Source organism: Enoplosus armatus, chromosome 9, assembly GCF_043641665.1.
Source record: "Enoplosus armatus isolate fEnoArm2 chromosome 9, fEnoArm2.hap1, whole genome shotgun sequence".
NCBI classification, from domain to species: domain Eukaryota; kingdom Metazoa; phylum Chordata; class Actinopteri; order Centrarchiformes; family Enoplosidae; genus Enoplosus; species Enoplosus armatus.
The window spans coordinates 16,992,512-17,053,459 of NC_092188.1; the positions used below are offsets into that span (position 1 = coordinate 16,992,512).

Here is a 60,948-nt window from a genome sequence, read left to right on the forward strand (position 1 = left end):
GGAGACATGGATATGTAAACTCCCTGCACTATGGGGTCACAGGGCATGCCACATTCCAAAGGAGGCCCTTTTTTAAAAGTCTTAATGGTGACAGCAGAAATATATTCATAGAGAATTTATGGGTGATGGTTTTATTGCTCACTGTTACACTGAACAAATCAACTATTATTACTACTATCAACTAAATATTCCAAAAGAGGGACTTTCCAAGATGTTATAGTTTGTGGAAATATAATAACAAATTCAATATTTGCAAATATTTATGAGGTGTGGTGGTTAGGCACTCATGTGAGGGGCAAAAAGACATACAGTGTTATGATGTGCAACCAAATGATTTTGGAAGGGACAAAAAAATAACTATGCAAGGTGTGAATTTCAGGTAAATAAATTCAGTTCTGCCAATTTAGAATTTGACAAAAAACCCAATACACTGAGAAGAACAAATGGAGCAAGCTGCCCCGACCTTTAATCTATTGACTAAGCGGAAATGTTTTCAGATGCTTTCATTCTCCAGCCATAGTTTTGACCCGTGGGTTTCTCTCAGTGTTTGATGCTTCCAAACAAATATTTTCAGGTTCATTGACACAGCCGCTCAGGCAGCTATGACAGCTTCTGTCAACTGGCATCTCAGGACCTTTGAACCTCACAACCAAAATAATGCTTTGCTCCTGCTACAGATGGTCACCTATTCTGTCTCTGATGGGGACACATGCTGACGGAGGTGGTGACCTGTGATGATTGTCCGTTTCATGCAGAGTGTTGTTGTTGTTGTTTCTCTAAGTGTGTGTGTGTGTGTGTGTGTGTGTGTGTGTGTGTGTGTGTGTGTGTGTTTGTGTGTGTGTGTGTGTGCGTGTGAGATAAGTGACCCAAAGGAGGTTGCTGTTGGAGACTGGATGTAACCCTGGGAGGAAGGTGTGTCCAACTTGTCCTCCTTTCCCGCATGTTATTCGAATGCAACTATGTGCGCGCGCGCACACACACACACACACACACACACACACACACTCACATTTTTGCACCTCATTAAAACCAGGGCCTGCTCTCTTTTACACACATTCACACCTGGAAGCTGCTCAGTACAGCAGGTGGAGATTAAGTGCCTTGGTCAAGGGCACCTCAGTGCTGCTCTTTCACTTATCCCGCCCAGATTCATCCTGCCAATTTGAGGACCACTGATAATGCTTGCAAAACCTATGTGAAGCCACTGGCCGTTCATGTTTATAATAGACAAAAAAGTCTCTGCAGAAACATAAAAATGAACCGTGTTTCACTGCAGCACAAGCAAATGTGTAAGTTCTGTCCATGGAGCTTTGCTTGAGTTTGTATTTTAGTGACAAACATCTGGCCTGTATTCACATTTAAAATTCCATTTAGTTGCCTTGGTAAATACTTATCTTAAATACTAAATATACTTCAAAAGATGACAGTGCAGCTCCTGAGGGAACTTACTAAAACTAAAACTAAACTATAATTATACTAAATACTGAAAACATTTTCAAAACATTTCAGAAAGCACTGTCAGTAGCTCAGTAGCAGGGAATTGCATCACCTCTCATGATGTTTTATTTATTTTGACTTCTCTAAAACCCTAATGATCCTTCATGGCCTTATACATCACCTGCTGGATATCTTAGACAGGCTCATTCATGGACACTAATTCATTGCTGTGAGTAAACCTTAGCTTGAATGCCCATTAGTATAATGCTGTTCAGCTTGTCTGCACTTTGAAGAAATTAAGCATCAGGCTACTAAAAGAACAAGGCAGGCCCTTCATATGAGAAGGTGGAGGGTTCCTGCAACCACACACGGCATTCCCTTCAATCATGGCTGAAAATGTGCTGTGGATGGGAGCCATGGGCCAAAGAGTTCAAAAATTCTTTGTCAATTAGGCCGTTGTGCCACCTAGCAAAGCTTCTGTGCATGTACAGTGTGTGTGCATGTGTGTGATGAAACTGCCACATCCTCCACCATTACTCTGATATTTTAGTCTTTCACAGGACTTTGTGGAAAAATACAACTTCAGATTCAGTAGGGCAATGTGCTTCTGCACCATGCAGTGGCCGTGTGTATGACTGTGTGTGTGTGTGTGTGTGTGTGTGTGTGTGTGTGTGAGTATTCATGGGTGGTCTGTGAGATTTCCATACTTTGATTATCCTGGGGGGTGAGGCGGGTTGTTGGTTTGGTGACTGGTGGTGAGTTAAAGTTTGTCCGCATTATGTGCCAACGAAGGAAATTTTAGCAAGTTCACTTTGTGCAGCTTTGAATAGTGCTGCTGTGGTGGAACTCATTTGTTAAAATGAATGGTGCACAAAAACAGTTACTGAGATAAGCTGAATAACAAGCGTAAAGTGTGCCAGCACAATGCAATTAGTGTTAAATGTTACTAATTACTGATCAATTTCGTCTGCGGGAGTGCACTGATTAAATCCTCAACACATGATTATTAACTTGGTCTGTAATCGTCTATCTCACACATTGAAGAACATAATTTATCCTTGTTAAAACTTAATGCTTGGCCCTTTTCATACTTTGGCTGACCCACATTGGTACCTGGAAACTTCAGGGGTTTAGTGGAAGTTACTGTGGTAGCCACTGTATGAGCCCACACACTCTGCATGTGCTCTGAATTACACTTGCAGGTATTTCAGCATAGTTTCTCTGGAGGGTAAATCAACTGTGAAGCAGTATTGAATGGGGGCAGTTAATGTCCATCAAGTATGTAGCAAGATGGTTATCTGACGGTGGAGATTCTCCATTCAGTTATCACTCAAAAGGGAGAGGTCAGAGGTAAGAGGTATGGAATCTAGATTTTAATACACTGACACAGCAAACACAAACCCCTTGTAACACATTTCATTGCATTATCTACAATATAGAAATTGGTGCATTGACAGGTTTTGTGAATTCTATTTGACTCAGCAAGAATTTTGCAGGATGAACATCCACGCATGCCCTACGGCTAAATGAGGACTGTTGTTCTTTTCCCTATCTTCCTGCCAGCAAGTCCAGTTCCACACCACACTATGGACACTGGTGGGTTGTGTGGGTCAGAGACTCTTGGCCAGACATTCGTTTCCCACAGGGTGAAACCCCGCCACCAGTTTGCAGACATGGAAATGTTTGAGTGCCGAGAGAAAAACACTTTCCTATGGGTCTGGCAGTGTAAAATAGAGCTACTGTACAGCACAGAAGATAAGACTGGCAGTGCTACATTCATCCTAGATTTGTGCAAGATTCAAGCAAAGTTTCTGGAGATTTGAATCCAAAGATTAGGCCATAGTTCTTGCACATCTGACACATGTATTACTTATGCTGTAAGTTAGGCTTTTGTTGTACCCAACAATGATTCAAAAAGCCTTCAAACAGGCTAGTTTTCATCTGTCATCCCTGATAAAAGTTTTACAGGCTTTTTCCTGGGCAAAATGAAGGCAGTTATTATAACAGCGCTGCTTACACAATACAGAGGTGGTGAACTTTAGCAGGCTCTCACCCCTGCAGAGTGTCATAAGACTAGCCACTTTGTTTTTAGGTTTCACCCCTCCAGAGATGCTCTTTCTGCCCCAGCGATCACATACAGCTGACTACCAATAATTAGCGCAATTCTTCAGCCCTTCATTTTCATCTTGGGCTCTCAAACCCAGAAAGAGAGGTGCTAATATTGCCTCAACAACCTTTTAAAAAGAAAAGAAGTAACAACAAAGCATCTATGTATGTAAGTTACAGCCATGGGTTTCCATGGTTTATCTCTTAAAATAAAAGTAGAACACAACATAATTATCTTAATTACTTAGCAGGAGGAATCTGTGACCTAAACCATTAACTCTGCTAGTGTTGCAATTAAAGAACCTCATGCACTCAAAGCTTAACCAGTGTTTTGATAGGACACTTGTTGCCGAAAATAATATGCAACTGATTGGATTATTAGCCTAAACCCCTGCTTGGACAGCAATAGATCAACATAGTGATTACCCCTATAAATCAGATTAATCAGGAATATGTCAGCTTCGTCCAGTGTCGTGTCCCAATGTGAACTATCAACTGCTCACATGATCAAACAGGGTCAGAACAAGACCTCCCACACTGCAACACTTCTCAGGCCAACTGATGTGGAGCACTGACATCAGCACAATAACTCCACTAATCAGTGGTTATTATGAAGACTAATGCTTGAGTCGCTCAGCCATGTCCAATACATTATCTAGTTCAGTGGAAGCTATTTGAAAGGGAGGGGTGAAGCAGTACGGTAACGTATTCCAAGTGCAACTTTCCACTGGAGTGTTGGTGAACCTGCAGACCCAACAATCTACTGTTTTGTGCCAAATAATTGAAACTTCCCAGCCTCCATGATTTTACTCATTGCTGTATTAACCCACAAATAGAACTGGTCTAATTTATAAGTGGTTCAGGGTAACACATCTACAGCAATACTATGTCAGAAGACTTAAAATCAACTTATTTAGTACTTAAAAGAGGCAAACAATGTGCCAGCCTTTTTAATGTTTCTGAAAGAAATTATTATCATCCTATACAGACTTATAAATTAAGCTAAAAAAACACTTTGAAGAGTCAAGAAATGGGCAGGAATCATCACTGCAGACCCATCACACCCTGGACACACAACCTGTTCCAATGTCTCCCCTCTGGTGGGCGCCACAGAGCGCTGTACACCAAAACAGCCAGACACAAGAACAGTTTCTTTCCACATGCCATCACTCTGATGAACAGTTAGATCAGTCATATAGTGTAAGAAAACAATCCCTGTGCAATAACCCTGTGCCACTAAAACATCCACTCTACCTACAAACTAAACATTGTTTTTTAACATGTGCATATCATCGTCATCAATGTCCAATATAAATCAAAGCACACTGTATACTGTATATAGACATGTATACATGTATATATTGTGCATAACCACCTACTTCATGTATACAATGCTCATGTTATCCCTCATCCAGTTCTGCTGCATTCACACTACTAAAGACAAACCATATGTAGCACACTGCTTTGCTTGGACAATGCAGACGCCAGCACATGCTGTGTATCCTTGCTTGTGTTTGATACAGCAAGTGAAAGATAGAACCTTCATCGTGTTAAGGTTATGTTGGACTATAAATAAGTCATGGCTTTTCCTTCTCAAATTCAAACTTCAATTCCTGTTCAGTACACTGCCTGGTTTGCCAAATAGAAAAAAAGGGTTAAGTAAGTGTGCCACTGTTCTTCCCATTTACTTGTCTCAGCCAGACAAACTGACCCTACCCCTGCTCTTCCTCTCATTTCACTTTTTCTACCTTCCTCCTCAGTGGAGTTCATATGTGCCTCTCATTGCATACACGTGGAAATGCGTCGACTCTGCTAATATCATGTAAAAATTGTGAAAATATTATTTCATGTTCTCTTGTCCAACTCAAACAAATGGGACCAGCATAACTTTAATAATTGCAAAGTTTCATTCTTACGTCATTCATTTTTGAAATGTTCCGAATACACTGTTGTTTAATAGTAACCTTACAAGTTGGTGTAGGTTTTTCCATACAGCATGATGCACTCTAAGTTTACATTAGTTGTAATTTAAAATAAAATCAAATAAATATTAGTCTTCTAAAATATAAAGATTGACAAATGGATAACTGGGAATAGGTCCAGCAGTGGCCAAAGTCAGACTTCAGCACCATCTGCAAATATTTAGGGGAAACACTTGTGTCATTCTGAGCTGATACATCCAAGGTGTATGGGTCACACTGGATAAGGTCAAGACAATAACGGCAAAGGCATCAGTATTCTTCGACAGCAGTACAGAATTTCTGTAAATCCTGACTAAACCTTCAATCATCAGCAACCACCATCTCCCCCTGCTCCACACTCACCTTCATCTTCCTCTCCCACCTCCCTTCACTCTTGCTCCCTGTCAGCTCTCATCAGCCTCCCCTCTGTGACGCTCAGAGAGGAATTTTACAGCTGCTGTCAGCTTACTATTCACACACACACACACACACACACACACACACACACACACACAAGGACCAAAACATACAAGCACACGCATACATGCATGTACCATTTCACACTCATACTAACACATACGACACATATGCACATAAATCACATAAGAGAGCATGCACACAAACTCACATATGCTTACCACAAGCACACACTCTCATGCACACTCACAGACATGTTGCCTTGATGACAGTTTTAGACAGCTAATTAAATGAGACCATGGAGGGAAAACTACCTGCAGAGACCAAAGCAGAAAAAAACTTTCAGACCTACATTGTCAGACATTTTGGGAAATATACTTATTCACTTGAGAGTTAGATGAGACGATTGATACCACTCGCATGTTTATACACTAAATATGAAGCTATCTCCAGCAGCTGGCTAACTCAGCTTAGCATAAAGATCAGAAACAGGGGCAAACAGCAAGCCTGGCTCGGTCCAAAGGTAAATAATCATTTTTCCCAAAATGTTTTTTCCTTTTCCTTAAAAATCCCTTTCCTTTTACTATAGCAGCCAGAAACTGTTGAAATTGTTGTAGATGTCTGAGAAAAAAGATACTTGTTTAAGTGCATGTATTCCTTATTTCAGACCAGTATACAGATCAAACTCTTCCTGTAGTGACCCCCTAGAACTAGAATGAATGTTTTCAGCTCGTCTAATGTAAACCGATGCACTACATGTGTGAGAATACATGTCTCAGTGTGTGTGGAAATACATGTGATGGAATGTTTATGTTTATGTGCCAGATCTTTGCCTTTGTACATCCCCAGATGATATTGAAGACAGGCAGTTAGGCAAACAGTGGAGCTAAAAGAGAGACAGGCGGGCGGACAAGCAAGCAGTCAGACAGGCAGGCAGGCAGACTGAGAGGCATACAGGAGCTCAGAGGTTCAGAGGTCAAATCACTCACAGCAGCCAGCTCAGTTCGGACTACAGGGGGTTTCTTTATGCTCAACTTCTTCAAACAATGCAGCGTCTTCTCTTTCTTTCTCAGTCTGCTGTACCTGCACACCCCCCACAATGAAGCTTACTACTGTCAGACTGTGTCAAAGTTCAAAGCTTTGGAAAGTTTCCAGTCAGCTGTGTGCATTTGCTGAACAAACACAAAGATTTGACTCACACAGAAATACATGAGCAGTATGTTTTCATTCATATAGGTGCAGAGTGAGTATTGTATTGCAGAGTGTGCACACGTGTGCAAGTAAATGGCGTGTGTCTGTGTATTAATGGAGGAGGAGGAGGGGCAATATAACTTCAGCAGCAGCTGACACTGTAAAGTTTTCCTGAGCCTCCAAACATATGGTAGGAATTGTCTTCATGATGGCATTTTATCACTGATTAAATCCAGAATTGGCAAACTTAGGCAAAAATCTGGGTTTTTTTGTTTATGTATCAGTTTAATAGACTTAGAGCATATTACTCTCAGGTATGACAATGTTCTTACATTTACTTTTTCCCACTTTTTATCTTCTTATCAGCATTTTGGGGAAAGTTGGTCATTTGGTTTTGATTCAACAGTATTGTCTCATTTATTCCCTTCCTGTCTTTCAAAACAAGTAACCTTCATGTGTGACACCATCAATAATCTAACGTGACACAGACTATTTGGGAGACACATCAAACACCTAGCACAAACCCTCAGGACAGAGTGTCATAGAGAGCTGAAGTCCTGTCCCGCTTTTGGTTTAGCTTCTGTTCCTCTAGCATCCATTGCTTGGTGTAATTTATCATAGGTCGCCCTCAGAGGTCTTCTCTCATCGCTCCCTCGGAAACATGATATTGGGATGTTCTTTCCATAACTCAATCTAAATGGCTATCTATTACTGTGCAGGACACCTAAACACCAAACATATATGAACTTTTTGTTTAACATTCAATCAGTTTAGATGTCAGCGCGTCTGTGTCAGATATATTGCTGTTGGATGCTAACAAAATAACTGTTAGTTTGTTAAAATGGTGAGATGCTCAAATTGAATTCCATTTATCTTAAAGCCATAAACCCTGTTGCCATGGTGCTAACCCGTGCCCTGTAGAGTAGGTGGCACACTGGCTAAGCTAGTCCTGGTTTTGTTGCTAAGTGGTGTAGCTCTTTGTGGCTGAGTTATGTAAGCACATGTGGGTGTAGCGTGCTAACCTGCTATCATTTCTGGTCATTCCAGTAGACATACTGTCATCATTTACATTGTTAATTAAATAACCACTCAATTAATTTATTAAGATTCAATACTTTATTGCTATTTCAACATAGTTGATGGGGATAAACAAAACAAAAACAACAAGACACAACACCTCATACCTTAACACATTCATTTCAAAATAATTTATTGGTTATATTTAGAGATGGGTGGATGATACCGAAGCTTGTTTCACTCCCGTGAGGCGCACTGTTTCAATGGATTGTGCCGGAGCTTGTGTCAAATAGAGAATATCACGTGGCTGACGACATCTGAAGCTTCAAACGTGCTTTGGATAGTGCTTCTTTCAATTTGACAGCTAAACTATGTGATCGGCACATTAGTGGGATAAGAAGAGAGAAGAATAATTGAGAAATATGGCGATGTACATTAGAAAGAAAACAAAACAAACAAAAGTCATCTCATGACACTTTACAAATTGAGCAGGTCTAGACCGACTCTTTATAATGTTATTACAGAGACCCAACAGTTCCCACCATGAGCAAGCACTTTGGCGACAGTGGCAAGGAAAAACTTCCTTTTAAGAGGCAGAAACCTCAAGTAGAATATGTCTGAACAAAAGCATATATATTTGATAATAACAAGTGGGCTTCTTGGACTTTTATTGCACACATGTGAGACTAAAATGATTAAAATCAGCTTGGTGTGTGCTTCGGTCACAGTCTTGAAGGGCTGCTATGAGATTTACAAGCCACCAGATGTCACTGGTGCCCCGAAGCGTCGAATCGTTTTTGGCACAAATAGAGAGAAAGCCCCAAAGCTTTATGAGGCTTCATCCGATCATCACTAGTTCTATAATGGACTTCAAGTAACCAAAAATGTTTGTTGCATGAGCACTCATCCATATTACCTGCTGGTCATGGGTCCAAATTACCAAACAGGCTACCTAATCAGACTGTACCATTTTGAGTAGACTACGAGGGGGGGTCTCATTGTTTCAGGGAATAGCCTAGTCCTTTTTAACTGCCCTAAACAACTTGTATTGTCAATATTTCTGTATTGGGACAATTACAATAATGATTAGAAAATGTTGTTTTTGTTTTCACGTTGAATTGCTATTTTATTATCTTAACTGATTATTCCCTAACGTTTGGATTGTCTGGAGGAGGAGCTTCCTGTTTAAAAGCAAGAGGCAGAAATGCCTTAAGGTGAGTTGTTTCTTGGAGGTGAGGTGTTCGTGCTCGGAGTCGAGTCGTTCATGGTCGGAGGTGAAGTTGCAGATCTGCTGGAAGCTTGCTGCTAGCTGCCCAATAGCCAGGGGCCTAGCCACACTTCTTTATTTGTTGACTGAGGGATGTTCTTTGTTCTTTGGAAAGGTTTGCTTTGTTGTTACTGGTTGTACCTTGAGTCAGAGCCACACAGGGTGAAGCTGCTGTTAGCTACAATGCTGCACACAGATGGAACCAACTTCCTGATCTCCAGTATGCCCTTGCATTTCGGGCAACTTCTTCTGTTGAAATTTCATCATTGATTTTATCCTGTTTTTTACTGTTTGTTTCATGAATGTCATTCTAATGCTATACCTAACCAGGGTAAGCACTTTAAATCTCCTCTTTATTTGAAATGTGCTAGATAAATAAAACAGCCTTGCATTGTTTTATTTTTGAATATGCTTTCCTTCACAACTTCACCAAAACCAGCCTGAGCTGTTTGTTTGGTGTTGTGTAAACCACAAATAAAACATACACCGGGTGAAGATTACTCCAGCCTCTGCGTGTCCTTACAACCATCTGCATTAGTTTCAGCTGTGAGGAAATAAAAGAAACGTATAAAAAAAATACATCGCAGACTGACATTTGCGGAACAGAGGCTATAGCTTAAAAAAAGTGTGTGTTTGGGACTTCGGAGAACAGCTTGCTTACAATCGCCTCTGATTCCTTTCACTCTAATATACTGACTTGGTGCCAAAAAGATCACACCGTAAACCGTCACACATTTATTTCTCCTGCAGCGCAGCAGAAAACTCATCTGGTTTTCTTTTGGGGAGGATGAAATGCTCCAGAATATGAAACAAGCGCTCCCGATCCTTTGGCTCCCACACTCCTGAGCACTTCCATGAATGATTGTGGGGAGTTTAGAAATGTTGGCACGCTGCCTATCAGTGCAGCTGCGGAATACGGGAGAGATGGGAGAATGACGAGCGGATTAAACAGGGTCAAAGGTTAAATTTCAGACCGTAATCCATCACAAATTACTGATTACCTGCTTCAGGGTGTAATCTCCAGATCACGTTTGGGTTACAAAGTCCAGACTACTGAATTCAAATAAATATTTTCATTCCTGTAGCCTACTTTATACTTTGAAATGCATCATCATTTTAAAATGCCCTGATGTGGAACAAACATAACAAACAGTTGCTATTTCAGTCTCCTTAAAGAGCATGGAAGGAGGAAATGTAATTACTTCATTAGCCTGCAAGCAAACAGAACATTCTACCTGTTTTAGTCTTTTTCTTTTATCACTCACTGATTGTTCCTCTCACACACATCCTCCTGCAACCTGAGAGATGGATACAAAGCCCATCTCTCAGCACAGGTGTCAAATGTGATTGGCTACAGGCTGTACTTACTACCCCTCCACCCACACCCCCTCCTCAAAATACACACACAGTCCTCAGCAGCCTTGTGTGCAGAGCTCCCTCGGCAGACTCCCGGGGAAAAACAGATTCGGACTCAGTGCGTCTTTCATAGAAGTCTGCTATTGCCAAGACGAGAGGCAGCCTATTTAAGACAATCACATGATTTCACTGGGATACAAAATGGTCCGCGGGGGTCACTGGGTAGAGAGCGAGAGAGCGGCAGAGTGAGCGCGTGTGAGAGACAGAGAGAGAGAGGGAGAGAGAGAGACGTTGGATACTGGTCGGACTGTCTGAGTGGGGAAAAAAAAAGGGAAATGACTTGCCGGGAGAGATGACTTGACTTCAAGCGATTTGCATCGGCAAACTGCGCTTGGAAATGAATGGAAACCAAAGTGGCACAACTGAAGAAGACTGCATGTGAAACTCGTCTATGCTTCATTCACCACAAGTCCTGCAGAACTGCTGCTGCTGCTGCTGCTGCTGGACTGGTTTATTGGAGCTCTTGGGTCCGCTGGCAAGTGGCCGTGTGCTCTAGGCTTCAGCTTTTGAGTAAAGGTGACCCACAGAAAACAAATATAAATGGCTTTCTTACGGATTTGTTGCAGAAACTGGACGCCGCCGTTGCTCGTTTTTCATCTCTTTTGCTTCTTCACACTGAGCAAAGTAAGTCAGTTGTCTCCGCCGCGCCTGTACGCACATGCATGCAGAGCTCATAAAGTTGTCAACACTTGACAACAAATGAGTGCCGAGTTATTTTCCATGACATTTTGCAGGATACACAGACCAAGTCATATTTGCATTTTGCTTCCTTGCAGAGCGTGCTTTTGAGTGATGGTGCTGACAGGGCTGAACCTCATCAAGAAGCATCGGCCCTGCTCCGGTCTCTCAATTTACCGCAACATACAGGTATGTCCATTTTTAATTCTGTGTGTGGGAGAGTGCGTTATGATCCGCCGGTTCATCTTTTGCTTTTCGGTACAATATACTTAAAGGTAAAGCCATTCACTGCATCCCTTAAACGTCCAGCAGCATCAAACTGCACTCACCTGCGCTGTGTATTACCTCTCTTCACCGCTGGGGGGCGACCTGCACCCTGACACAGAGCAGTCAGTGTCTGCTGCAGATGTGGAGCTGAAAAAAAAAAAGCACAGCAGAATAAGGAACTGTTTACTTGCAAGAGCTAATTTCACAAGTTACTCTAAAGGAATTGATTTGTGGAGCCCTTGAACAATAAGCAGTTAAGAGAAAAGCATCAGTATGTGACATAAAATGAAAATGGCTCTCTTATATTAGTGCACTTGGATTTTTATAATACACTGGGGAGTCACCAAAGCTTTCAATGAAGATGCACTGAGGCTTGCTATAGCTGCTCAGTCAATTCAATAATTAGTGCAAGCAGTAAGCGCAAGACTTTCATCTGTGCTTTGTTTTGTGGATCTAACCCCATGTGGTGTGCTGAGTCAGCAACTGCTTTGGCTGTGCATTCTCCTTTTTTTCTTTCTTTTTTTGAGTGTTACCATGAAAAGCACGAAAAGACGTAAACAAATAAACAAACATCAAAACTCCTTTCTCTGGGCACATGTGGAGATAGATCTGAAACAGAAGTGAGGGGAAGCCCTTACTTCGGTTTCACAGCCAGCGCTTTAACAACTCCTGCTCAGTGTTAATGTGTTCAGCATTCGTATGGCCATGTTAGAGTGGGTGAGAGAAAGAGTTCACATGTTCAATCTTTTGTTACGTTTAAGCCAAGGCACCCATTGGTTAGACCGTCCTATCAGTACTAATGGCACTCAGGAACCACTAAACCAACAAACTACCCACCGCAGGATCTTGTCTCAGTCCATCAGACAAGAAATGTGTGTGTTCGTGTGTGTGTGCACTCTGTTCCCGCAGACTCTTTGTTTGTATACTGTCAGACATGGGTCACTGCAGCTGGTTTTTGAGTTAGGGCGGAACAAACACAGTTGACTAGGTGTAACTGTGTGTGTGTGTGTGTGTGTTGGGGGTCGGTGGACAAAATGACCAAGATAGAGAAGGCCATTTTCTGGTGACTCTGCACAGGCTTGAGACTTGAAGTATTTGCTCTTTGCAGTCCTGTAACTCTCTGGCGGTTGTAACCCTGCAAGGGATGGAGGTTTGCTTCCCACTGTGGCCACCCGAGCTAAAGCATATGCAGTCATGGTAATGCAAGGTGCTTTAAATAAATGCATCCACTAATAAGTATATGTCATGTTGTGGGTTAGGGGCTGTTAGTCAGCCACAAGATGCACCAAATAGCCAAGTTCAAACCTCAGGCATTCACACTGCCAGTGATGACACACTGTCTGTCACCCTGTGTGTCTCTCCCACTGCCGAAACATGTCTGTCTCCACGCTATATTTACTCACTAGTCGGGCTTGCTAAAGCAGGTCATACTGTACAGTAACTGAGACTGGCTCTCGTTGACTGTAAGTCCAAAGTTGCTGTTATTTCCGTGCACTTTAAGCTGATAAAGTGACCATGTATCATTTTCCCATGGCAAGCCTGCACACACTTGCAATGGCCATTACAGCACTGTAACAAAATCAATAATGACTGTTTTATTTGATTGCTTTGTGGTTACTCATAGACCAGAAGTGTATAAAGTGCATAATGTTTCAAGGTGTGTGATGGCTTACAGTACCAGGCTCCCTCTGTTACCACTAAGATCCCACCACAGTAACAAAACTGAAAATAATTTACAGTTGTAACACATTTTGTTGCATTTTAAACATTTTTTGTGCACCCAAGAGACATAATCTCCGAAACCCTGCAATGTATCCAAAGCCTTAAAGACATTTCATACATACTTCATTCCTCATACAGGATACTTTCCTTTAGTAGGTCAGCCCATTCTTACTCAGAAGATGGACAGGAGGGGCGTCTACTGTCATGATTTCCTCTATAAAATGAATATCGGGGCACCTCAAGGAGCTACTCCTTTGATTTGACCTTTGGAGGAAAGCCTGTTAGCGTCGGTGGCCACAGCGCCATTAGATATTTAACTGATCTAAGGGGCCTGGCCTGTGACCTGCCACCATCTCCCTTTATGACCTGCAGTTATCCAGCCAGAGCTGTAGTTAAAAACTGTAGTAAAACACTAGGTCAAACATGATTCACTCTCCGCTGAAGGGCCCGAGTTGGAATTGTCTAAAGCCCTTCCTTTTCTTGTAACTCTTTCTTGACCCTGCCAGCAAAAGTATATGATGCAGGTCAAGGAAAATGTACAAGGGAAGGGAAAGGTTGTAGTTTTTATTCAGTCCGTGATGCAGGTAGTGGCTGACACAGCATGCACCATATCACACCACAAGGACAACGTGTTTTATCTTGGCCAAGTTGCATCTATAAAATATACTCTATGACGTCTAGCATCATAGCTTTCTCTCAGCAATCTATCCCACTGTTTGATCCCATGCCATCTCTATCCACGTTGACTTTAAAATATCCATATTAAACTAGCTCATTGCATTAAGATTTGGTGTTTCACTTGGTACTTTTTGCAATCACTGAATAATTTTCTGTTTCCTCTCTTCTTCACTCCGTGTCTTCCTTTATCTCTCATCCAGAATATGAGCTTGTATCTCCCTATGAGGTCAACCACCAAGGTGTTTACATCTCTCACGAAGTTGCCCACCACCAGCGCAGAAGGCGGCGCAGATCCCTGACCCCAGATGCAGCCTCATCAAACATCGACAGCGGCAGCGAAATGGTCCACTTCCAGCTGAGTGGCTTGGGACAGGACTTCCACATGGAGCTGAAGGAGGCCTCGGAGAGCCTGATTGCACCTGGCTTCACCATCCAAGTCCTGGGAAAGAACGGCCCCAAGAGCCTGAGGGCCTACCACCAGGATGACCTCTGCTTTTACCAGGGGTCGCTGAGGTCAAGGATCAACTCTTCGGTGGCACTGTCCACATGCACAGGGATGGTGAGTCTGAACATGCACAGAGTCGGGTTGCAGGAGGGTGGAAGGAGGGAGTAGATGAGTCGGATGTGGGTTGAAAAGGACTCGAAGGTCAGTTAAGTTGAAAGTATATATCTTGGACATTTTTATTTTGTTTGAATTTGGAAACATCTGATCTACCAAGTGAATACTGTAATTGCACTCACTGACCTTGAAGAAATAGTGAGCCTGGGATCCAAATTTCCCCATATAATATAAACACTGCATTAGTGTTCTTGTCATGCTGAATCTGAGAGAGAGAGCGAAAGAGAGAGGTCCATGACCCATTTTGGATTTCAACTTCAAAACACTGAATTAGCGCAGAGACTAGGTAGAAGTAAATGACTGAAAGCATAAATACGTAACTTTCTTGACACCAGCTTCTTATCAGACACTGAGGTGAAGGAAAGAGTATGAGGGTAACAAAGCATGAAAGTGGGAGAAAAATCAGATTACAGTCAATAAATCTAGATAAAACCACATTTTTTTTCATTGTAACGCACTGTCCTTTTCTTTGACACACACACATTCATCAAGCAGTCCTTTCAGTATGCTACTGTGAGGCTGCCTTTCACACAGCACTTGAGTCAGTGCATTGTCCATCTGGTCTGGTCAGAAAATTGACTTGTACTTGACTTAGGTTGACCTAAAAACCCACTGGCTAAGTTGGAAAGTCATGCACAGAAGTTTCTTCCTCTAGTCTGTCGTGCATCATTAGTTCTAGCTAATTCTGTGTATTCTGCACATTTGCCTAAATCAGCTAATGAATAACTAATGAATGGAAAAGTCAAGTCTGTGAATGCCACAGACTGTTTGGTCAATGAGCCAGGAAAATCCCCAAAACACATGCATGCCAAAACAATGTTTTGGTGGTATTTCATCTTCTTATTTAGCACATGGTTTGACCAGCTTTCATGGCCAACAGTTCATGGATATATATTCTTCTTAATATGTCTTAACCCTGAGTGGCATCTTTCGCCATCTTTTTGGTTGCAGATCTAACACAGCTGGCACCATAAGTAGGGAACTGACTGTGTGCACATTGGAAAATACAGTATGTAGAAAATTTAATTGAAGTCAATTGTCTTATAAGGAAGGGTGGGGTGCAACTGGGTAGCAAGCTAACTTGTAAGTAATGTTAACAGTTAGTTGTTAACAGGATATACAACATACTAAAAGCTACACAACTAATACGCTGATATCTAAGTCCAATATTGAGCCGATTTATTGGTGTTGAAATGATAGAAGTGCGTGGTGTTTTTATGTTAGGTTGGATTGAACTGTGTGAACCAAAGACTTGCTCTGTCGTTGTTCTGGTGGTGTTTGGGGGATAATTTTAGTTTTGTTCGTACCTCTTTTCATGTTATACATCCAATACAACTTGTCCTTGATAAAGGTCATTGTGATGTAGGCTAATATTGCTAAATGTACAAGTTCTAATTAGTATCCCAGGACTTGTTTGTGTTTTGTGGAGAATGTTGGCTGAATTTCAGTTCTTGCCCTGGTGGTCCTCCTCTTCTGAATGAATATAAAGGACACATTACTGTAAGAATGACATTGAGTAAGCCTAAGTGAAGCAGCTCCACAACAGAAAGAACCCAAGTGTTATGCTAGCCCTCTTAGCAGTCTGGACCAGAGAACAAAGGACTTTATGAATACGCACTAATCCTCTCAGTCTTGAACTCATATAAACACATTAAGAACTCAACAAACTGGAGACAGAGTGCGGCAGCTAGGCAGAGAAACTCCTGTAATGTCACTTATTTACAATTAAATGTGTAAATCGTGTGGTCGTACGAGCTTTGCATCTGGAGGACTTTGTTACAGCAGAAAATAAAATAAAATCTTAAAAAAACAGTATGACCACGTTTCACTTCAGCATGGCTTTTCTGTGTTTTTATTTATAATAAATTCCAGGCCTCTCTTTGCTGGTTTACTGTTTATATTTTCATTGTAGAGGACCACTGCTGTGTCTGAGAAGTGCCCTCTTAAACTACAGACAGAGAATGGCACATCTCCAGGGATGCTTCTTCTTCTGTGTGTGTGTGTGTGTGTGTGTGTGTGTGTGTGTGCGTGTCTGCATTTCAGACCAGATCCCAATAAAAGAATCAGCCAAAAGGTCCAGGGTTGCAGAGACTGTAAATGTGGTTCTCACGACTAGGATGGCTAGGATGGACTGACTGGGTCAGTGCATCAATGAGAATCTGACTTTTTCTGATGTGAATTAGGGAATTGAATGATACATCAGCAGGTATTTAAACTCCTGGGGAAAGCTACAGATAGTTATCATTTTTTTAAAAACTGCATATGTTTACCAATATCTACATTTTTACAAAATGACCCAAATACTGAATATAAGATGACCTTTTACATTTATTCCTACATCCAAATAAAATTATGATTCATATCGATTAAGAGAGCGTATTCGTAATATATACATTTCTATCCCAGCTATGCATTTGAAAACGTTTTCTTAGATTAGCTGACTGGTGTGTATGTGTTTATATGCGTGGCTTGCACTCATATTCACATATGTGTTATGCCCTCCAGATGTTCCAGATTATATGCCTATGACTGGTCAAAATTTGGTAACAAAGTTCACTAGGCCACCTGAAAGCTCATAGGAGACCTTGCACTTTGGTCAGGTTCCTATTTGGCAGGGGGCAGGTAAATATTGACCAGATCAATAGCTGCCAGTATCAGTATCAATATCAGTGAGAGCACCTGGCCTCCAACTGCTGTATTACACCATTCAAATTAGATCATTCCATAACCCTTATTTTGCTCTGTGAGCAATTTTACTTTTTAATTGAACTTGATCTAGAAATCACATACAGCAGAATCTACTGTACATGGACAGATCCCTCAGTGGAAAACCAACCAAAAGCTTATTGCCATGATACCATGGCAGTATACAAGTATGGGACGGATAAGAAGTCAGTGAGTAATGACAATAGAATGATTCATCAGGAAAATCTCGGATATGGTATTTCCTTATAAGTGTTTTTTTGTTAATATGCTGTATATTTTCAGGATATTCCTGCCTGCAGTATGGATTGTTTTCTGTTTTATTGTGTTGTAATAAGTCTTTTCAATTCTCTTTGTCACCATTGCTGGCAATAAATCAGCTATAATTGCATTGATTTCTGTAAACATCATATGACCTTAATTGTAATATTTTTCACTTGCATTTTTGGGTGTAAAGGAAATCTTTGTAGTCATCCTTTCATGTTATTTAATATTATTCATCTGCATTTACTTACACAGCCTGCATGTCAGTGTTTTCTGAGGCTGGCAGATGTATGCAAAGAGAAAGATTAAAAAAAAGAAAAAAGATCAGAGTGAAACACAGTGAAAGATGTACAAATGAAGGCTATAAGGATCATTGTTCCCTCCCTGGCATTTTGAAGTGTTGAAAACCCCCTTGCAAGGAGTGTTACGTTGTAAAGCTTATGTATAAGTTGCCTTTTCAACTCCCCTCCTCTGGCAGCCCATATAGTGGTTTGCCCCGCTTTGATGACAGTAGGGAGTTCAACCATAAAAATCTCGTACTTACAAGGAAGGAGTTGGTGGAATAAAAGATGCAGGCCTGACTCTGTTCACCCGCCAAATGGTTTGAGAATATGCACATTGATACACATGTGGAAGAGGAGATCATAAAGCAGATCCTTCTCTGTGCCGACTATATATGCTACAGCGTAATCCTCTTTAGTGGCTTTTATGGGGGTGAGGGAGTTGAGGGGTAAGTCGAGTGCCATGCAGGCATTGCACTCTTACACCGTGAATGATTATTTTCCCAATTTACATAGTCTTGAGTGATTTTTAGCCATGATAGCAGTATGGTTCTAGGGATGGCCATGTTGGTCCATTGGTCGACCACTTTGGTCCAGACTGAAATATTACAACATCTATTAGACAATAAAGAAAAGTCTATTGATTTCAAGGATCCCTTAACTACTCATTTAGCACCAGGTTAAAATATCAATTTGTGCTTATAATACTTTGGTACAACTAAATACTTGCAGACATTTGCATCAGCCTCACCTGTATTTTGTTTTTAGTGTTAATCATCAGCAAATGTTCGCGTGCTAACACGCTAAACTAAGGTGGTGAACATGGCAAACATTACACCTCCTTCACTTCAGAATGTCACTGTTGCCAATGTGAGCGTGTTAGCATGCTGACATTAGCATTTAGCTCAGAACGCCACTGTGAGGCTCTGAGAGTGGCTATAGATTCTTAATCTTGTTAGCTTGGAGAGTAGACTGTCATGCTACCCCAGACTTGAAACACTTACCTGCTTGCGTCAATTACATATTTCACAGAATGCAGTAACAACTGTATCCTACGAGGCTTAATTGCCTTTCACAAAGGCATTACAATTACAAAGTCAGACTATTAATGTCTTATAAGTTTATCTCTATATATTATATAACCATCAATCAATGTGGAAACTACTAAACATGAATAGGGGACACTTCTAGCTCTATTTCTGTCTATTTTTGCTCTAAATGTACTTAATTATTCCTGAGCTTCACATATCTGTTTGTCTAATCTAATTTTACTCAGACTTCTAACGCACACCTTTCTTTTGTACCAAAGGGAAATGCTAAATGTCCTCCCACTACAAATCACTTGTAGGTCATGTGTTTTCCTCTTGTAAAAGGATGGGTGTGTTTCTCGCCTCAGGCCTAGTAGTAGTAGTAATAATAGAATGTTGCACACTCATCCCACCTCTGGGATTTCCAAGAATATATGAGAGATGGTCTATTGATGTGATGACACTTTGAAAATCAGGCAGTGTGGTCCTGGCACATTGCTATAATCAATTTTCAAAACATACAGTAAGATCAATCAAATTATCTTAAAAGATTGTTACTAGTTTTATCATTTGCAAACATCACTAGCGGTTTTCTCAGTCATACAGAGTAGATGAGGTACTGAGTCATGTGCATGTGTCTCTGAGACTGGAAGTAAGTCAGTTTGGAACATTTGTTGTTTCCAAATGGATAGACCTCCAGTTGGTGTCATGTGTTCTGGACAGCCAGCCAACAGATGACTTAAAGTACAGCTTGAAGTGAAATAGCTAATTGATTAAGGAATGGTGTCTGGTGCTGAAGTGCAATGTCAGAGTATCATTCCCAGCTTTCCAATAAGCCCAGTCAACACTGAGCCAAAGTTTGAATCCCTGCCTTTAACTGCTTGAAATACAGCCATCATGGAACCACTTTGCATGAACCAAACACAGTAAAGATTTATTGCTGCATTTGGTCTGTCAAAAGAAATGTTGTTTGGAAATTTTAAGCTTGTAGTTGCAACGCTATTGAAGAGTAGATTTGTGATGGCAACTTCTCCATTTGTTTTTTTACTTAAATTGTTGTATTGCTGTTTTTTTGTGGTTGTTTTTGGTTACAGAACATGAAACTAAGGGTGGTTAATAAGTAAATCTGAATATTATTCTTCATAGCTGTATTAAACTCTCTAAGCTCTCAGATGTACTGTACTTCTCATATGCTTGGACTGAAATAAAAAGCAAGCTTGGACCAAAAGCCTAAGGTCTCCATTCAGGAGAGAAGTAGACAGAACGAAAGAGAGAACCATATACTGAACACACAGTCAGGTGCACCTTGTAATGCACTGAATGCTTCCCCCTTCTGTTCCGTTTTCCTATCATTTTTTCCCGCACCCCCACCCCACCCCACCCCTCATTCCTGTCGCTGCTTGTCTGGATGCGTCTGACTCCAGAGAGTCCAGCTGTTTGCGCCCTCCCAAGTAGTGCTTCAGCATTTTATGACTGCTATTTGCACCTCGTAGAGCGCAGTGTGTAATCTGATGACTTTGGCTATTTAGGAAAGGCACTAGCTGACCTAATCTCCTAACATAGTGGCTTGCATACACACATACTCTGAGGAAGTGGCAGATTTGTGTTGTTTTATGTAAGGCCAAGCTTAAGCTTAAAGACTGTGCAGAGTTTATAAACTAAAGACATCATAAAAAGATTATCTGTGGGGTATGTTGGCTGTTGTGCTTAAGGAGACAAAGAGGACACATGTTGCTTTGTTTAAGACAGAAACATTTTGAATTCATTGTACATACAGTGCACTGCCATTACATATGGTTTTCTGTACAAGTTCTAGTCTGGTTTCTGCCTACAAATAAAAGCTTGTTTTGCTCACTAGATATACAATTTGCATGTTTTTTTGTTCACAAGTTAAATAATATCAACATCTGGACTGAATATCCATGAAGACAGAAATCATTAAACAATAAGGGGCATTGATCTATCTTGAGGAGAAACAGTCAGTGTGACAGCAGACGTAGATAAGATGGAACAAGAGGATGTGTGGAGACTGACTTATGCTTGTTGTTGTTGTTGTTGTTATGATGGAGCCTAAAATACAAGTCATACCAGTAGTTCATCCCTGACTCCGCTTTGCAAGAGAAGGGTTTTGATTTTCATGTGAACACCTCACAAAAAGGTACAGAAATCATGAAAACCCTTAATTTGACAACAACTTTTGAGAAGATAAGGGTTGTTCAATGGAAATAGACAGCTGCCATACTGCAGGGAAAGTGGAATCAGTGATTTTACTACATACAGTACATCCCTATGGACAGTATGTAGAGAGAGTTGGCAGTTGGCAGTTGAAAATAAGCTTACATAGATCTGAGGGATTCTGGATCAAGGACTCCTGAAGATCTCCAGAACCCTATTTGGGAATAATTGTGTAACATGCCCCACAATACATTTTGACATGCTGTATAATAGAGCCAGTGAATCTATTATGCACCGAACATGATGACAGCAAAAAAAAAAAAAAAAAAACCTCAGCACCAATGTTGAAAAGACAGACCGGACTGGATATAGAAATTGTAGAATGTAACGTATGCTATGCTGAAAGGGAAGAGACAGAAGTGGCAGTCAGAGAGTGAACATTGCAACCATGAAATGTAGTTAGAGCTGTCATGACGGATGTACTTGTTGACATGCCTCAAGTGGAATTGTTAGAAAGGCTTTGGATAAAGTTGCACCATTTTTTACATTACTACCTCTGCATGCTTGCTTGCTGTATAAATGCATAAGAATCTGCATGCTGTTGTGCAGTGTCCTATGCAGATATAAACAACAGCGAAAGCAAAGCCATGTTTGATCATTTCTTATTACGTGAGTTAGATGGAGTTGGCAGCATGCGATTGAAAATAAGCTCACTGCAAGTAATTCAGCTCTGTGCATATCTTCACAGTAAATACATTGTTCTTCTTAAGACTGAACGTCAGCCAGATGACCCTGTCAACTCTAGACTACTCTTTAATATAATTCAGATCATGGCAGTTTCTATAACAACTCCTAACTAAACAGTCCAGTCTTCAGGCTGCAGGTGTGAGTCCTATGATTGTATCTTTCCATCATGGTTTTCCTCTTCTTTATCTGCCTCATATCCTTTTACTGCCTTTGGAATGAGCTGACCAAAAATAACCCTCATGACAAAAAACAACATAAAAAAGAAAATTTCCGTTTCATTCCCCTCCTCCAAAAGGGTCACCTCTCTGCTGTTAGGATCAAGATACCAAATAACCAGAAACCTTTTTGTTAACCATCGCATGGCACCCATTTTTCCCCAGAGAACAGCTTTAGCTCCACACCAATGCCCAAAAATGCTCAACCCCCACCACCCGAAACAACCCCCCAAGACAGAATAAGTACTTAGTACTTGAGAAATTTTCAAGGTTGACAGCAGCGCATTTCAGGTCAGAGGCCTAACCGTGACTTGGAACCAAATTATGACAATCGCCTGTGATTACACAGCTCCGGGGCGGGTGCCATGCGGATGACAGGATCACGCACCGGTTGTCACATGTGATTGTAACCAACGATCCTGGCTGGGGTTCCTGGCAAGGATTATTTCTTGACCGTTGGCAGGCAAGCTGCAGTACAGAGGAAGGTGGTGGAGCATTAGCAAGCCTCTCTCTTCTTCCTTTCTCTCAATAATTGATCCCCCACCCTGTTCTTTCTTATTCCCCAAAGAAAACTGTCTGTGTATATCAGGGTCAATCGTTAATAGTCAGAGCTGTCTCATAGAATTGGGTGCAACATTGTCATGAATGGGGAGGAAAACAACAGCTGTGCTTTTTGGGGGGTTTTAACACAGAATAGAAATGACATAGGTGGTGAGTTGCGGATGTAGCAAAACGTGTGTACTGTCTGAGACTTAAGGGCTTCATTGTGAAGCATCCATTGTTTTTTTTTTTTGCTTTTTAAATGGCCCAAAAGATTGTAATTATCTCAATAAGTACTGGGCCGAAAAGTGTTTCCGGCTGTAAATATGTCTCCAAATATGTTTCTGCATCGCTGTTTGTGGCTATCTTTTGTCTGTCAAACACCAGTTACTGTACGGTGGGAAATGATCATTATCTGACGCAGAAACACCTGTAAACAACAACTGCTCTTCACCGGCCTGTGGTAAGGGCATAAAAGTTAAGAGTTGGATTTGAACAAGCGTTCCCCCTAGGGGAGGCTACATTTGACAATAAACTGCACTTTAGGAATCATACATTTGCTGTTAGATTAAGCAAAGTTTGAGCATTAATATTTTTTATAACATTTGAAAGACTAAGCCGGTTTGGCTGCTGTAGAACCAATAATTCACAAATGCGACATAAACGCAGGATAACTTTGTTTTGCCACACTACATGATGAAAGCTGTAAACTGTGGTCACAGCTTACACATCTGTGCTGGCTTGTATTTTCAGAGTTCATCATTTTCAAATTCAGTGCTTAATACAGTCACAGCTTTTTCCAAGGACTCTGTTCCACTGGTTTCCTGATCTGTGGTTGACAGACTGGCGGAGGTAGAGGCCCGGGCGAGTAAGTGATGATAAAATGGGGAAAATCAGTCGTGGGGATCATTATAGCAACATCAAACACATCACCAATAGAGGTCTGCTTCTGCAGGACTGACTAATTGCAACAAGAGATGAATGCACAAATCTACACATTCACACAGGCAGACATTCAGTTGCACGTTTAATATCCGTCTTCCCAGCTTCAACTGAGACTGTCATGGACACACATATGCATACACACTCACCTTGGGCGTGCCTCAGCCTCACCACTGCCACTGTGTCAGTCTGTTTCTGTCAGCCAGCGGACTGGCTGCAGGGACGAGGGACCTCACACTCCACTCACTCACAGTGAAAAAAAAGAAAACGGTCAGTCAATTAAACGTATTTTAGGGAAACCACTATTTCTGCCAAGAGCAGTTACAGTCCAAACATTTGGTGCCAGCTGACTGTCAACACAGATGTGGTGCGTGTTTGGATAGACTGAGAGAGACAAAGAGAGAAGCAGAGAGAAAGAGAGAGTAATCTCCAAGTGTCTGAATCGGCTGTGTTGATAGAAGTTTATTGAAAATGGAATATGAAAGCTGAAAATGTCTCAGTCTCTTTGGGAAAGAGAAAGAAAGTCTATAGACTGAGAGAGAGAGAGAGAGAATAAGGTCAACTGAAGAGATTTATAATGGGCTTTCCCATAACTTATCCCCTAAAATCGAAAGCATAAGGCACTGGTTCTTAAAGTGGGGCCCTCACCCTCATATGGCTCTCCATAACCGCAGTTTCAAAGAGTGAGAGATATTCATAACATTTAAAATAATGTCTATATTATATTCAGATAATAATTTAGGAGCTGTTTTTGTTTGCTAGATTTCTAATACATGTGAATATTAAAGTAAGGAATGTCTAAACCTTGAGAAGCATATGCATCGTTTACAAGAGACGCCGCCTCCTTTCGTCTTCACACCAGCCCCTGTTGTTTGAAACTCTTTCTCTCTGACCGAGCCTTATTTAGATTTTGCTGAGATAACGTCTGACCCTGAACAGCAAAACAGATGTTGAACATGAAGAAACACAGCCAGTAGTTGAGCCTCACAGAGGTTTAGCGGGGTTAGGTTTGCAGTGACCCACGAGAGAAAGATTTTGACTAATTGCTGACAGAGACAGATTGAGAATCTCAAGGAATAGATGGAGAGTTTTAGTTTTGTTCGTCTGTAATATGTGACTGCAGCCCTTTAGGCTATTTTTTGAGTGGAAGAGAATGTGTCAGCTGTTGAGGTGTTGGACATCAACAACATGTACTTTACAGGTCACTTTTAAATATCTAGTGACACAAGTATAGCTACTTGAATAAAGGCTTGTCAAGTAGATGCAGAAAGTCAAACATTATTCATTTTTACAGTATACAGTATATTTTTGCACCCAAAGTTGATGTAAGTTTGTTTCTTTTGGGTCTCCACATGAGTGAATACAAATTAACATGGGTGCAACAACTGATTTGCCCCGGCTGAATAGGTTGAAGAGATATTGCTGTGAAGCTAATGGGACTGCTCTGTTTTGCCTCTAGTCAGGTTTGATCAGAACACAGGATGCAGACTACTTCCTGAGACCCGTGTCCCGCAGCCTCGCTCAGAGGGAGAACTTCACAGCACCCTCCAGCCACCAGCCACACATCCTCTACAAGAGTGAGAGGCACTCCTCCTGGACAGAGCACAGAGGTCACGAGCCTCGGGTGCCTCAGAAGAGATCCACAGATTCAACTCATTGCAAATCACACCGACACTCTGTCACCAAGAGGTCCACAAGCTCACAGACAGACCCCACCTACAACACAGTTACTGAAGGTCAACACAAGAAAAACCAGCAGACTGACATCCAAGGTCATCACCATGGCAATGACGACAACAACCAGATGGAGCATCACAGCAATGGTCATCACCGCAACAGCCATCACCACGACAACGACTACAGACATGGGGAGAAGCAGAGGCAACACTTCTGTGGGAGACGGAAGAAATGTATGTAAGGGCAATTTCGCTTTCTAATCCACGTGCAGCGTTATTACAAAATGTTGCATGAACCTTTTCTGCACTGGTGATACAAGATGTCTTTTTAAATACTTCAACAGCCCAATAAGATTTTAGAATGAGGTTAATATTACTCACCTATTCTCCCACCAAAGGATCTTTTTTATCTGAACTCATAAAATTCAATGATGTAACATTATTTTGTTCTGAAATAATATCATGTTGTCATTTTTTGTCCTTTGCAACCTCTCAAATGAAAATGGTTAACTTAAATAAGAATATTCCCACCTAGACATAAGTCACTGCCATAATATTCTTACATTTCCAGATATAACTAAATTAGTGGTTTAAGCCACATTTTGAGGAATTATCACACCATTTACGGTGTCCTGGAGAAAAGGAAAAAGATTGAGATATGATAATAATTCTATTTGTTGACATTTCCGGCTAACCCTGTTAGCAGCCAGCCTCCCAGGGTTGTGTTTGGTTGGTGTAAGGGGAACATGGTGCATCATTATTTAACACTACATTAAATGGTAACAAATTCTGTGCTAACATGCGCTGTCGTTAACACATCATTAGCCTCAGTTGTGTTAAACAGAGAAAACAAGATGTGTGTTTTTACGATGTAACAAGAGGGTGGACATGCAGCTTTTTTAGAGTTGACTCCATTTTTGACGAATCAGTCCATTTTCAACAGAGACAATTTTGGAACCTTTGAACCCGATGGCAAATCAACATGTTTGGTAAATTTCCTTGTAAAATTATCCTCAGGGTAGGAGGCTTTCAGGGGAGGTTTTGATTTGTATTCCACATGATGACAAATGTTTCCTCTGAGGAATATTATCTCAATTTATGTTGACATTTCTGGTGACATGAGTGACATAACCTGTGAAAGGTTAAGGGAAATGTTTTATGTTCACTTTACACTGTGACAAATGTTTTCTCTCAAGATATTACCACGAGATCAGTTAACATTGCTGGTGTCACAGGGGTCATTTGAAAGAGAGAGCAGGCAGTAATTGGACTGGTACCACCACCATCAGCCTGCAGAACCCCCAGCTGTCTGTCCCCTGTGAAAATACGCTGATGTTTACATTCCCATGGGATGACATCATTGAACACCTGTGCCATGTTTTAGTCAAAAAGGCACTTTGGTCCCTCACCTGCTTTCCGCCTATGTAAGCAAACTTTCTAGCCTTTATAGTTTATCGCAGTCAGGCAGTGATGGGTGAACGTTTTGATAACCTGAAAACATAGGAGGGAAGATTAGAGGTGATAATGTCACAAGCTGCAATAGTTTTAGGCTGTGCTTTGCTTTGACATGTATGTACTATTGACCTCATGTCATGGTGTAGAGGTGAGTATGGATGTGAGATGTTTTTAGCCAAAGGCGACCCAACTTCAAAAGGAGAGTTAAAAACAGGGCAGAGTTGGGCATTTGATGTTAAGATTAAGTCTGTGTTTGTCTGAGTCACATGTTCACTTAGCAAAGCGCTGATAAGTTTTCACAGCTCGTCTTGTGAATTCACTGCAATTTATGTCATTGTTTTTATAATACAGCTTATCTAATCTATGACAAGCTGACATCATTTCGGGCACCATTCAAATTGACCCTTATTAACAAAGTTTGCGAAGTGGATTGGAACAGAGATAGGTTAATAAAGTACATGAATTGCTTGTAATGAATCAAGAAATGGCCCTTGTCCACCATCATCTAACGTTGTGTTATGTCTACAGAATATGAAATTGCTCAGAGATCTCTTTGATGACTATACTGACAGTGAAATGGATTTACTTTTAGCATGTAAAGCTTTCATATAACTGGTGCATGTAGAGTAAAATTTGACTTGCTGTAGCAGCTGCTAATGTACAACCACATACTGTGGTTTCACACTTTACTTAATGGTAGCATAATACTGAGAGTGCCAGAGTCAACAACTGAAAAAAGGAGCTCAGTTTGCAGTTTATCCATGACATCAGGTCATGAAAGTAAGAGTATAGTTAATCATCCAGAATGGTTGTCAGCTACTTGCCAGAATCGCTGGTTAACACTTGCAGGCAAAGGTGGCCATTTGGCTGGTGGCTATAGGTTCATTTCAAATATTGTGCAACATATAATCGACTGTGGGAAGGAAGGGTTGTATATTTGTAGTGGACGTCATAACTGTTATTAAATTGCTATTTTATGCACTATTGTTTTTTCTCTCATTAATCATTAACAATCCACTATACTGTATGACGAGTTTGTTCCTAACCATGTTGACCCTGCAGCCACAGTGTGCCTCATAATGTTTCACTCAGTTTGTTCTATGTTCAATGCAGCATTTTTATTTATTTTTAAAAACAGTTGATTAGTTATTGAGTTTTCACTCCCTTTATCCTGTTTTATTCAGACATGCCCAAACCTCCAGAAGGGGATGTCTTTATCCTTCCAGATGAGTACAAGTTCATCCCCAGGTACAAAAGAGCGGTGCTAATGAAGAACCAGGCCAATCAGAGGCTCAACGTGGAGATGCTAGTGGTGGTAGACAGGAAGATGATGGACAACCACGGCCACGAGAACATTACCACATATGTTCTTACTGTGCTTAATATGGTGAGGGACATCTAATTATATGTGCAGTGTCAGACATCATTGGAGTTAAAAGAAATGTATTGATTTTATTGGAGGTGTGATGAATTACTGTTTGTGTAAACAAGGTTGACATCCCTGTCGTCCATTCTCACTTATCAGAACCCATCTGAAAACATGAAACTGATATCCGGGCGAGATCATCGTCGTGACCCCACCCCCACCCCCACCCCCATCCCTCTCAGCTGATCTGCAGGCCAATTCCATCATGCTCGTTTTGCTACTTAATGACTGACTGACAAATCCAAAGATAATCCGTCTATTTTGAAAACATAGTTCCCTAGTAGAAACCAAGTTGGAGCAGTCACAGCCCGCCTCAGAGGAGTCACCTGAATACAGTATGGAGTTTCACAAAAAACATCCAACCCCCTTCCCCTCCTGCCAGCTCTCATGGGTCTTAAAAAAGGTGATTTAGTATAATATATAATAAATCGAAGCTATATGCCATTTCAGCATTTGTGAAGATATATGTTTTCTTTGTGGCAGAGTGGAAAGACTTCCAAAACATTTTGTAATTACGGATTAAAAAACACACTGTACATTATGTACTACAAAACACTGAAGCTCTATGGAAACTGGTGATTGCGTCTTTCATGAGGCAGTGAAAACACAGTGATTCACTGTATGAATTGTGCAAATCTGAAACTGTCAAACACTGGTGTTCCAGGAGATCTTACTTTAAGTAAGTGGTTTTGATTGCCTCTTTGAACTCAGAATTTAGCTTGAATTCGGTAACAAACCACAGCCATGTGTCTTCTTATGAGTCAGTGCAGAGGAAGACCAAACACCGGGAACATAAGGAACACATGAGAGTGTTCCTGAAAGGGAAGAAAGAAAAAAAAAGCTTAGCGAGTGGCACCTGAGGTATTCACAGGGCCCGAGAGAAAGACAGAGAGTGAACAAGAGCAAAGGATCAGGAGTCTACTTTCAAAGCCCAAACTGTTATGATTGATGGTCAGATATCCAAGTGAGAACAAGACGCTGAATTGGAAACAGCAGTTGTGGCTGTCATACCTCACCGATACCATCAAAAAGGGCTTGTGCTTTCTTTCTGCAGGAACGTCAAGGTGTGTTGTCTCATACATTTGACACAGACCTCTCTATTGTATGTGTCTACATGGTGCAAGAATTTATAGATCAAGCATACCAGTATTTATATTAAGACTTATGCTAGTAAGCTTGACCCATATATGAAAATATCCATAATCATCTCATGACTTCTAATTTACATTTATGAGACCTGGCGACAGAGAGACACAGAGACATGGAAATTGTGCTTGGTATTAATGATTAAGAGGAGATATTTTCAAGTCTGTCTCAAAACATACTCACATGCCCATATGTACATGTTAAAGAGTTATTGTAGGCCTCATATTAGCTTCAGCTGAACTTTAGGAAGGGATTTCATAGCATTTTGTTTTTGGGACAGACTTGAAAAAATGTGAACCTATTGTTAAACTGTTGTCAAAGTCGCTTTAGAGAAAATATTACCTCAATAACTAACTGCAATCCTATCATTGTCACAGGATTTTGATGAGGCAATTGTAGACAAATGAAAGAATGTTGTGTACAGAAGAGTTAGCAATATGTAATAACATTTGTTTGTGTGCCTTCTAGGTCTCCAGTCTCTTCAAAGACGGTACGATAGGGGGGAACATCAACATAGTGATAGTGGGCCTCGTGCTTCTGGATGAAGAGCAGGTGAGCATTTCATATAAGCAGTTGAAAACCCTAATATATAAATTAAAAAAACAGATCATTTGTTTGTTTATTTGTTATTATGCCTGAAGGTCTAGATCTCTCAGGTCTCTCAGAGATTTTCCCGGGGTTGCCCTAACTACTAAGGACCTTTACAGTGGTTAATTATAGGGTATGCATTTTCTTGGATCTCCTCAAGAATTTCCCTCCTAAATCTGGCAGAGTGCAGGAGATGGAAGGGCAACTTGACTGAAAGAGAAAAAGAGAGAGAGGGACAGAAGCAGAGAGAAACAGGTGGGGTACTGTCAGTACTGAGAAAAAGAGTCAAGCAGGCCGAGGAGAATGGATTCTGGTTTCCACCCACCTGTGATGTTAATAGAGTTTAATCTTCTTTAAAAGAGGCAATTATCAGCGGGAGGAATGCCAAAAATGGCAAAAATGTCTGAGATGTTTGTCCTCCAAGCAGAAACACTTATTTTATTAGTGTCCCCTTTCACATCTTCATGTTGCCTTTAATATCCTTATGCCTAAAGATCTTGGTGATTGATTGTAAAGACCAGGCAAGGATCCGGTAAAGAAATTAGCAATAAATGTAATGGCGTTGCCTTTTCTCATTCTATGAAGTTATGAGGTGGTAAGTAGAGGGAAAGGGGAAGGCGGTAATTTGATCTAACATTTTTCTCATGTAAGTCCATAACGATTTGTGCTCACAGCTTCCTTCCATAAAGACTTGTCTTGTCTCTCTATCTGCCTCCTTTTATCTGTGTCCTCTCACAGGATGGTTTGGTGATCAACCACCATGCAGACCACACACTGAACAGCTTCTGCCACTGGCAGTCCACTCTGGGAGGCAGAGAGGGCCGACACCACGACCACGCCATCCTCCTCACAGGACTCGACATCTGCTCTTGGAAGAATGAACCCTGTGACACTCTTGGTACATCTTAATATTGTGAAGTAGATTCTACGGTTACAAAATACCCTAAAGTGTATGACAAGTGAAAAACTAAGAGTGATTTTCATGACACTCCATTTGACCAAGTCACATGAATGCCATGTGTCCCTATTCTGTGTTTGTTTCTTGCTCTTGATAGAAATATGTAATTCTCTCTTGGTGTTTGTCTTTCTCTGGGAAGGTGCCCCTGTCCCCTGTCACACGGTGTGACTGAGGGTCACATCAGCCAAACCAGATGTTGAAAAAATCTGCAGCTTTCAGATCTTTTCAGCTCCACAGTATCACCACTGTGTATAGCAATGTGGGAAAAATATGAAGTTTAACAGGAGATGAAAATAATGAGCATAAAAAGGAATATCAGGAGGGCAAATCTGAAACATATTCAGAGCTTTATGGAAAATAACACATTGTTGCAGATGCAATGCCACAAGAATCGAAGCTATAGGTTAAGAAAATGAATTATGCTAATCATGTTTTCACTTAAATCACAGAACATTCAAAAGCTGCTCTTTAGCTATTATCTGTACAAACCAAGCTCAACGACTTTAAACACACACAGTCATTGTGAGTGTCCACCATCTAACAAACTAACAACAGCTTGTTTGTGGTAATGACCATGCCAACACATTGTAGTCTTCCACACTGTGAGAAACTTCCATTTTGTGTCCCAGAGAAACACAGAGTGACGCACACCCACACACACGCACACACACACACACACACACACACACACACACACACACACACACACACAAACGAACAAACACAAACCACCTTCAAACTCCAGACTTAAGTTTTGACTTCAAAGTGTCGAGGCTAGCATTAGCCCTAATCGTTGCTATGAAAGCCCAGTTCAAAGGTCTGTGTGTGCCGGCAAAAGAGAGTTAGTTCTGACTAATCCCCAAAGGTGTGAGGCAGAATGACCATTAGTGCTACCAGTCAGTATATAACACAGTTTATTTCCATTACTGTTACAGCCCTGTCCCTCAGTGTTTTCCTCCATATTTCAAAAGCCAGTATATAATATCAATGCTCTACCTCTTTCCTGACACAAAAAAGGAACTAAATGGCAGTTCTCACAGTCAATCTGCCTGCTTATGTTTAATGTCATTATTCACATTAGTTATGTACATGAGAACATTACTTTGGGGGTTTTTGCACTCTATGGTGAATGACTTAGAGCCGTAAAATAACAAAACACGAGGCTAAATTCTCCCTGAGACACTGAGACAAAAACATTAAGGGAGGCCCCCATGGGTATTATCCTTTTTGATTCAGAGCCAGGGGGGCCATGTGTGTGTGTGTGTGTGTGTGTGTGTGTGTGTGTGTGTGTGTGTGTGTGTGTGTGTGTGTGTGAGGAGAGACAGAAGGAGAATGGACAGAGAGACGCATAAAGGGAGCTGAATAGTAAAAGGGAGTTTAATAGAGAATTAGAGATATGAGAAAGAAGTGAAGACAGAGAAAGAATGTTTTAAAGTGAAGTGAAAGGTAACAGGGGGATCAAGGAATGTTCCCACAGAGTCCCATATTTTAACATATGGAGGGGTTTTAACCCAGTTATGGTGTGTTTGATATTTCTTATGCATGCAGTCCACAACTAGCTCAGTCTAGGATATGTTTTCTGCTTCCCATCTGAGAGAATCCTCTTGATTTTGCACTGATAATGTATTGCAAAGTTAAAAAGTAAATTTTTCTGTTAAGTATGAGAAAACACAGCTTGGCAGTGGTGTACTGTTATGAATGAAGAAATCATTCAACTGTGATGTAAAAATTGACTCACTGGTCCTGCAGGTTTTGCTCCAATTAGTGGGATGTGCAGCAAGTACCGGAGCTGTACCATTAATGAGGATACAGGCCTGGGTCTGGCATTCACCATCGCCCATGAATCCGGACACAAGTAAGGGTTTCCATCCCTCTCATGATCGCATGATGACACACACACAAAAAAAGTGATGTCTGGTGGTGGAGTTAAGGCGTCGACCATGAACCACAACATCCCAGTTCGCATCTGGCCAGTGGCCTTTGTTTGGTTTTTGTTGCATTAAATGCATAAAATGCCTTAAAAAAATAATTACAAAAAAAAGATATTTGTGTGTCTATGAATGTGTCGAAAAATGTATGATGTGTTGAATTGGTGCCATAATAAATGATCCAGTAGAATAACAAATGCTGCATTCTTACAATGCACATTTGACATGTGACATATATCAACATGTGATTTATGCATGGACCACAAAAGATGTTTTCAAGCATATTTTTTTTATCTCCATGTGCAAAAATTCACAAGCTGATGATGAAGTTTTAATCCTTTACATACCCATAGTATTGCAACGGTGTGGTTCTGCTTGCTCACCCTTTCTGCAAACACATTTACATGGTACCTTTTTTCCATTCCCCAGTTTTGGAATGGTCCATGATGGTGAAGGGAACGTCTGTAAGAAGTCAGAGGGCAACATCATGTCTCCCACATTAGCTGGTCACAATGGTATCTTCTCCTGGTCCGCCTGCAGTCGCCAGTACCTCAGCCGCTTCCTCAAGTAAGATGCCATATTTTCGATTACTGCCATGCTTTTGTTGTGGTGAACCAAGAATTGATTTAAGAAGCACTCATTGTTGCTAATGACATTTACGGGGTATCACCGCTTGAAGAGTCTTATTAAGTTGTCAGAACAGAAGAGCTACATCACATCCATATGGCATATTGTTGAGTAATGAACAAATCCTCGTGCCAGCTTTTGTTAAGTGCTCATGCAACAAAGACATAAAGCACTGTATCAGTTTATAGAACTGAATTATTAAAGCGAGAGTCCCCCTGGCAATAGCCACTTTTAACATGCATTGTGTTGATGTTATTCAACATGTGTTGCTGATAGATGAACATATGTTGTAGAAAAAACAAGTCAGCAGCAGATATATCAGTTACAAATGCCGCTCTGATCCAAAGAGTGCAGAGTGAAAAACTGTGCTTATGTTATTACAGGACTTGCTTTATTTTGCAAAAGCAAGGACAAACAGGCCTACTGTGTGTGTGTGTGTGTGTGTGTGTGTGTGTGTGTGTGTGTGTGTGAGTGTGTGTGTTTGAGAGAGAGACTGAAATATATAGCTGAAATAGCAACTAAGTTCAGTGATATGTGGTGCTGCTATTACCCTTAAGTGTTGTTTTACAGACTGCATATTATGTGTCAAGGTTCATGTGAGTGAAAGTGTGCAAGGGAGAGAAAGTTGTGTGTTCATGCAGTAACTGCATTTTTATACATGCGGCCTGCTCATCCAAGCGAGGAAAAACAAGCATCACAGACATAGCGTCCATGTGTCTGGCTGTGTTTCTATGTGTCTGTGCGTGTGTGTGTGTGTGTGTGTGTGTGTGTGTGTGTGTGTGCTTGAAACCAGATAACCCAGAACCAGTGCCCTCCACTAAATTTACCAGTGTGTTAACTGAACTGTCAGGTCTCCCCTCTCAGAGTGGTGGAGACAGACAGTGTATTTCCTCGCTGAGTTATTAGAGCTGGGGTGACCTCACCCTTGTTAGGCCTGTCAGCCTTATATTAAACTCCCATCACCCCCTGGGGCCACGTGGAGGGGATCTCTGCACCACTGAAACAACCAGGGGTCATCTCCCTGTATAATCACTGAATGATAAAAATGCTGAAATGCTGCACGTTTTCCCTAATTGCAATCAACAGAATGTTATGATATTTACATGTTTTTTGGCTAAATGTGTCTTATAGAGTTATCTGAGACTCCTAAATGTCTCTACCTTCATCTGCTGTGGAGGGGAGTGTTGTGTCAGCCAACAGAGTTTACGTCACACTCACTCTAAATCTGCCTCTCCTCAGTCAGCTATGACAGAGAGGTCTGTGCCAACACTGTATGTATGTATAGTCAGATGCTTTATCTGAGCTCTTTGTCATTCCTAAAATGGATGGACAACTTCAATGGCAGGGGAAGCAAAACCCCCTTTAAAGGTACTTGAAGTTGTTTTTGTTTGTATGAGCACTGGTGAGGCCCATCAAAAAGTCAGTGATACATGAGAGCAACATGGTTCTCTTGAGGACCCATTTCTTTTCCCAGAGTCAAAGAAGACACAAAGGACACAGTTTGGCCTGTTGGTCACCTTATAGCCAACATCTGAGGAGACAGTCTCTTGTAGAAGCTTGTGACATTTTGGGAAATATGCTTATCCGCTTTCCTGCCGAGAGTTAGAGGAAAGATCGATACCATTCTCAAGTCTGTACGATAGGTATGTAGCTGGAGGCAGCAGCCAGTTAGCTTAGCTTAGCATAAAGACTGGAAACAGGGGGAGACATCTAGCCTGGCTATGTACAAAGGTAGCACAATGTGCAATACCAACACTTCTAAAGCTCACTGACTGACTGACACATTCTTGCTTCCATACAAATCTTATTTCATGGGGGGGGGGTTATGTGCCAGACTGTTTCTTGGACTGAAGCAGTAACTTCCGGGCAACTAGCCAGGCAACTTTACACTTTGTACAGATTAAACAAATGAAAAACAACGTGTTAATCACTGATCTGTAGAGGTGCTGATAGGCAGATTTTGTTATCTTCTGACCAGGCTGGCTGTCTTTATGCTAAGCTAAGTAAACTGGCTGTTGGCTCCAGCTACATGGTCACTATAGACTTGAGAGTGGTATCGATTTTTCTTAAATACCATTTTGGTGAAGCTCTGAGTATTTTGTCAGAGGTGTTGACTCAAACCAATGATCACTTTCAGGTGAGAATCCACCTGGAACCACTGTTCCTCTCGCCAGTCCTGTAATTGGCATGTGTCATCAAGACCTTTGAGACTTTTTCACTTACCACATAACATCATTTTGTTGTCTCTGATGTACCAACAAACCAGGGTGAATATAAAATGGCCAACAATTTTTGTCTGGAAGAGATGAGTCAGGAGATCAGCAGGGAATCCTAGAAAAGAATGGGTGCTTTTATTATTTATTTTTTTATCCCCAGCTGATGATGATCTTGTGGCGTACAGTGCTCACAGCTTAGATGCTGGGAAAACATTTTGTCCTAAGCCTCTTGCAGTGCCGTTAGTGAATACAAGAAGCTGATCTGTCCTGAGATCCTGCAGATTAGCTCCATTGGGCTTGTCATTTTATGTGTGAGTGAGTGACTGCCTGCCTGCATGCGTGTTTGCCCACAAGCCTTACTTGTGTGCCTGTGTGTACACTGTAAATGTAATGTATTTTTCAGAAACCTTATTATGTGAATAATGTAGAGTATCAGCATATTACACTTGCAGAACAGCCATTGTTCTCTGTAGACACATAGGACCCATAAAGCAACAGAAGATCTCACACACACGTATATATATTCTGCTAAAGCAATCAGGACCACTCACTAGCACGATGAACCCTTCCAATATATTTTTGCCTTTTCATGCACTTTCCACCATATTTTTTTATCCCCTGCCTGTAGTGTATAAGCTGTAAAACATTTCTGTATAGTAACCAGTGATATCAGTTAACATTGGAAACCCCCCGCTGGTGTTAGGATATGAGCGATATGGGCATGGATTTTTTTTATGTCTGTCATAATTGAGTGTCTGATGCATTAAAACCTTTACTCGCAGGGTTTGAGTTTGGCAACTTGTTATGTCTCCACGGCAACACTGTACGGTACTCTCCAAAGTGGGAGACAATGGAACGTGGTGGACTGTGTTCTCTGTTGTGGAATTTCTCTGTGCACAGCATGGAGCCTTATATACCAGCGACCTTACATGTTGTATATCACCAAAGTTGTTTACAGATGAATGATTAATTGTATTCTTCCTTGTCTTGTGTCCTCTCTTTTCTTCTTATCTCTCTTTTTCTTTACCTCCTTTTGCATCACTTCCTCTTTTACTCTCCTCTCCTCCAGTTCTGCCCAGGCTCTGTGCTTATCAGATGAACCCAGAGCAGTCAAGGAGTATCGGTACCCCGAGAAGCTGCCTGGCGAGCTGTACGATGCAGACACACAGTGTAAATGGCAATTTGGGGAGAAGGCCAAACTCTGCACCCTCGACTTCAAGAAGGTAAAATTGATTTTTGACTTCATTATGCCATCCCATGCTAATTTTAAAATGAAATTAAAAAATCCCATGCCATGCTGTAATTCTCAGCAGTTTTCTCAGCACACCCACTCATACTCGAGTGCTTAATTAGTTTAAAACAATCTGGTGGCAATTGTGTCTTAGGAAAAACAGAGAAAGAAATTGAAAGTGAGATGGGGGGAATGAGGTAGAGGGAAAAAAGGACGAATGAAGGAAAGAGGAAGGAAAAGAGAAACTGATTAGGGTTGCGTGCCCTCATGTGCATACAAACATGCATGCATACTGTACTCTCTCTCCCTCACACACAAAATAAACAGTGAGAGTTATAATACTCACTGGGATGGATGACTAAATATACACTGGAATGTTGCCAATGGGAATCTCTCCTTGTTGCTCTCCCATTGTCTCATTACTGCTGATGTTACTGTTTGAGGTACCGTGCCTGAGTCCAGATCGGGTTTAGATCACTTCAATGTTAATGACACAGTAAAGGCGTTTTAAATCATTGGTGTTCTTGCATCTGGATTAGAGATCTTCATGGATCCCAATATGGTACCCCTGAACCTCGCCTGAAGATGGTCCTGCCCTTCCAAGGAAAGGGGTGAATGGAGGGGTTTCTTTTGGAGCAGTTTTGAGCTCTCATATGTATAAAAGAATAGTATACTGAACTCCTCTAAAGGTAAATTCACACAGTTAAGGTTAGATTACCAACCCGGCAAAGTGAAGTTGAAATTAGGTCAAGTCATTAATACAAATAGATTGCGGTGGTAGTGCAGTGGTTAGAACTGTCACCTAACAGCTACAAGGTTCTGGATTCGAACCTTCCAGGTTAGGGTGCCTGCTGCCCATGGATTTATTGTGTGCTACACTTTCTTATACAATTTATTTATTTTAACAACTTTATTTGACCATTGAGCAGCCTTATTCCTGTAGCACCTGAAAAGGACACACTGGTCAATTTTTTCTGAATTATGCCACTCCTGAATGTGACTTGAATTGTTTGGAGTAAAGACAAAGTTGTTGTTTTTTTCGTCTTCCTCCTGTAGTGTCTTTTGTTTTTTGCTTTATAGAAGAGCATGCTGGAAAAACAGAGTTGGGATTATTAGCTGGATTTGAACCCCTCATATCAGCACATGGTATCCTCTTTAGCTCTTCTAAACATCCATGCATTATTTCTGTTATAAGATATCTGAGAATTGCTCCCTTGTGGTTTTGTTTTTGGTCTTACACTGTCTTTCCTCATGCACCTGGTAGCAGAAACGTGCACAGGACCCAAAAATCCCCAAGCAGCCATCATGCTCACTGTCTTTCCAGACACTTGTTACTCATAAAAAAAAACTACAAGAATCGGCCTCAGTGGCGCAATTCATCGTGTAATGAATTCATATTTCATGAAACTTTTTGGCAGTCGTTGTCAAGATAAGGTGCCGCTGGAGGAGCCAAATGATACTCTCTATGGTGCGTGTGTGTGTGTGCGGTTAGATAGAGCTGGGTTACCCTAGCAAAAAGCAAAATAATATGTTTGGGTTTTTTTTCCCTTTTTCTCTCTTCAACTCAGTCTCTGTCTCCCTCTGTCCATCATCTCTCTCTGTCTTTTCCTTCCATCACTCACTTACTCTTTTCCCTCTCCACTCTGTCCCTCTCTCTGCCATTTTTACTGCCACGAAAGGCCTGAGCAAGCAAAACAGCTGGACAAATAGGCCTTGGGATGAATTCCATGGTGGCTCTTGGCAGCAACAAGCCGAGGCCGAGGTGCCTGTCAGCATCTGCACCGAGTTGTCAAAATCTGATATAGTCATTCAGATAGTAATAGAGTGGACATGTTAGAAAGTAGCAGGCCATGTTTCTCCGGCAATGTGAGCAGGGAAACCACCCGGTGCTCCCATCTGAATCTTTCAGACCACTGCTGAAAAACACAGCCATGACGTCATGTAAGTTTGGTAAGGCCTTTGTGCCCCGTTAATGCACGGTATTGCATAGCATTATCTCTTTGTTTGAATTTTTATTTCCTGGGTGTGTTTTTCATTTTTTCTGACTGTGAGATGTATTGTATGTTAGGAAAAATAATGGGTGTACGTTTTTCTTATCATTGATGCATTGGGATAATGCCTCACAACACTGCACCAAACTGCATACATACTTTTTTTCTTAAATGTTGTTATCCTAGCTACTGAAACATAAATATTTGGGAGATACAAGGTTGCTGCACACTGATACCTTGCCAGAAGATCATTACTCAGACAATCTCTGTGTCAGCAAGTTTCCATCAACATGTTTTAATAGCTCTCTAGTGGCAAAATAACAATGTTATCATAATTTATAGTCCTTCCCATTGCTAGCTTTGTTTACAGCTGTTGTGAGAAGGATAGTGAAATTTGGAGCACTAAAACATGTCAGCAGCGCCATGTAACTTGCTCTTTGCCTTTCTCCCGTGTTGTTACAGGATATCTGCAAGGCTCTGTGGTGCCACCGTGTTGGGAGGAAGTGTGAGACCAAGTTCATGCCAGCTGCTGAAGGCTCTGCCTGTGGCCCTGATATGGTGACTTAACACGTGTTGTTGTGTGTGTGTGTGTGTGTGTGTGTGTGTGTGTGTGTGTGTGTGTGTGTGTGTGTGTATGAGGTGGAGGGGGTTGGGTGATATGCTCACAAGCTTTGTCACCTCAAGAGTGCCATCACATGACTGGCATGGGAACCCATTCACTTCTATTGGACTTTTTTATCCATCGCCTTTGAGGCAATTCAAGTGCTCATACCAAAGACGTTTCCATCAGCTAGCAGGGACATGCAGCCAGATACCTCTTTCTTCAGGATGTCATTACTCATGTTTTTAAAAAAATATATATATATATGCACCATCCATTCAGGCGGTAGAGTTTCCCTTTAATCATATCATCACTATGATAACCTTTGTTCCATTTCAGCCAATGGAGCCAAAATGATTTTGCAGTTGATATGCCTTTGACAAAACTTTGCGTTGTTTTGTCAAATAAGGACATGCTGTGTTGTTGTTTTTTCCCCATTGCAACATCTTACCAAATAAATCCACAAATGAAAGGCACCAAACAAGAGCCTTGTACAAGCATTTCTTTGCAGTTTTGGTGAAAATATGCCCTCCAACAGAACAATGCAATTCAAACCAGAACATTGGAATTGACAGCTCTCAGACTCCCTGCGCAGTCTTAACAGACTGATCTGCCTAAGATCAATGACACAAGTGAATTCAATTTTGGATTTCCCCTTTAAGGCATCAGTTGTCCCAGTACTGCTTAGTATTATCAACTGTGTGACATTTAGCATAAGAGGGGTAGAGCTTGTAAAGAGATGTCTCACACACTGACGCATGCATAGATTCCTCCTCCAAGGGATACCACAGACCTCTGAGTGAGTAAATTGCTCAAGACAAAGAGTGGTAGTATTTTATAAGATGAGCGGGCTGGATTGATGGACATATTATTGTAAAACTAACATTTATTGAGTGTTTTAGTGCTGTATAGTGCTGATAGTCCCACTCAGTTTGGACATTTCAAGACAAAAGGCTTTGAACTAAGTGACACTGCACTTTTAACGGCGTCTTTTTACACACCAATGTGTCCCAGCGCAGACCAATAAATGAACTTGTAAGCGACAAGTTTGGATTTGACTTTATGTTTTAGATTTGGGTTCATTTGAGTGCAGTGTCAATAAAATCTCTCTTTTTAATAGAGGTACCACACTCTCCCTCCATTATTTTACCTCAGGGAGCAGCTGCAATTGGTTTGTTGCTGACACGGCAAAAAATATGCCATTGGGGTTTGGGCCAAAAGGCAATCTGTGCTCTTTATTTATTCTTTGTTTCTTTCCTTACTTCTTTCAAGATGATTCTCCCCCAAGGCTTGCGTTCTCTCTTACCCTCTCTCCCCTGACAGCCCCTCATCGCCATTTGCCTCTCAATATATTGAACTTGATGGTTTAATCCCGCCCTCTTCCTCCACGGGACAATTAACTGAACACAAACAATGACAGGCTCACTTAGGAATCCGTGGCACTCAGCCGCAGGGGGAAAACTGAGGGGAAATCAGCTGTTCTAGTTCTTAGTCAAGGACCACGAGATTAGCTGGAGGGGAGTGTGTGTGTGGTTCGGTGTGAAGGCATGAACACACAGTGAGAACAAGAACAGCTGAATATATGCCCCCTATCAATACTAACGCATCAGTGTGCACAGTGTGTGTGTGTGTGTGCGTGAGATCACTCCAAAGCAGGCAGTTGAGTATATTGTGACTGATGTCATCTTGACATGTACAAATCCAGTTCAATCCTGTGCCAGGAAACAGCTTGTGACATAATGTTGCTTTAAGTGAGTCTAGGTTTTGCAAAGTATTCTCACATTACATTCAGGGATTTTGAGCGAAGTGCTGCTCATTTTGGAACACATGATTGGTTGGTTGGTTAATGACTCGGCCGTTTTTGAGGGGGTATGAGGTATGTCTATCCTGTAGTGCCTCCATCAGCTCATGCAGTAAACACAACAGACAAACTCTCTTCACAGAACTTTACAGAGCCATTTACTTTAATATTCCTCTTCTGCTGTGTCTGGTTGCCTCATGTACATTTGGCAATGTTCATGGGCAGAAAGCCACTTGGTCAGGGTGAGCCCTGAGCAGAGGGGTGGTGGTATCTGAGGGGGTAATTGTGAACCCCAATGAAGCCTCCTCTTTGTAGGGTAAAAAGAAGCAGCTGGTGACTTCATGTGTGTACATGGCTCTCAGCATGCTGGCCACCAGTGCAAGTTAGCATTGTGAGAGGAATTTGCCCTTTTCAAACTGGGAGAAGACGGGACACATTTTGGAAAATGCATACTAAAAACTCTGTCTGTTCCAGTTCACTTCTTTCAATAGGCCACAAAGACGCTGATACCCCACCCTTGTAGTTGATTTGCACTGGAAAGAAGTGAAATTATCTCAGTGACTTGGCTGATATTTATTGTTTTGTTTCAGAACTAAAATTGTTTTTCAGCAGTGAAGAAACATTGCTTTACTGATTTGTGCATGGCAACAGTATTTCAACCTGTTTCATGTTTTTGTAGTTGAATGTTTTACTTTTACTGCTTTTGAAAATATAAAAATGTCAATGAGGGGAAAAACCAATGGTTAAATGCAGTCTCGGGCAACATGAAATGCAAATATTAGAAAACAATGATAAGTGTGTTATTTCACTGTAGGAAAATATCCTTGTCAGGTATGAGACAGTTTTTCCACATTTCAGCTGTGTTTGACTTAGCTCTGTCTAGCTGATGACAGCTCAAGGTAGCGACGGTTCAAAAAGCAGCGCAACTGGAGTTTCACTGATTGATTGTGAGTAGGTAACCAGGACTGGACCACGACCTTTTCTAACAGCAGTTGAACCTAAAAGCTACATCTTACAGACTTCTTCTATGGTTTGACAAACAGTCATCATAAAGACGATAAAGGGCAGGGTCCCATGGAAAGTCTGTATGTTTCTGACTCTTTTATAACACTTTGGTCTTTGCTTGTGTGTGCCTCCGTCCCTCACACTTATAATTCCCTCTCTTTCTCCAGTGGTGTCGTAGGGGCCAGTGTGTCAAACAGGGTGACGAGGGCCCGAGGCCCCAGCATGGTCAGTGGTCAGAGTGGTCGTCCTGGTCTGCCTGCTCGCGAAGCTGTGAGAGTGGAGTCACGTATCGAGAGAGGCAGTGCAACAGCCCCAGGTAGAAATATTCACAATAACAGTCCCTAACAAACAAGCACAGCAGCGCCTGTCAGCAAAGACAAGGAGAGCACAAAAATGTCAGCAAACATGCTTCGCTTTCTTGTCAAGAGTTAGATAAAAAGACTGATACCACTCTCATGTTTGGACACGCTGCATCTTGTTTTTTTAATTCAGGCACAAACAGAAACAAAATGTAAAAATGACTTTTGACTGATTTTGCAAGGAGTAACATACTATTTCTTAGCGAGCAACACCCGGGAGCAGTGACTTTGGCCATATCCTACTGACTATGCTTTGGTACGGAGCTGGCCTGTACTGTTTGTGATTACTTGACTCTAGGCCAAGGGTATATTAAGACACATGATTAAAATGGTGAAGATCGCTCACATGGATCTGTCGCTTCATCACTTATCAGCTCACTTAGTCTCCTACTCATCAGTCACTCAGGATTATTTGCACCGCCAGTCAGTACGGGGGCCCTATCCCAAATGCCGGGGCCGCCTCTATATCATGTCATGCCAAGATCCTGACAAGTGGCGGGCTAAATTAGACAGAGAGTGATGAGGAGAAAGAGAGAGAGGGGAGGAAAGATGGTGATGGTGGTGGGTAAGGAAGACAAAGACAGGCCAGGGGAGAGAGAGGAAGGGGGAGAGAAAGGGGGGTTAGGAGAGATGACAGAGAAGGGATTAAAAAAGCGAGAGATGAAATGCAGAGATATAAAGGGAGAGAATCTGAGAGCAAGAGAGAGATAAGTGACAATGTGATTGGAGGGCTTATAGAAGGTGTAATTGTCCCGTGGAGGGGATTTTAAGGAACGTAGCCCGGGGACATACACCTGTGATTGGAGAAGCCTTCACAAAGGCACACTCACACACACAGCCACATATGCAGGCAAGCATACACACATATTAGTCATGCCAATGCACAGAATTACAATGCAATTCAATATCATTCATAATTGAACACAGTTTTGTTCACTCAAATCAAATGCAACATTTTTCTTCCTCAGAATTTCATTTGAATACATTGCTATCAGGACTTTACGAAGAAAATAACTCCAGTGAAATATGGAATATTAAATGGACAGTATTATGCAACAAATGGACAGCTTTGTTTTTTTTATGTATTTTCAATCTTTCTCTGCAGACCTGCATATGGAGGGAAGTTCTGCGAGGGCTCAACCAGGTCGTACAAACTTTGCAACACTAAGGATTGTCCCCCCAACACCACCGACTACAGAGCGCAGCAGTGTGCAGAGTTCAACAGCAAGCAGTTCAGAGGATGGTTCTACACCTGGAGGCCGTACACTAGAGTGGATGGTGAGACAGTTCTTCCATTCATTTTCAAAATTACTCAGGAAATGATACAATATTGGGGAGAGGATTTTACCAACTAGCCATGTCATGGTAGTAAACATTTTGCTTGTGGCCTCCGGCCCCTGTGGTTATTTTCTTTCCTCCCAGATCAAGATGTGTGTAAGCTGTACTGCTTTGCTGAAGGCTATGATTTCTTCTTTGCCCTGGCCAGCAAAGTCAAGGATGGGACACTCTGCTCACAGGACAGTTCTAATGTCTGTATTGATGGACTGTGCGAGGTAAGACTTTTTAAAATGTCAAGCAGTGAGACAGTAACACGGTTTGATTGAAGAACGATTTCAAAGCGTTTGGAGTTAGAGCTCGATTTTTTAAAAAGTCTTTGAAGTTGAGCTATAAATTAAAGAGGACATCAATGGACACGCTTGCTGTGCTGTTTCACAACTACTTTAAATGTCATGAAAAAGAAGATATTGACTTGTCACCACATGCAGGATAAATGATGGTAGTTCTCAACTGTAATTTATTTCATAGTATGATGGAATCCTGCATTTTATATATGTAATCTACTTTTTTGTCAAAAGCAATGATGTTTTCCTCCCACAGAAAGTGGGCTGTGACCGTGTTTTGGGCTCCACGGCTGTGCCTGATGCTTGCGGGGTGTGTAAAGGAGACAACTCCACCTGCAAGATCTATAAAGGACAGTACACCAAGCAGCATTATACTAACCGTAAGTCAGAGTAGTTCAATTGTCCAGTTAATTGGTTTTAGTGATTTCATTTGAGAAATTTTAATGGCCACTGATTTGTTTCATTATCCCAGATGCTGAAACTGCATTTTCCTGCCTTTTATCGTTTTAGAGCTAGAAAATGTGTGTGGCTTACTAAAATCTGGTTTTGTTATTGTTCTGATTGTGGGTTTTTTTTTGCAGCTTTTGGTGTTTGTTCAAATTTTTGTACACTTCCTCAGAGTACTATGGGGTGGTAACCGTCCCAGCGGGAGCTCGGAGTATCCGCGTGATGGAACTGAATACATCCAGCTCCTACCTGTCTGTCAGGGACACCCAGAGACGCTATTACCTGAACGGACACTGGACGGTGGACTGGCCAGGCAGACACCCCATCGCTGGAGCCATTTTTGAGTACAAGAGACCTTACAACAGACCAGAGAGCCTCATATCAACTGGCCCCACCAATGAGACACTAGTCATAGAGGTAAGGGGTCAGTGGACACAGAAAGCTGGTTTGACTGATTATTTTTCTTTCATTCCTCTGTGGTTTACTTTTTTTTATTTGCCCCTTGATTACTTACATCTATACATTTATGTTACTTTTTGTTGTCCTCGTTCTTTCTCCTGTAGATATTGTTGCAGGGCTGGAACCCAGGTGTACGCTGGGAATACACTCTGAAGAAAGCTGATGAGAAAAGGAATCACATTAAACACAATTATACATGGGCCATCATACGCTCCCAATGCTCAGCAACTTGTGCCAGAGGTATGTTTAAACATGAATGACAAAATGAATGACTGAGCTTCTGTTTGTAAAAAAGAATTGCAATACTTTTTTTGTGTTTTACTACATAGATTTAATTCTAAAATCATTTTGAAGTCTATTGCATTGAGGAAAAAGAACAGTTCACCGTCAGATCTTCAATCTGGCCCAGCATCTAAAGCTCAGTCTGACCTCTCTGATCTGTAATAAGGCTTTTAGCTGCAGGTTAAATGGAGAGGGGAGCGTTCCCATCATTACTGAGGGGACATCAGTGGCTCTTGTTTGGGACTGGTGGGACCTCTTCTTGTTCCACTGGAAACCTGCTATTACGTGCACACACGCACAAAGAGATCCGCTAAAGCAAGCAAGCACACACATGCATGGCTTCGACCAGTGGCCTTTGTCCCACCAGAGGCCTAGTATTAAACTAGCACATACACACACACACACATGCAAAGACCTGGGCAGACCCTGGCATGGTGATTTAAGACTGGAGGTCAGTGGACAAAGGCGTATATGTGTGCATGAGAGTGTGTGTGTGTGTGAGAGTACTCATGTGTTTACTCATACACATTTTTCTTTGCAAGTGCTTGTATGTGCATGGGTGTATTTGTGTGTGTGTGTGTGTGTGTGTGTGTGTGTGTGTGTGTGTGCACTTGCTTTCCTTTATGAGTGTGAACAAAGCCCCCAGTGTAAAGTTCCTATTGATTGACACTGCAGGTTAAAGTTCCCCACCCTGGTCTGTTGCGGCCCACCCTAATCACCTCCACCTCTTTATGTCCTGATTGTAGGCCATGATGGGTTGGGGGTCATTTACTATATTAAAGAGTGTGACTGACTAACTGACCTGTATGAGTTGAGATGTGCAGATTGACCAAGCCTAAGGCCAAATACCAACCAGGGGATCCATGAAGCTGGGGTTCAAGTTTCACATAAATCAAACAACATGGTCAGATGTGCATTTGTGCCCGAAATCACCAACACAAACATCAGGGCATTTAAAGATGTTTATTAGAAAGTAAATGATGATACTTAACACTTGGGCAGTTTGTTGATTTTCTTTGAAATTAACTTTCTTTGTTATAGCTGATTTCATGTGTTACAGAGATAAGACATTTTCTTTGCACATCACACATGCAGAAGGAGGTGTGGTAAAAAGCCACACATGGGTTTAAATATCCATCAACATACATTTTACTACCTAGAAGGTATTTGAGTGTCAGCGTGAAACCAGCATTTGATAGCATCCTGACAAGCAGCTTGACACACTATGACTTAAAGGCAGAATGAGTTCAATTCAAAGTTGGTCCCTCCTCCCCAGCTTGCAGCTTCCTCTTGAAAGCGTGCTTACGATCTGGCACCTGGTCGCTATATTTTTATAGAGTCCCACCCTCACACCCTGAGCACTGTTATTGGCTGGGGGCTACACACTCGCTGCCCAAAGGTTGACGACCAGAAACCTCCCGAACACAGCAAAATAAGAAAATACAGGCAGAGGGCAGGGTCTCACACACTTGGGTCTCAAGTGATGAGTTAAAGGGAATATTTTTGGATGAGTCGATACATATTTGTTTTAGGAAAATCCTTCACATTCTGCCTTTAAACAACAATGCTGTTTTGTTGTAAGTTCCAAATAACTTTTTTTGTCAAGCTGCTGTTTCCAAGGTCAAGAATGAACCTTCAAGCTCAATAACACCGGTGTTTTTATACATCTGTGCCAATAATCTCTAATGCCCCTATCCATCACAGTAAATATGAGCCTGCAGTTTTGCTTTTCTGTTATTTTATAGAAGCCAAGAGGCAGACAGAACAGGGTGTAACTCAAAATGAAAATGATATTCTCCTTTTAATGAGGATGTGCCTGAACTTATTGATATGTAACCCATACAGGCCAGATGAACACCAAGTCAGCGTGCTACAAAGACTTGAGAGTGCAAGTGAATTCATCCTACTGCAATCCCAGATCAAGACCAGCTACTGGACTGATGCCTTGCAACACCCAACCATGTCCCGCCAGGTCAGACCCTTTGCTCTCTCATATGTCAGTGTTGTGTTTGCTAGTCATAGTAGTGATGGTTACTACTCAGGAACTTGTCATGGAATCAAAGGGTTCTCCATTGCAATTGGTTCTGCGGCATGGCTCTAGGAATGGCAATGTCTGTCGGTTGGTCCACCACTCCAGACTGTAATATCTAAATAACCATTGGATGGATTGCCATAAACATGCCACATTTTGTACAGATATCCATGGTGCACAGAGGATAAATCCTCCTGACTTTTCCTCTAGTGCCACCATGAGGTTGACATTTTTAGTGAATTATCTCTATTGGATTCTCTAACTATTGGATTGTTTGCCATGAAATTTGGTACAGACACTGCTTTGGTTTATAACTAAATACCTGCAAAACTATTGACATTCCCATTCAGCCTCAGCTATGCTTTGTGTATAGTGCTAATTATCAAATGTTAGCATGCTAACACGCTAAGCTAATGTGGTGAACATGGTAAATACCTGCTTAACATAAGTTAAGCTCAAGGACTTTGGCGCCAAAGCACAGCTTTACAGAGTCGCCAGCTTGGCTATATTCTCTTTTTGTTAAGATTAGAGTTTATGTGATTTAAATGTCACAACTCATTCAACTGAAACCTAAGTAATGTCAATGATAATTTGTGGCTTTAAACGTTTGGGAATGATGTCATCAAAATATCTGCACACACTAATTGGCTCTCAATCTGGACATCATTAAAAAATGGTATTTGAACGCTGCAGACATATCCTCATATTTTCCTGATACATACTTTTGGATGGAAAAAGACTTCATATTTGTCCCTTCTAGACTTCAGGGTATGTCAATTATTCAGTTGTTCAAGTGACGTACCCTGGAAGGGCTTTATAGTATACTGTAGGCTGTGTGACAGCCAAAAGCATTGCTGGCTATATCAGCTCAACATTCTGTACATGCATGTTCATGTTTGGAACTTGAGGAGGCGCTTTAGGGGCCACCAGCCAAATAAGTTGATATATAGTTATTCGAGCTCACTATGCCAATGAGTATCTTGTGGACAGCATATTAAGTATTTTGTCTTAATGATATCCATTTCTCTGTCTTGTCTTTCTGTATCTCTTGGGGTTTAGTCTTTTGTCTTTCAACCTTCTGTCCTTTTCACCCCCACCCCCCCCCACCCCTCCTTACTGCCATGTGTTAGTGGTGGTCTCCAACACCTACACATCTGTTCTGTAATTTCTTGACATGCAGTGTCAAAAAGAGCTGTTTATTGGTTGAGTCAACTCTTCCCAACTTCCCACAATATCTTCTCATAATAGAGCGAATGAAGGGTATTCTCCACCCTTTCCCAGCCCAGTAAAGCACCTGTTCCTTTCATGTAATGAAAAGTAACTTGGCGAGACACAGAGAAGAAGGAGAAGTTCCACTGGATATTCTGTTCATGTCTTCCTCCAGTTCAGCATGATACCTCACCAACTGTCAGGAATAGTTAGCTTCTGTGTTTGTTTAATAAGCAGGCCAAGGACTTGTAAACCTTTTCACATGTAGCATCACTGTGGGACCAAAGCTCATAACAAAACACCAGCTCTCCAACCCTATCAAGACCCAACAGAGACATCACATTTAAAGGTGTAGTTTAAGAAACACTGCTTTAGGCAGAATGCACTGCCAGCATAATTGATGGGGCATCCAAATCCTGGTGATACTCAGATTTTTTTGGGTATTCAAGAATATTTTGTAGTTGGGAACCAAAGTAGGAAATCATATGTATCATATGTTGAGGTCCACTTCCAAGAGGGCTTTTCTCTCTGTTGTATAATGTCACTGCTGTCACTTAGAGTGGCACTAACACATTTTCTATGATGTATGACGATACCAGGCAGAAAGAGAGTGGGAGAGAGACCCACTAATGGTTCTGTGGTTCTAGGGTGTGGTTCTATGGGATCTTGGCTCGGCACAGTCGGTTCGGGTCACTGTCTACACCCCTGACACACAGGGCTAAGGCAGAGGATCAAAGATCAGTCAACGTGGTCCAATGCTGCGGACATCATAGGGAGTGGTGCGCCCGTTGACAGGCAGGACATGAATGAACACACACACATTAAGACACACACAGGGGAAATGTCCCTCCCTTGTCTGTGTTGCTCTGGACAATGTCATGAAGGGTAAAACCAGGGCCAGAAAACAAATCAGTGAAAGACACTCTTGGGATAACACTGGTTTTAATGAGAGGGGAACTTGAGATTTTGATGATGAAAATGGGATTTTTTTAATAAGCCATAGGGCGCTGAAAAATATATACAGCAGTATAAAAGAGATGAATTATTGTTTGGACGTTTTTTGTGGGTACTCGTTGTATAACATTTACAACAAGTTATTGGCCACAGAACTTCTAAATACCAATCTTATCTGTGCAGTGACCGACAGAGATGCAGTGTGTCATTCCTACGGCAGCTGTTGTATTACTTCCCCTGAGTGAATTTTCTGCACGTGTAGTTGGAGTGATACATTTCTGAGATATCACGCAGACTTGATCTCTTGGGCTTACATAACCCCTGTAAGAGAAGGTTACCAGTACAAGATACAGAAAAGATGCATAATGGGTTTCTTACTCCCATGGCTACGTTAGCCTACACCCTGATATAGAAGCATCCACCAGCTTCACTTCACAGATGAATGGGGATTTTTAACATAACCCCAACAAAATAATGTAGAATTAAATGCTCCTTGGCCTTTGAAGTATTGCTGTGTAAGGTTACTACCATAGGTAGTAAGTGATTTAGCTAGACATGATAATTTGCAGCAGCCTTTTCAAAACCAAAAAAGGCTAGAAAAGAAACACCACCCTCCAAACTTCTTATATGCTTCGATATACTAAAGCTTTCTTCAACATGGGGAGAAATACAAAGCTTGACAGGCCTGCTGCGCTGAGTTACGGTTGCTAAGCTATAATTGGACAATCAATGTTCAGGGGCAGGGGTTTAGCCAACAGTCAATTAACCTACACTTTGTTTGAAATAATAAAATATATTAACTCTGGTATTTGCTTATACAGTTACTTCCTCTGTGCTTGTGTAGTTCACTGTTTGCAAATATTAGCCAAGCACAAAACATTGTGTAACCTATGTGCATCCATTCAACACTACCCTTATTTTTGACATCTTTCATGGAAATTGAGGACCGCAAGTGCAAACCAAATGGAGGAAATTCTTAACTGCACTATTAAATGCAAAAATGAGAAATACCACTCATAAGCTTCTTTGCAGGATAGATGCAGAATATGTGCCTCTACCAGGATTACGCACAGATAAAGAAGGACAGTTACAGTGTAGTAGATGCCGGTCTCCCAAGGAATAACAAGAGCGTTTATCTGGAGACTTTTGACAGCTGCTGTTGAGGCGTCAATTCCTCTGTGCCTCTATTCTGAGTATTCCCATGTACACTCTTAGCAATGGTCTGAAATATCAGCCAAATTCTTGCAAATGAAGTGGACACTGCTGACAAGTTGTGCCTTGATTTACGAGCAGAGAGGGGTTTAGCTGAGACATTGACCTCATCTTGGTCTTCATGTGGATGAAAAAATTCTGTTGTTGTGTCCAAATGTGACTTTGTAAAAACGGTTTTGTTACGTTGTGGCCGAGCCAAGCCTTTTAAAATATGTTTAGAACTCTCATTATTTCTTAATATTGGGAGGCCATGTCAGAGACAGGCACAATAAGGCCTTTTTGCATCTTTGTTCCTGGACATCAGTGCCTCTAATGCTATGAGTCACTTTCTATTAGTGTTTGCTAAATGACTGAAATGTAATAGGTGTTATTTTCAATTATTAAGAAGCAATGAAATGCAAATACTGGAGAGAAAGAGAGACATATAGAAAGAGAAAACTATCTGTGGTGTTGGAGATTCTGGTTGTATATGCAACATAGTTTTTGTCTGTGCTCATATGTATATAACGTATACATAAAATAACATATACAGGAAACACGTCATTGTGTATGATGCTGTTGTTGCTGCCATCATGTTGCCAAGAGCAGAATGACTGGCCATTAGCTGCTGTCTGGCACACACACATACACAGGAAGAAGACAGGGCAGGGCAGGAGAGGAACAGTGGTGGAGTCTGATTACTATGAATCTCATTCCCACCCAAACTCTCTCACCCTCTCATCAAGACTCCCAAGGAACAATTTTAAGTGTCTCTACTACACGCCACCCAATGAACGCTGCAGTCCAAAGTCTAAAACTACAACAAAATTACAAAATCAACACTGATGCATTTCCAAAAGTATATTCATATTCACTCTCTTTCTCCCTCCCTTTTGTCCTGAATGCTTTTCTTTGAAATGCTCATGAAGTCATCTATTTCTAATCTGCAGTCCATTGCTGGTGACCCAACACCTGCTGAAAAAACCTGCTGTTTCAGAAGGATTTTCTCAGGGATACAGTATTATACAGGGCACCAATATTATGTAATCTGCACTGAAATCATGGAATCCCAGTTAAGTTACCATTTATCTCATGTTTTATAGTAACCAACAGCTGTTGAAAGGGGATTTTTCCTCTGCACAGCACTGTCAGTGTCTGATTATTTCCTTCTTGCTCAGTTTGTGTATGTCTCCGTTTTGGAACAGGTATCCTAGGAAAATCCTGCATGATGACCACAGAGCTGTCTCATGTTCACTGACATAAAGTAGTGATTGTGTTGACAGAAAATATATAAATAAAGTCATCAGAAAAGGAGGCCAGGTCCTGCAGGGTTTGTTAGGTCAGATATTTTAAGTAATAATGGCATGTTTGTGGTTCATTGTGTCATCACGTGTAGTAATGTGCTGTATATTATGTAGTCATTCCTGCTTTGTTTTCACTGTTATATTCAAGAAAAACTGGTACTGTGAGCACAGCGCACCACTGCCAGCCTAACGGATTATTCCCACCCAGGCTAAAAACATCTGCACTCACAGAGTTGTGAGGCACTGGATAAAAGAGTGCACCAAATGTTATGTTAGGATGGCAACCACTATACTCCACCTACAGTCTACATTATTAACTATAGGACCTAATATAATTGAGGTAATTACTGTTACTAAGCTCAGGAAAGAAAACACACTTTAACTAATATGAAGTTTCACCACTGACCGTCTCCTGACAAGATGACTTAAGAATGGTAAAATGTTACTTTATGTTGATATATAATCTCTCAGAAAGTCAAGATTCAGAAATGCAGTCTGTTGCAAATGCATACAGGGTCCAACTTGTTGTTGTTTCCAAAGCTTTCATCCCCATCTTGTGGCCTCCCTCAGCAGATGGAGTTGCTCAGTTGTCATGGCAATGGTTGAGTTGTTGAATGAAGTGCTAAATTATGAAAACAGTTGGTAAAAATGCCAAAAGAATTTCAAACGTACCACAAAAATAGTGAAAACATATCTGTTTTATTTATTAAAAAAAGCATCAGTATCCATTGCGTAGCCCTTTTTGACAACAGACATTTTGACCAGTCAAACAGGTGTAGCTGATAACATTTTTAGTTGCTGCAGAGCCACCGTTAATGTTGTTAGTTCCACCTGTGCTTCTCCTGCTATGACAAGTCAAACTGTGAATCTGATTCATTTGAGAACAATAAAGAAACAAGAGAGCTCTGACGCATTCAAGATCAAAGTGGGCAGACCTATAGAGAGATATTTGACTCGGAAGGAAAGAAAAACTGGTGGTGCTCGTGAAGCAAACACAGCAGCTAAATCCAAAATATGAAGAAGCCTATCTTACTCATAGCCTTGTGTATTAGCCTTGTGTATTTTGTGAGTGGCAGTTGGAGAGGTTAACTTGCATTTTCCACTTACTGCACTCAACAGAAACATGCGTGAAAAGAAACATGCAGGGTCTTGATATTGGTATTTCAATAAAACTTTACTCTTGGCTCTTTTTGGCTCTAGTTTCCCCAATATTGTTACGGGTTGATAAATATGAAATCAGTTTAGTCGTTGAGTAAATTGATCGCGTGACATTTTTTCAGCCTGCAAAGGGGTCATGACAGAAAACATTTGGGAACCATAGGGATACAGTCATTTCCATACACTTTGTGACTTCCTGTAGGAATAAATTACACACTGGTATTCAAGTTATGTATTATGTTTCTATGCCACGCTTACAATGGAAAATGTAATTACATTCATATTGGTAAAAGGGTCGTAGTGGAGTCAGGAAACTGAAGATATTAGGAGAGAAGAGGGCATACATCGAGGAGGACATCGGCAAACTCTTGTTCACAGTGTTTGTGGGTTTACAAGACAAACAATTTCGAGCTTTACATCAGCACATTTGCAGTGTGTGATCATCCTGGCATTATCTGGAAGCCAGAGACAGTGACTGTTTCATTTCCAGTTTTCAGTCAGTACTTAACTGCTTACTCACCCCTCAGGATACAACAGATGCACCATTTTCCTCTCAACCTCTACACACACACACAAACACACACACACCACTTGTCTGCATCCATTTTTGCGAGGGGCACAGCCTCTCTCTGTCCCGTTGCCCCCCTCTCTTACCCACACTTCCTGTCTGTCTGTGTTTCCCTCTGTCTCTGCATGTTTCCTAGGTGAAGCCTTTGAGGTTAGTTGTTAGACCTTTCTGTTCCACCTCTCACCCGTCCACATACACACACACACACACACACACACACACACACACACAAACTCCGGTTGTAAGACCTCCACTGCAGTGTCCATTACCTGGGTGGCTTCAGGCTCAGCTGTAAACATAACCCTAATGGCCTGGACACTTTGATGTGATGTCTTTTATCTGTGTGACCTGTCCAACCCTGTCCTACCCCACATATACACACATACATACACACACACACACACACACACACACACACACACACACACACACAGACTCTGATACCACCAAGCAGCCAGACAAGGATAGCTGTCATTCAAACTCTGTTGTGCTCGGGTGGCAGCGCTTCCAGTCTCTCAGCAGGGATTTGTGGGGCTGTGGCTTCATGACAAACATACACACACACACACACACACTCTGTCTGCTTGTTTGTCTGTCTCACTGTCTGTATCTTTTGAAAGTCATTTATAAATATGTTCTAATTCACATTCTCTCTCTCTCTCTCTCTCTCTCTCTCATGTACACCAACACAGCTACTCCCCTGTGGTTATCTTAGATGCTGATGCTCCTTTCGGATATTTACTTGCTTTCTCTGTCTTACATTCCACCTCTTACAAAGTTTGCACACACCAACCCCTAACAGTATTTACCCACTAATGGATTTGTGTGTTTACACTGAGATAATAGTGGCTGTGAAGTGAATCTCACAACTGTTTACACTCATCTCCTTCATTATCTACAGCTGCGGCTGCTCAGTTGAGCCTGTGTGTACACGCATGTGTGTGTGTGTGTGTGTGTGTGTGTGTGTAAGCATGAGAGGACCCAGATATTGGCACTTTATAAATTGGAAAATGCAACTAAGATCCACCTCTGAGTTAGATGAAAATGTTTATGCTCTGAAGGAACTTCTAGGTGAAGTAATGACAGCACATTAAAACGTCAACTAGAGTTTTGTGGGTTTTTTTCATTATTATTATTACAGAGACAAAATGTTTTTAATTGATGCAAAATTAATGCTGACAAATGTAGAACCTCAATTTATTGCACATTGTCAGTTATCAGTGTTGTTATTGTGTAATTTAAAAATGTATTACATGTCTTATAAATGAATAGTTGTCAGGGTTTGAATATCCAGATATTTATTACATTATTTTCTGAGGTAGAGGAACATTTTCCTATTGGTTGCAGTCTAAACCTCCAGGCTGCATCCCTGTGCTTTTACACTCTGATTACATCTATTTGCAGCATTGTAGTGGAGTGTATACAGATCTCAGATTTCACATTAAACGTTCATAACATGCATATAATATAGTTAGAGTGTTTTTGTAGTGTTTGGGTTTTCTGATGATCACATTAGTTTGTGTATCCTACTCTATTTGAGTTCAGTTTCACAGTTTAATCAACCAGAACTGGTTTCAGTTGTACCGTCATCAAATGCCTGGTATTGTGTAGAAAATGTTATATAGGTATATGTGCATATGTTTCTTTTTTTCACGGTGCATCTGGACAACTTTTTCTTAAAGTTTGTTGGCCCTCCTCATGCATAAACTGTGAGCTGAGACAAAACATGTGCTGGACTGAGCAAAACATGCACGCTAGACTAGACAAGCTGGCTGTGGTCATCAGTCCATCTCTGCAGGTCATACTATTTTGAGGCCCTGCAGTTATTTCATTTTGCTGTGTCTGCACCCAGTCAGTTGGACTGAACAGGCATTACATCATGGAAAAAGGTTTCCGATGCCCCCTCACATTTAGAGCATGATATCATTCTGTCTCACAGTGTGGACATACACTGATATAAGCAGAGAAACACCCACACGCTGACATACACACGTGAAAGCTCAAACACACACACACACACACAGTGGCACAGCCATAAACACTGGTCAGAGGTTATTTAATGTCCCTGGTGAACATCTAGACCGCAGAGGCTATCTGACACCCTGTCCACAGGATATCTGCTCCCCTCATGCTTCTGTCCAGAGAGTGTGATGCTTTCTCCTCCTCCAATAACACTTACAAATGACAGCCGAGGCAAAGATCACAGGGTGGTCTATATCTTGATATGGCATTAATCAGTATATTATGCCAATGGCCATGGCAGTGGGGTCAAGTCTGTGGTAAAGTAAATGCCCTTAAGAATTAAAGAAAGCTCTGATATGTCACCTTCATCATCTACCACACTCAAACCTTTTTCCCATTGTTGGTCAGATGACTATATTCTACTTTTCTGTGCAGAAACTGATATCCAAGATGTGACTAAGGGATGTAAGAAAGCCAAAATAAGATTTAATTAAGTATGCCAGTGTGATGTCATACTGTAGCAAGTTGGTATTAATGTTCTTCGATAATGAATCCACGTTATCAGCTAGCCACTTCAAGCTTGTATGTTACTTTGCAGAAATCCTGTAAGAAATACAAGATGTATTGGATTTCCTCTCTCTTAAAGCCAACAGTGCAAGCGTAATGTGTCCGAATGCGTCTCAGCTCTTGTTTTCGTGGGTCTTCTGCTTGCTTTTATTTTTGTATTTAATGACAGCATGAGGGCTTAGCTCCTATCTCAGAACCAAGGGCCAATAAATATCACGTCAGCATGTTGAATATGTTACATGTATGTGTTGATCACGCGGTTAAATGTTGAAAGTAAACAGCTGAATAGAAATGTTCATCATCCTTTGATGATACTACAGTGTGTATCTCCCCCCTGACAAGCCATAACGTATATAACACCAGATGGAATTTCTCCATCCGTATTTATTTAGATTTCGATAGTGCATGCATTATGCCCTTTAGAGCTATACTCTCCTCATCTTCCTTATACAACATTCCAAGCAAGTGATGCGCAAAATTATTTCAAATAAATTACAATTTGGACTGTTAATATATACAAGTCGATGTGCTGACAGCAATGTTTTTGGGTTGTTTGGGGTAGATCTTAGGAGGCTGGGTGGGTACATTGGGGTGCAGTTGGGGAGAGGATGACAGAGTGTGTGATGAGGGATTGAGCTGCCTGCACCTTGAGTTTGGGGTCACTTGGGATAGATGCATTGAAGCTTTGAGGAAGAGGGAAGGAATAGGAGGCTCAGGGATTAGGCGACTCAGACGTGTGGTCTGCCGCGGCAAGAGTGTTGAAAAAAAAAAGCACTAAAAATAACATAAACTGCACTGTCCTACACTGAGGGTCAGAGGATTGTGTGTCTAAGATGCATTATTATGAAGGATGCTTAACATATATCTTGAAAAGGCCTGGGTTTTGTAATTGCCAACATACATATTTGTTAGGAGTGTGCAGCACAAATGGAGGTAATTGTGAAGAAATATGTGGTGATGTTTAGTTTCAGTGGCGATGAGGGCTGAGTTTAGGCGGGGGGAGGTTAAAACTGTGCAGTGAGGTTTAAGTTACAGTTTAAAAGCCTGGTATTTCGGCTGTTCTGACTTGCTCTGAAGCCAGCCAGCCATGAACAAATGTCTAAGACCCTGTAGAGTTAGGCCTGCAACACTCCAACATGTCTGAGGTCAGCGAGACGGATACTCCTATTCTCCATCTTTACATTTATTACTCACATTGTCTGCCAAGGTGGTCGGTGTCTCTGTGAAAAGTTTCAAATGAGTTAAGGGCCATTTAAGCTTTTGTTATACATACAGTAAGTTCTGGGTTTCAGTCACTTTTATTTTGAAGCATCTGAAGAAGAATGGGGTTTAGATACAGCACAGGGAGTCTTCCACAATTGCTATCATTGTAGAGTTATCGTGTCATTTGCGAATTCCCGCAGGCCCTGTCTGAGTAAGTGATTGAGGAGCTGTGCGTGTTGACTCAGCGAGCTTCTTTTGTGTTGTCCCAGCTGGTCTGTGGGAGAGTGGGGGGTGTGCAGCCGGAGCTGTGGAGGGGGGCAGCAGACGCGGCAGGTCCAGTGTGTCCAGAGAACCAGCCAGACCAACGTAGACGACCTGGCCGACTCTCGCTGTGCCCAGCCCGCCCCAGCCACGAGGCAAGCTTGCAACGCACACAGCTGTCCGTCCGTCTGGAGCACCGGGCCGTGGTCACAGGTAAGCATGTGTGAAAGTGATCTGCCACCGCTGTGGAAGAATGAGAATTTTCTATGTGCTTACACAGATGGTCAGTACAGGCATACTGCTAAAAAAAAACACTTCAAAGTTGCACACTCGCCATTCAGCCTGAAGAGCTCTACACACTGTGTTGTTAAGTGAACCCCGGCATTGATGGCTTCACCACATTTTATGACAGTGGTCTCAGTGGCTTTAAACTATGAATGTGGCCACTGAGACCTCTCGTGTTTTGTTCTCTGTCCAACTCCTGTACATTGTGCGTGGTGACTTGTCTCACTCTTATAACTTTTTTTAACTGCCATTTTACCCCAAATATCCTTAACTATCTGTCATGAATGGTGTCCAGTTTACTTCGTCTCTGGTACTCTGTGGCGAGGTGTAGTGCGTCACAGCCCCCTGTTTCCTGTGGAGGAACACTTTCAAGATTTTGATTGAGGCGGTGCCATAAGATGTGTTCATAGGATCAGAATGAATATTGGGAGCATAGTTGGCTTGTTAAGATCCTTGGGGTGTGACATTTTATTCTATGCCTAAATCATTTAATAGCTACATTATGTCAAATCTTGAATTAATTTTGATAAATCCTATATATCCTAAAAGGCACTAGAAAAATTGAATCCACATAGTCAATATTAAGTAACAATACTGTGTTGTTTTTGTCGCAAATCAGTTGATCTACCAGATAAAAAATGTCTAAAATATCATCGTTATCGTGTTTTTGTTTATTCTGCAGTGTTCTCGTAAGTGTGGCAACGGCTTGAGGAAGAGGACAGTGCTGTGTACGAGCACCAACCCGGGTGCTCAGACACACACACTGCCAGACAGTTTGTGTGCTGGCCTGCCGAAACCCGCCGCTCAAGAATCCTGTTTCATCAAACGCTGCCAGAAACAACGCAAAGTCCAGTGGTTTGTCTCCACATGGCAAGAGGTAATTCAAGAGCAGCTATATGAAAATATGAAGTTAAAATAAATACAGCAGTAGCAATGCAGTATGTAAATTTTTTTTAGCTAATGTTACTAAGTTCTCTCTCTCCATTTCTTCTATGTTCCACTACTTCTTTGATCATCCAGTGTTCAGTGACATGTGGTCGTGGCTATCAGGCGCGCTTCATCAAGTGTGCAGAGAAGGTGTGTATTGTGATCATAAAGAGTAGTTTTCTTCATGTTATGCAATGGCATTGTGTAGCTCACATGGATTTTCTGGGTTTCCATAATATAGGACACTGCAGGAAAATACAGAGAGCTTTCTGCCAAGAAGTGTCACCATGTCCCCAAGCCCGCAGTAGAGCTCCAGAGACCCTGCATCCTGGCTGAATGCCCCGTCCGCACTACCCCACCAGTCCACCGATGGAGCACTTATCATCGCACCTATCCACCTCAACCCCTCCCTCAACCTCCGCCTCGAGCAGAATGGCACTCATCTCCTTGGTCTCAGGTACGTAAACGTAGAGCAGGTTTACATAGCCGAACCGTGCAAGGAGCACTGCATTACATTTGATGTCTGCAGCGTTTCTGCTTTGTAAGCTCATCAACACTTGGTGATTGACCAGAGAGGGGGCATAGAATGTGTTATAAAGTGGTTCATGACATTCATAGTATCCATCATCAAGGTTTCATTTCTGTGTACTCTACAGTGCACAGTGACATGTGGAGGAGGAGTGCAGGCCAGGACGGTCCAATGTCTGGTACAAGGGAAGCCCTCTCCTGGCTGTGCCCTCCATCTTAAACCCTCAATGTCCCAGGCCTGCAACACCAACTTCTGCCCACAACCTGAGAAGAAAGGTACTGAAGCTAACATAATGTAGTGCCATTTCCATGCTTGAATACAAACTAAAGGATGCACTTGTTGCACTTGTAATCTGTGGTCTGAACAGAGTTATCTTGGAATACCCAATCAGAATAGAAACAAGCTTTAATAACTAATTCCTTCTTTTTTTTTATTCTTTTTTTCCCACAGACCTTGCATGTCGGGATTACTTCAACTGGTGTTACCTGGTGCCCCAGCATGGAGTCTGCAACCACAAGTTCTACGGAAAGCAGTGCTGCCAATCCTGTTCGAATTCAAACCTATAATCATACGAAGTGACTCTGTCTGTGACGCAGACAGATAGGTAGTTAGATAGACAAAAGACTATATTTGATGTCCATGCTTGAAAAGACTGTTTTTGCTTTAAGCGTGTGGCGAGCACTGAAAAACAAATGACATTTCAATGGAAGTGCAAGAGAATTGCTGTGCCCTTTCTTCTCCCTGCGATGCCGGACATCTGGATACAAGAACTTGATGCTGACAGCACTACACAGGAATGTGATCAGGACAGTACAAATAAAGGAGAGAATTATGAGGAGGAACTAGCAAAATGGGAATCTTGATTAAAGCGAATAGGACTGACATGTCCAAAAGAAACTGAAAACCTGAAAAACCCCAGCTTTGTTTATATACTGTATGTAATTGAACAGATCTGTACCCAGGACACCCAACGTCTTCCAGTCAACCAAAAGCCAATGATGGCAGGCCAACAGAGAAAACCGGTTGACGAGCTTTCAGGCACTGCCACGCAACAACATGTGATACGCCCCGGTCTGCGCTGCAGTTCTTCATCAATTGAAAATCTGGGGTCTGATAATGAAAAGGGAAGTTTAAAAGAATCAAGTAAGAAAACATAATTTTACTCTAAGGCTTGATAAAAAACAGGCTGGGAATAATCAAAGTAGGCTTCCTCAATAGCTGGACAATAGCAGGAAGCTTTGTAATGTCATGTAAAAAGAAAAAAGGAAAGAAAAAAACAAAAAGCATCATACATGAGAGAAGTATTCTG

The 60,948-nt window shown here is 41.5% G+C and overlaps 1 protein-coding gene across 1 annotated transcript; it reads left to right on the forward strand.

The window, feature by feature from the left end:
* Window positions 1-11,352: 11,352 nt before the first annotated feature.
* Window positions 11,353-60,205, forward strand: LOC139290287 (A disintegrin and metalloproteinase with thrombospondin motifs 16). Its single transcript, XM_070912013.1, has 24 exons — window positions 11,353-11,436; window positions 11,589-11,679; window positions 14,358-14,716; window positions 25,131-25,581; window positions 27,987-28,189; window positions 29,843-29,926; window positions 30,701-30,860; window positions 32,670-32,775; window positions 33,278-33,415; window positions 36,761-36,914; window positions 39,376-39,471; window positions 42,488-42,636; window positions 43,785-43,957; window positions 44,102-44,232; window positions 44,558-44,681; window positions 44,921-45,165; window positions 45,312-45,447; window positions 47,335-47,461; window positions 57,907-58,111; window positions 58,866-59,060; window positions 59,204-59,260; window positions 59,352-59,567; window positions 59,767-59,914; window positions 60,090-60,205. The coding sequence occupies exons 1-24, from the start codon at window positions 11,353-11,355 to the stop codon at window positions 60,203-60,205; spliced, it is 3,948 nt and encodes a 1,315-aa protein (XP_070768114.1).
* The last annotated feature ends 743 nt before the right edge of the window (window positions 60,206-60,948 follow it).

What these genes read in the sequence shown, in the direction of transcription:
- LOC139290287 (XM_070912013.1), top strand. Translation starts at nt 11,353, where the DNA reads ATGGCTTTCTTACGGATTTGTTGCAGAAACTGGACGCCGCCGTTGCTC. An exon ending in GCCCATGAATCCGGACACAA is followed by an intron (nt 32,776 to 33,277) that starts GTAAGGGTTTCC and finishes TCCATTCCCCAG; the next exon opens with TTTTGGAATGGTCCATGATG. An exon ending in GCACCCTCGACTTCAAGAAG is followed by an intron (nt 36,915 to 39,375) that starts GTAAAATTGATT and finishes GTGTTGTTACAG; the next exon opens with GATATCTGCAAGGCTCTGTG.